At 34.6% G+C, this 72,089-nt stretch overlaps 5 protein-coding genes and 3 pseudogenes across 5 annotated transcripts; 3 read left to right on the top strand and 5 right to left on the bottom strand.

Annotated features, from left to right (window-relative positions):
• Nucleotides 1–12,774: 12,774 nt before the first annotated feature.
• On the top strand, nucleotides 12,775–16,139 carry LOC107611548 (high affinity sulfate transporter 2-like; annotated as a pseudogene).
• A 24,614-nt stretch (nucleotides 16,140–40,753) lies between these two features.
• On the top strand, nucleotides 40,754–42,828 carry LOC148549864 (uncharacterized; annotated as a pseudogene).
• A 962-nt stretch (nucleotides 42,829–43,790) lies between these two features.
• Nucleotides 43,791–45,260, top strand: LOC148549863 (uncharacterized). Its single transcript, XM_088495818.1, has 3 exons — nucleotides 43,791–43,823; nucleotides 43,938–44,858; nucleotides 44,967–45,260. The coding sequence occupies exons 1-3, from the start codon at nucleotides 43,791–43,793 to the stop codon at nucleotides 45,258–45,260; spliced, it is 1,248 nt and encodes a 415-aa protein (XP_088351944.1).
• A 2,941-nt stretch (nucleotides 45,261–48,201) lies between these two features.
• On the bottom strand, nucleotides 48,202–48,816 carry LOC107611549 (uncharacterized). The gene is made up of 2 exons (XM_088495817.1): nucleotides 48,595–48,816; nucleotides 48,202–48,492 (listed from the first exon to the last, which is right to left on the bottom strand). Exons 1-2 carry the CDS (start codon nucleotides 48,814–48,816, stop codon nucleotides 48,202–48,204), a joined length of 513 nt encoding a protein of 170 aa, XP_088351943.1.
• A 3,792-nt stretch (nucleotides 48,817–52,608) lies between these two features.
• LOC148549862 (uncharacterized) lies at nucleotides 52,609–53,223 on the bottom strand. The gene is made up of 2 exons (XM_088495816.1): nucleotides 53,002–53,223; nucleotides 52,609–52,899 (listed from the first exon to the last, which is right to left on the bottom strand). The coding sequence occupies exons 1-2, from the start codon at nucleotides 53,221–53,223 to the stop codon at nucleotides 52,609–52,611; spliced, it is 513 nt and encodes a 170-aa protein (XP_088351942.1).
• Nucleotides 53,224–56,679: 3,456 nt separating this feature from the next.
• On the bottom strand, nucleotides 56,680–57,273 carry LOC107611553 (uncharacterized). Its single transcript, XM_021108332.2, has one exon. The coding sequence runs from the start codon at nucleotides 57,271–57,273 to the stop codon at nucleotides 56,680–56,682; it is 594 nt and encodes a 197-aa protein (XP_020963991.2).
• A 955-nt stretch (nucleotides 57,274–58,228) lies between these two features.
• LOC148549861 (glutathione S-transferase T3-like) lies at nucleotides 58,229–58,770 on the bottom strand. Its single transcript, XM_088495815.1, has 2 exons — nucleotides 58,749–58,770; nucleotides 58,229–58,638 (listed from the first exon to the last, which is right to left on the bottom strand). Exons 1-2 carry the CDS (start codon nucleotides 58,768–58,770, stop codon nucleotides 58,229–58,231), a joined length of 432 nt encoding a protein of 143 aa, XP_088351941.1.
• Nucleotides 58,771–59,451: 681 nt separating this feature from the next.
• LOC148549860 (uncharacterized) lies at nucleotides 59,452–63,050 on the bottom strand (annotated as a pseudogene).
• Between the last annotated feature and the right edge of the window lie 9,039 nt (nucleotides 63,051–72,089).

Genomic DNA, 72,089 nt, shown 5'->3' with positions numbered 1-72,089 from the left:
AAATATGTCAGTTTGTCCAAAATGTTGTAAGAACAAGGCATTATTCACATGTTTTCATGTTCAAAATGGTACAGCTGAGAGGAAGCATAGAGGTGGAAATGGGCTTCACAATGCTTGCAGAAGCTTCTATACCGCTCAAGTTTTGGGATGAGGCTTTCAGTACAGGGGCACAATTGATCAATATTCTTCCAACTCCAGTGCTGAATGGGGTGTCCCCAGCTGAGAAATTGTTCAATAAGCAGCCCCCTTATGAGAACCTCAAAGTCTTTGGCTGCCTATGTTTTCCACATTTAAGGCCCTACAACAAAAACAAGCTTGATTTTAGGTCTTCACCTAGTGTGTTTCTTGGTTATAGCACCTCTCATAAAGACTACAAATGCCTCACAAATTCCGGAAGAGTGATCATCACAAGGCATGTGGTGTTTGATGAAACTACCTTCCCTTTCAAAGACCCAGCCTCAGAATTTCATGAATTTTCTGAATTTAATTCAGAACCTACAACTAATGCCTATCAGCCACCACCATGCATTCCTATCATTCCACGTCCACAGCCAGCCCCTTCCATTTCTGTATTCCCAACACCACCCTCAGTTACCATTCCATCTCACACCCCTCCATCGACCTCTCTTAATTTTGGTGCACCTGTTTCTCACTGTCCCACTTTACCTCTGCCAACAAGTTCTCCCATTATATCCAATTACCTGCAGCCTTCTTCCTTCACATTACCCTCCCCAAATTCCTCCCATAGAACACCATCAGACATACTGGTCCCAATCCCAATTTCTGATTTAGAAATAGTCCCTCCACCAGTTAGCTCTGTTAATACTCACCCCATGGTGACTAGAGACAAAGCTGGCATTGTTAAGCCTAAACTCTTTTGTGCGAGTGTAGAACCAAGATCTGTCAAGCAGGCATTAGAGGATCCAATGTGGAAAAGGGCCATGGATGCTGAATTTGCAACTCTTCAAAAGAATAATACATGGAGGATTGTTCCTCTCCCAATCGGCAGAGAAGCCATAGGGAGTAAGTGGGTATTTCGGCTCAAATACAATGCTGATGGCAACTTGCAAATACACAAAGCTAGGCTTGTTGCTCAAGGGTTCTCCCAAAGGCCTGGGTTTGATTTTACAGAGACATACAGTCCGGTTGTAAAACCGACATCCATCCGAGTTATACTCACAATTGCATTGGCAGAGTCATGGTCTATACGACAACTGAATGTAAACAATGTATTTCTCCATGGTGAGTTAAGTGAGGATGTCTATATGAGGCAACCAGAGGGATACATTGTTGGTGATGGCACATTGGTGTGCAAACTTACAAAGGCCCTCTATGGATTAAAGCAAGCACCAAGGGCTTGGTACTTCAAGCTCTCCGCTGCCCTTCGCAGTTTGGGCTTCTCAGCCACCAAATCTGATGTTTTAGTGTTTGTCAAGCACTCTCCAGCCTCACTTATCTATGTTCTCATCTATGTTGATGATATTATCATCACTGGCAACTCGGACAAGGAGATTTCTGAAGTGACTCAATGACTAAACTCTACCTTTGCTCTAAAAGACATGGGGCCTCTACATTACTTCTTAGGAATTCAAGTAACTTGAACTAGTGATGGTGGAATGCTTATGTCACAAGGTAAATATGTACAGGATTTGCTGGTTAAAACAGGAATGAAGCCTCTACTTTGAAGATTCAAGCCACAGGAGGAGCTAAATGTGACAACCATCAATTGTATCGCTCAATGGTGGGGAGCCTGCAATACCTCACTATCACAAGACCTGAGCTGTCGTTTAGTGTGAATAAAGTAGCTCAGTTCATGCAAAATCCACTAGAGACACATTGGAAATTAGTTAAACGATTCCTGAGATATGTTAGTGGGACTGCAACTTATGGCTTGAAGCTCAACAAAGCCCCATCCACTTCATTTCTAACACTGGCAGACTACTGTGATTCGGACTGGGCAGGTGATCCCAATGATCGAAAATCCATTGGGGGATTCTATGTCTACTTAGGCATGAACTTAGTATCATGGCATTCAAAGAAGTAAGGAGCAGTAGCAAGATCCAGCACTGAAGCTGAGTACAAGGCATTAGCGGATTTGGTAGCTGAGTTAATATGGATAAAAGGCTTAGTAGGTGAGCTAAAGTGGAGGATATCTAAAGCTCCCATTGCTTACTGCGAAAATCAAAGTGCAGTGCTATTGGCTGCCAATCCAATCCTCCATTCAAAGATAAAGCACTTTGAAATTGACCTGCATTTTGTGAGGGATTATGTGACTAAGAATGAAATTCGGGTTAGCCATGTGCCGAGCTCAGTCTAAATTGCTGATACCTTCACCAAGGCTCTCCCATCAACAGCTTTCCTCAATCTCAGAGACAAACTCAAAGTGCAGAATTCTAAAGATTCTGCCTCTGTGAGTTTGAGGGGCCATGATAGAGTAAAGGAGGAGAGTGGAGTTAGTTAGTCTTCATTTAGCTGTTTAGTTTGTTAGTTTGTTACAGAGTTAGTTTAAGCTTGCTGAGCTGGCACAGATAGTTTCACATACTCCAGAAGCTTCTATGTATGTCTATAAATAGTGTAGTACAATTGTGAGCCTGCAATTTTTCACTTCGAAAATGTAATAACACGCACCCCCTATTTCTCTGAGTTCTCTGTGTCTTTCTCAACTTCTTCACTCTCATTCACTAGTTTCTGATACCTTTCAGTGCTGATTTGCATATTGCATTATCTAATAGATCGTCTGCAAAGATTGGAAAATAACCATGACTTTTTTATTTGTTGATTTCTTGGAGGTAGAACCAAAGTCAATATTAATTACATTCCAACCAAAGGGAGATTACATTATGTTACCTAGATTATTTTTTTATCAATGGTAGATGTAGGCTTATTTGTTATAATTTTTTTTAGAAAAATAAGTTATTCTCATTGTTGAAGAGAATGAAAAATTTCTTTAAAATATCAGTTGAGTTATTACACTTTATATACTATGTACTCCTTATGTACTCCCACTAAAAAAATTATAACAAGTAAAACTACATCTACCATTAATAAAAAAATAATCTAGGTAACATGTTGAAGAGAATGAAAAATTCCCTTAAAATATTTGTTGAGTTATTACACTTTATATACTGTTAAAAACAAGAGACTAAACTGGAGAAAGGATTTTTGTATTATTGAGTGTATTCAAGTTGTCTATTCAAGTTATCCGAAATAATACAATATAAAAGGATATTTATAGGTACTAAGAGAATCGTAATAATAAAGATGTAATCTCCTATAATAAATATTCAAATATACTAAATAATACTGATTGATCCTAATTATATTCTAACATCCCCCCTCAAACTCAAGTGTCAACTTGAGTTTGAAACTTATTGAAAACAACGAATAGAACGGGTACATACGGAACTGCCAGAAGGAAGCGCAGACGGAACTATCGCTTGTCAAGCGCAGATGGAACTGCTGCTTGTCTAAAGGAAGTGCAGATGAAACTGCCACAAAGAAATGCAGACAGAACTGCCTCAAGAAAATATAGACGAAATGCAGACAGAACTGCCACGATAAAACGTAGACGGAACTGCCTAAAGAGAGCAAAAATTATATGATTTCTTCATGAGAATAGGTAAGCAGCAGATGACAATGGTGTTTGATCATTCAACTCAGAAAAACACAAGACAGAGAAAATAGGCTAGTCGGTGAGGTGAAAAAACATCAAAGGAGTAACAAAAGGAAAAGAAGAATTGCATAGAAAAAATGCAAAAACTACTGTGAAAGGAGGATACCATGGCTCTGATACCATGTTAGAAACAAGAGACTAAACTGAGAAAGGATTTGTGTATTATTGAGTGTATTCAAGTTGTCTGGAATGATACAATATAAAAGGATATTTATAGGTACTAAGAGAATTGTAATAATAAAATGTAATCTTCTATAATAAATATTCAAATATACTAAATAATACTGACTGCCATAGTTGGTGTGAGTGTTCTAATACTAGAGGCAAGTCCTTAAAGAAGGTTCATGAAATGTTTTGTTCTGAATGCACGTGCTCTGATACTGGTGGCAAGTTCTTGAAGAAATGAAATGTTTTACGCTAAATGGACGTGTTCTAATACTTGAGGCAAGTCCTTGAAGAAGGTTTATGAAATGTTTTTCCGACTTCAACGACTATTGCCTCTAGTGATCATGTACACAATGTAGGTACCGACTTCAACTAGAAAAATGCGAAATGGTTGTACTCGGCTTTTCACAACCTGAACGCCATGGTTGGTGCGAGTGTTTTCATACTGGAGATAAGTCCTTGAAAAAGGTTCATGAAATGTTTTACCTTGAATGCACGTATTCTGATACTAGAAGTAAGTCCTTGAAGAAATGAAATGTTTTACCCAGAATGCACGTGTTCTGATACTAGAGGCAAGTCCTTGAAAAAGGTTCATAAAATGTTTGGCTTACTTCAACGACTATTGCCTTCAGTGATTAGTACATAATGCATGTGTTGACTTCAACCAGCAAAATGTGAAATTCTGGTACTCCACTTTCCACAACCTGATCGCCATGGTTGGTGTGAGTATTAGTTTTTATCCTTTTTGTTCTTTTACCTTCATATTTTTTATTTTAAAATTAGATTATTTTGAGAATGTTCTCTGAAAGTCTTTGCTAGGCAACAAGCCAAAAATAATGCATAGGTTCTATTCATTTTTATATAATGATGAATAAAAAGAGAAAAATAATTAAACAATGAAGATAGTAATGATCAGCTGCAACGAGGGACCAATATTTTTACGTATTTCACTTTTTTTCCACTAATATTTTCCCACCTCACCATTCCACAAAACGTTCAGCATATTATGAAATGGAATAGAATTATAAGTTTAAAGAACCTCTTTTTTACTGGCATGTATAAATGATCCATGACCATGCACATGTTCTTAGTTTGTTTTCTCATCCACCATCCTCAGGAACATTTTCAACAATAGCTATTCATCACTCTTATATTCCTTAGCTTTTTTATTATTTAAAATGAATAATAAAATACTAGTTGATTTATATATGCTAAAGTATAGCATCATTATTATTGAAAATATATGTTTGAAGACAATTTTATTTAAATATATAGAACACGAAAATATATACAATTGCTACAATAGATAAATACAAGCAAAAGCTAAGATACATTATTATTATATATTCTCAAATTTCTAATTATATAATAAAACCAAGTCTAACAACATAATTCAGAGTCATTACTGTTTCTGTTCATATAATTAATATTTAGACATCTCACTGTTTTAATTTGTTTAAAATATTTATATTATGCTACAAACCACAATGATACAAAATACATGATTAACTAGAAATAATAACATATATATAATAATTCAACAGCATGCTATTTCATTCCTGATAAAGAATGCAACAGGCCATCATGAATATTTTTAAATATTATTTAAATGATTATGTAAATAGAAGAATTTGATTAGTTAATAATAAAAAATATTATTAATATATTAAAAATAAATTCTAAATTATTTTACATTGTTGTGTGTAAAAAAAGATAAAATTATATTGTTATATTATTTTATATGTTAAAAATATAATAATTTATGTGCTCATTTTATTAGTTTAAATTTTTTAAAAAAATAATTGTGACCTAGTATCAACGCTTCTATGACTTAAAAATATAAAGTTTTTTTGGATAATTTTGTTAACTGAAATGTATTTTTCATGGATAATAGTAAAAAAATATTTTTATTTTTTATTTTGTATAGATTTGTCAGCATTCTAAATATTTAATGATAGAAATTATAGTTTATCCCAAATAAAAAGAGAAAGAAAGCTTAAGCAAAACTTCATGTAAACCCAAAAAGAAATTATTGCAGAAGAAAAAAAAAAGTAGTTTCCTAATTGAAGCTCTGGTTTCCTACATGAAATTGTTAGTGTTTTTGGAGAGTTCTGCAACTAACGATTCCAAGTCAGAAAGGTTTTTGAGAGGACAAGGATGCATGGTATGATTGCGAGGACTGAAACTGATGGTTGTTGTTATGGAAATTATTCTGATTGAAATTACCTTGAGGAGAATTGTTGTTGAAATTTGGTTGCATCTATGGTTGATTTTTCCATTCAAATTTGGGTGATTCCTCCACCCCGAATTATAAGTCTTGAAAAAAAAATCAATTATTGGGAGTCTAGATACATTGCCCATGTAATTGACCTGTTTAAAAGGAAATTGACTATAATCATAACTCTCACCTTGAGAAAATCTACCACTCATATCACAAAGAGCATCTTGGGTATTAATAGCTGAAACTTGTAGTCCACCCAAGTGTTGAGTAATGACATTTATCTATTGGGACATAGCTCTATTCTAAACAAGAATGGTATCCAAAGCATCTAACTCCGTGAATCCCTTCCTCATGGCAGTCCTCTCAGAGGAGTATAAATACTGGTTATTAGCAATCATCTCAATCAACTCGAGAGTCTCTTCAGTGGTTTTCTTCATATGAAGGGATCCTCCTGCATAATTATCCAAAGAAGTCCTGGCGACTTGAGTAATCCCATCATAAAAGATTTGCAATTGGATCCAGTCTGAAAATATGTTGGAAGGACACTTTCTGACCATAACCTTTTATCTCTCCCAGGCTTTATAAAGAGACCCACCATCTTGTTGCCTGAACGTCTGAACACCGATTCTCAGCTTGATCAGTCTTTGAAAAGATAGGAAAGATGCTCATGAAACAATGTCGTCAGTAGATTTCTGACTAAATTCTTCATAGTGCGTGTTGCGTGTGATTTGGACAAGTGTCTAACACGTTGCCTGAATGTTGAATCAGCACGTTCCATGCATATTATATTCTGCATCTTTACAGCCTCTATCTATTTATATATACACCAAAAATTTTCATTTCCAGCAAAAACTCACATAATTTCTCAATATTAAAATTTTTTAGCCCACCACAAAACTGTATGTAAGTAATATTTTAATATTTCAATAAATTGTTAATTATTTTGGTCAACGGCAATAATTAAGCTTATCTAAGTGTCACTTATTGTTTGCAAAATCTTTAGCTGGTATAAAGATCAAAGTTGATTGATTAGTTTTATGATATCATAACCAAAATTCTCTTTAGCTGGTATTTTCTTGTTACTAGTACTTTCTCCATTCATAATAATCTTCTAAACTTTTAATAAAAAAATTAATCTGTTTCAAGTATATTCTTTTGTATTAAAATGTGGTTAGTATATTTATTAATTACGGATAAATGCAAAATAAAAACTACTCTAAAAAAAAGAATAATTAATTGACAGTTTGATCTTGAATATAAATTTCTGCTCAAAAATATTTATATATGAATATACAGAGAGGAATAAAGTGTTAGAGAATCATTAGAATCAATTTAGATCAATTAGTATCGTCTATATTTATATAGTATATCTGTACATTAATTGTAGGATTCTATGTCTTTATTACTTTGATTCATTTAGCACCTATAAATACCCCTTGTATATTGTACCTTTGATCATAACTCAATAATACACTTTTCAGATTACTCTCTCAGTCTCTTGTTTCTAACATGGTATCAAGAGCTTAGGTTATTTTTTTTTTTCAGAAACAATTGGTTTCTAGCTCTTTTAGTTTGTCTCCTCTGGCAGTACTTTGTCCTCACTTTTCGAGTCTCTCCCGACGCTTTGGTTCGTCACCGCCGCCATCCTCGCCTTCTCCTCGTTGCAAGCTTTCCAACGCCACCAGATTCATCGCCGGAAACCGTCTCACGCGCCTCCACACGCCGCCAGAAGTCCCTGTCGTCATCAGCTTCTTCTCCTTTCCAAATTAATTCCACACCGTTGGATTGGGCCCTTGATCAACGGCCCAGATGCTCCCACGTGTCGCACCCACGCTTCTCCTCGCTCAACCTGCGACCGCTTCTGCACCGACCCACCAGACCCGCGCACAGACCCGACCCGGACAGTTGGTTGATCCGCGCACCTTGTCAACGCTGACGTGTCATTCGCCTCCAATCACGCCGCGCCACGTGTCACTGTTCCGCTGACGTGGCACTGACGTCCCTGCTGACGTGGCGCTTACGTGGCAGACAAGTGGGACCCTCCCTAAGGTTTTTTGGTGAGCTCTTTCCGATTCTGCACTCCGATTTCTCATTTTCTGCTCCGAAATTGCCGTTTTCTCTCCTCTCTTTGATCTTTGTGACTGCTATCATGGAAAAGCCAGATGTTTTTGCTGCCACCAACAGAAAGGGTAAATTCTGTCGAAACTGTAACCGTTCTGGGCACCTCTTCCCCGACTGTCCTTCTGTTGAATGTCGCACATGCCACCAGAAAGGTCATCTTAGCTACCATTGTTCACAGCTGTTCTACCGTTACTGTAAGCTCTCGGGACATTTAATTACTGCCTGTCCTACTCGCCCACCACGTCCTAGTCCACTCAACTCATCTTCTGTCTCTCTTTCTGATATTGCATCTCTTCTTCAGCGTCTTCTCTCTGTTTCTAGTAATACCCCTACTGCTTTTTCCACCTCTCCAGGTAATTCTAAATGGTACTTTGACTCGGGTTGCTTTAATCACATGTCTCCGTTGCGTAATATTTTCTCGTCCATGTCTACCACTACAAATGGACCTTCTGTCAATACTGCAAAATGGCTCCCTCTTGCACGCAACACACAAGGGTTCTATATCCCAGTCAACTCTTAATCTTCCTGATACTTATTATATTCCCAAATTAAACTTCAATCTTATTTCAGTTGGTCAACTTGTTGATCTGGGTTTTGAAGTCACTTTTTCTGTTTCTGGTTGTCGTGTACAGGATCCTCAGACGGGACAAATCATCGGGACTGGACGTAAGGTTGGAAGGTTGTTTGAACTCGAGAATCTTCATATTCCTCCTGTACCAAATCTCTGTGCTGCTTCTTCTCCCTCTACCCTCCACTTATGGCATCAGCGTCTTGCCCACACCTCCTTAGGAAAATTGCGTCCTCTTGTCTTTCAGGGTATTTTAGGTCAGGTTCCAAATGAATCTTTTGATTATATTTCTTGTCAAACTGCCAAACAACCTGCTTTATCTTTTCACAATAATTCATCTCTTGCTTGCTCTCCTTTTAATCTCATTCACTCTGATGTTTGGGGCCCCGCTCCCACTGCCTCTATGGGCAGAGCTCGATACTTTGTCGTTTTCATTGATGATTATTCCCGTTTTACTTGGGTTTATTTGATGACTAATCGCCATGAGTTACCTCAGATCTATATCAACTTTGCTACTATGATTAAAACTCAGTTTTTCAAGGTCATTAAGGTTTTCCGACGTGATAATGCTATGGAATACCGTGATTCTAAACTCTTAGCCTTTCTTGCAGAACAGGGTACATTGTCTGAGTTTTCTTGTCCTGGTACATCTCAACAAAATGGTAGAGCTGAACGCAAATACCGTCACATTCTTGACTCCGTCCGTGCAATGCTCCTTTCTTCTTCGTGTCCTGAGCGTACTTGGGGTGAAGCTGTTCTTACTGCTGTTCATGTTATCAATAGACTCCCTTCTTCTGTTCTTGGTAATGTTACTCCCTTTGAGCGTCTTTATCATACCTCCCCAGATTATAGTTCTCTTCGAGTTTTCGGTTGTGTATGTTTTGTTCTTCTTCAGCCTCATGAACATAGTAAACTTGAACCTCGGGCTCGTATGTGTTGTTTTCTTGGTTATGGCACTGAACACAAGGGTTATCGTTGTTGGGATCCTCTCTCTAAACGTATTCGTATATCTCATCATGTTGTCTTCTGGGAGCACCACATGTTTTCTCGATTCTCATCCTTTGAGTCGATTCCTACTACTCAGTCACCTTTGTTTACTAACCCCAATGTTGATCTTTTTCCTAGTGATGATTCTACAGATTCTATCTCGAGTGACCCTCCACAGCCTCCTGTTTTTCCGCCTTCTCCATCTCCCGATGATTCCAGACCGGACGATGATTCTGCTCCTACCGTCATGCCTCCTCCTCCCGCTCGTTCTTCTAGGGTACGGAATCCACCTCCTCATCTTCTTGATTACCATTGCTTTTCTACTATTCTTCATCAACATGAACCTAAGACATTCAGAGAAGCCTCCTCAAACCCAAATTGGCAACAAGCAATGCAAGAAGAATTACAAGCACTTGAAAAAGCACACACTTGGGATCTGGTTGATCCTCCTTCTGATCAGGAAGTTGTGGGTAGTAGATGGGTATACAAGATCAAGACTCATGGCTCTATTGACCGTTATAAGGCCCGCTTAGTTGCTCAAGGTTGTACACAAGAGTATGGTATTGATTATGAAGAGACTTTTGCCCCTGTCGCTCGTCTTACGTCTGTTAGAGCTCTTCTTGCCATTGCCGCGGTTAAAAAATAGTCTCTCAGTCAAATGGATGTGAAGAATGCATTTCTTAATGGGGATTTGAAAAAGAAAGTCTATATGAAACCACCTCCGGGATATCCTTGTCCTTCTAATAAGGTTTGTCTCCTTCGTAAGGCACTTTATGGACTTAAGCAAGCTTCTCGTGAATGGTTTGACAAGTTCAGCACTACCATATACAGTCTTGGTTTTACTTCTAGCCCTCATGAGAATGCGGTCTTCATTCGTAAAAGCGAACGTGGAGTTGTTCTTCTACTTTTGTATGTTGATGACATGATCATTACTGGGGATGATGTTGATGGTATCTCTGATCTCAAGGCCTCACTTCACCGTACCTTTGAGATGAAAGATCTTGGTTCTGTCAGCTATTTTCTTGGTCTCGAGGTCATCTCCACCGATGATGGCATCTATCTCTCTCAGGCTAAGTATGCTTCAGATCTTCTTGCTCGCGCTGGGATTACAGATAGTCGCACTGAGTCTACTCCTCTTGAGCCTAATGTTCGATTTACCCCTATGGATGGCACTGTTTTGGATAATCCGACTCTCTATCGACAGTTAGTTAGCGGTCTCGTCTACTTGACTGTCACCCGACCAGACATCGCCTATCCGGTTCATGTACTTAGCCAGTTCTTGTCATCTCCTCGTACTACTCACTATGCGGCAGTTCTACGCATTCTTCGCTACATCAAAGGCACTCTATTTCATGGCCTTTATTTTTCTGCCCATTCCTCTTTGTCTCTTCAGGCTTACTTCGATGCTGATTGGGCTGGTGATCCCACTGATCGTCGTTCTACTACTGGTTACTGTTTGTTTATTGGCGACGCTCTCATTTCTTGGCGTGCTAAGAAGCAAACGTTCACTGCTCGCTCAAGCACAGAAGCTGAGTACCGTGCTCTTGCTGACACCACTGCTGAAGTTATCTCGGTTCATTGGCTTCTCGAAGATTTGGGTGCTCCTTAGTCGTCCCCTACTGATGTTTTTTGTGATAACCGCAGTGCTATTCATATCGCCCATAATGATGTGTTTCATGAACGCACCAAACACATTGAGATTGATTGTCACTTCGTTCGGCAACATATCCTTATTGATGCTGTTCGTCTCATTGCTGTTGGAACACTAGATCAGACTGCTTATATCTTTATGAAAGCTCATCACCCGACTCGTTTTCGGACTTTGTTATCCAAACTCAAGTTGGTATCCTTAGCTCCCACTTGAGTTTGAGGGGGGATGTTAGAGAATCATTAGAAACAATTTAGATCAATTAGTATCGTCTATATTTATATAGTATATCTGTACATTAATTGTAGGATTCTATGTCTTTATTACTTTGATTCATTTAGCACCTATAAATACCCCTTGTATATTGTACCTTTGATCACAACTCAATAATACACTTTTCAGATTATTCTCTCAGTCTCTTATTTATAACATAAAGAATTTAAAACTAAAATACAGAGTTGTTTATGCGATTTAAATTTGAATAATAAAGATATTTTAAATAAATTTAATTTTGATATACTGATAGTGTAAAGTAGTTTTACACATACATCTAATTACGTAATGTCACATCAGTGAAAATAACTACTTTTCACAATTAGATGTATGTGTAAAACTACTTTACACTGTCAGTACATCAAAATTAAACTCTTCTAAAATAACAATGGTTTATATTTATCTAAAAAATATTTTTTTTAAAAATGAATATTCATTCTGTTTTAAAATAACTTTTATTTTTATAATTTTTTGCGTACACTAAAAATTGAATGTATCTAAACTTATTTTGTATCTAAATACATTAAATTTTTAATGTATTAAAATTAAAGAAAAAAGGGTCAAAATTACAAGTATTTTAAAACGGAAAAAATATTATTTTTATTTAACTGATTTAAGTATAGATAAAATCTCTTGCCTCCATCCTCTAAATTAAGACATAAACTGATGTTATAAATTTATATGAACAAGGTTATGGTTGACTTCATGAGCAATTTGCCTAACATCACATTCACATTCACATTCAAGAGTGTTGATAGTCTCCATCGTCAACACCTTCTTCTACTTTCTGAGTTCTGACTCTATATATAAGCCATAAACTTGGCTTCTCCATTCACACGTACAACACCATTTGGTACATTCCATATATACTCTTTTCCCCTTCCAAGAATTTAACTTAATTAAGCTAATAAACGTCACATTAATTAGATAACATATGAATTATCATTTGCTTAATTAAGTTTTGGAGCTGTTGACTCTAAAATAGGGCGTTGCACTACTACTATGCACGCATTTTTTTTCTCTTTTTCTGCATGCTAATAATTGCAGTTTGAATTACTTTTTGCAGGCTATTATTGTTATTAGTATTAATAAGCGTGTTGTGTGGGGATTAATATTCAATGAGTCAGTGTACGGCAGAAGTTATAGCAGAAACAAGAAGCGATTCTTCTTCACGTAGACATGGAGGAGGAGATGATGATTTTGTTACTGATCTGCCATATATGCACAGAGTTGGAACTCCTCCTAAGCAATCACTCTTCCAAGAGATCAAGCATTCTCTCATGGAGACTTTCTTCCCTGACAAGCCCTTTGGCAAGTTCAAGGACCAATCTGGATCTAGAAAGTTCGTTCTCGCTCTCCAATCTCTCTTCCCCATTCTTGAATGGGGAAGAGATTACAACCTCAAGAAATTCAGAGGCGATTTGGTTGCTGGACTCACCATTGCAAGTCTTTGCATTCCTCAGGTACGTACGCAAAGATGATCTCAACTATCATTTTCACGTGAAATTAATTTTATGCGAGTAGTCACCAGAAAACTAATGTATTTAGGTATACTTGTGTAAATACATAATTTTTTAACATGTAGTCAGTGACCACTTTGTTGGTTATAACAGGACCTTGCATATGCGAAGCTTGCATATTTGGATCCTTGGTATGGATTATGTGAGTATCATCATGATAATTGATAAGTTCTTATTTCTAAGTAATTAATTTTTTCTGCTAATTAATATTACCTTTTTTGCAGACGCAAGTTTTGTGGCACCTCTTGTGTATGCTTTCATGGGAACCTCAAGAGATATTGCGATAGGACCTGTAGCTGTGGTGTCCCTCTTGCTTGGGAGTTTGCTTTCTAGTGAGATCAGTGACACCAAAAGCCATGACTACGTTCGCCTTGCATTCACCGCTACTTTCTTTGCAGGAGTCACTCAATTGGTACTTGGAGTTTGCAGGTACATACACTACTATGCAAAAGCTTCATTATTTTCATTCATATAGGCATTGTCCTTTTTGCTGGTGCTTTGCCTAAAGCATTGTGCATTCATGAATGGTTATTGTAGGCTTGGTTTCTTGATAGATTTCCTATCTCATGCTGCCATTGTGGGCTTCATGGCTGGAGCTGCCATTACTATTGCACTGCAACAGTTTAAAGGTCTGCTTGGCATAAAGGACTTCACCACAAATACTGATATTGTTTCTGTAATGCATTCGGTTTGGAGTAATGTGCACCATGGGGTAAATCTTTTCATCTTGCTTTATATTTATATATGTTTCAATATATTTAGATGATGAACAAGCTCATAAATAATAATTGTTTACTTAACTTCTGCTTACAGTGGAATTGGCAGACTATACTCATTGGACTATGGTTCTTAATCTTCCTTCTTATAACCAAGTATATTGTAAGAATCCCAATATTTTCCCTTCCCTAGTTTAATTTACTATGTCAAATACAAAATGATTGTCACTTTGATCAAAGTTATAATAATAATTTTTAAAGAAAAGTATTACATAAATAGCATGTCTAATAGGCCATGGGGACCATAATAAAAATGCACTAGCAGCTAAAAGTTACTTTTTACAAATATTAAAAATATACAACAGTTCTTAGCACATAGTTTATTCCTTTTTACAACTTGAATAACTGTTATATTGTGATAACAGGCTAAAAGAAACAAGAAACTCTTTTGGGTATCTGCAATTTCTCCTATGATCTCTGTTGTAGTACCAGAGCAGACGAAAAAGGCGTATCGATTGTAAGTACCATGATGATAATCTTGATTGAATATACTTCCTCTAAAGTTGAAAACAAAATTTAATCAAAGTATTTATATGATACTTCATCAGGTGAAGCATATCAAGAGTGGTGTGAATCCATCATCAGCTAACGAAATCTTTTTCAGTGGAAAATATCTAGGCGCTGGTGTTAGAGTTGGTATTGTATCTGGCATGGTTGCACTTACAGTAAGAAAATTCTGAAGCTGATTCCTCAATCCACATAACATTTTTTATATTTAACATAAGATGTTTCTAGAGAACGCATTAAATCTGCTAGGCACTTATGCCGAATTCTTTAAACTACTTCAGGAAGCTGTAGCAATTGGGAGAACATTTGCTGCAATGAAAGATTATTCACTGGATGGTAACAAAGAAATGGTGGCAATGGGAACAATGAACATTGTTGGTTCTTCATGGCTGGTTGTCAAACTGCTGTATCAAACATTGTGATGTCCATTGTTGTGTTACTAACTCTGTTGGTCATCACACCACTGTTTAAGTACACTCCAAATGCAGTTCTTGCTTCTATTATAATAACTGCTGTTGAAACCTGGTGAACATTGAAGCAATGGTTCTGCTCTGGAAGATTGACAAATTCGATTTTGTTGCTTGCATGGGAGCATTCTTCGGTGTCATCTTCAAGATTGTTGAGATTGGCCTTCTAATTGCGGTACAACGCAGATACTAATCTATTCAACAGATAACCATTTATGGATTTCTTGCATCTCATCTCAGTAGTGTTTTAAGCTGATCTCATTTTGTTTATGAAGGTGGCAATTTCATTTGCCAAGATACTTTTACAAGTGACAAGGCCAAGAACTGCAGTTCTTGGTAAGCTTCCAGGGACTACTGTTTATAGGAACATCCAGCAATACCCCAAAGCAGCACAGATTCCTGGCATGCTCATTATCAGGATTGACTCTGCTATCTACTTCTCAAATTCCAACTATATCAAGGAGAGGTAAATTTATAGACATTTTTAACTTGATGGGGCTGTATTTTTAATCATTCTTTAATTAGTTATGATCTTATCCACGTTGCTCTATTATTGTTTGTACCATAATCTAAAATGGTAAAGATTAGTTGCTAATATGATAATCTAAAAAATGTGGACTGTATCAATCAATAATGTGATGATAGTTTTATTAGTTTTTGGGTGGTTTGACTTTAATCAATGTAATTGTGGACTATGAATAAGTCAATTGATTCTTTTTTTTGCAGAATATTGAGATGGTTGATTGAAGAAGAATCTCAAAGGACAGAAAGTGAATTACCGGGAATACAGAATCTCATTGTTGAAATGTCACGTAAGAGTTTCTTTCTACCAACAAGTCATTATTAATGATAGTAATTCTGATGCATGAACTTAATTATAATTGACCTTATCATATTGCAGCTGTTACTGATATTGACACAAGTGGCATCCATGCCTTTGAAGAATTATACAAGTCCCTTCAGAAAAGAGAAGTTCAGGTATAATGATAATAATATCACAACAATAATAATGTTGATGTCATGTACAAAACAATTGTGATTGTATTAATATGTTCATGTGTGTTTATATAAACAGCTTATATTGGCGAATCCGGGGCCAGTTGTAATAGAGAAGCTCCATGCATCCAAGCTTACCGATCTAATTGGAGAAGATAAAATATTTCTCACAGTGGCTGATGCTGTTGCAACTTTTGGTCCAAAGGGTGTTAAATAAACATATCTGTTTCAAGATCAAATTCAAGTGTTGATTGAAGCCGCGGTTATAATTAAGATGCTACAAATACAAACGGGTGGGGATTAGTATAATATTGTTTAATATATAGTCTTATAGGGAGTTATTATTACTTTATTAGTCACCTTGATCTGTCTTCTATGTAGTTTCATTTAATTTTGTTTGTCTTTAATTTTACATATAGTCCCAATTAATGTATAGAAGCAAAATTACATGTTCTGTTTTTCAACTGGTAGTTGTGATTTACAATACAATATACTTTAAGGTTGCATGAAAACCAGTGAAGATTAGAATATTCGGCTTCATGATTTGGTGGACTGAGAGGGTTATAATGGATATAATAATTGGTGTGTGGGAGAGTTGAAAGAGTTCACTTTGCTTATACTTGTTGAACATATACTCATAATAATGCAATTATTGTATTAACAAAATGACATACTTCAATTACCATCATTGGGATATCATCATATTGAAACACTATAAGCATAGAGCATTATTTATCTTGTTTTTCAACCCTGTTTTATATTCAGATAAGTTATATTAATATTCATAAGTGCTCTATATATGACTTTATCTTAAGCATATTAGGTACTATGTTACACACATTATCCTTTGAAGTTGGAATGTTTGATTCATCAATTGTGGAAAAGTTAATAGTTTTCTTAGATTGGAAAGGACTCTACAGTCTACACTGTTATTATTATTTTTCTTTCTCCATTAATACTAAACTCTCGTAATAACATTAGGGTGCTTAAGTAACTCTAAGATCAAATTTCTTGATGAACATAGTTTAAGAGGCGCAAACTGAATTAAACCGTAAACCAATAACAAAGAAAATATAAATTTCGAAAATTAAAATAAGTATCATATATTCAGTTAAATGATATATAAGGTACAATAGTTAATAAAATTGTTATTTTATAAAACAAATTACGTAATGATCATCAATTATTTATTTGTACAGTTCAATATATGCTAAAATAATTATATTATTAATTAGGACGGAGTTAACCCTTCGTAAACATATAATTAAGTTTTATGTATATCTGCACAACGTATTTAAAATGTTTATACACGTCCCTTCATATCCTCAATCATCATTTGATTTTTAGTTAAAATAATGCGATATGGACCATTAATTATTATCGTTTCATACTATACACGTAATTAATATATTACTAGATTTTGACCCGCGTGATACGCAAAAAATTTGAATTATAATTTTTATATAATATTTTTTATTAAGTTTTATAAATTTTATAAATAAAATAATATATATTTATATGAAAAATTTAATTGAGTAATTACAATAAATAATATAATATTAAATTTTTTATTTAATTATGTATAAATACATTTGAAATTAAAAATTATAATATATTAAATAGTAAATTTTAAAAAGTTGTTCAATATAATTTTTTACTTTTTTTATTTTTAGTGTCTTTTTTTTTTATTGAGTTTTACTTGTTAGTAATACTTGTTTTATTTTTCTCCGCTTAAATGTTTGGAGTAAAATGTGCTTGTCATTTAATTTTTTGGATTGTTGATTGTGTTTTTCTTTTTCTTTGCTGCTGCAATTTGTTGATCCATCTATTTCTATTGTTGGTTGTTGGATGTGTTTTGATTTTTGTTTATTTTTTTTAAGAGACTCGAACTCGCAACCTCTTTTTTATTTTTGTTTATTGATAATAGATTTTTATCAGATAATATTAGCGTTGGTGAGTTCAATTTCTTTTTTAAAGGATAAAATTTTGGATATTATACTCAAATAAAATATTTGAAAGGATTCTTTACTCAAATACAACATTTATCATTCGTTTACATGAGTGTCCTGTTTTATTATTATGTAAACTGTGGTAGATAATCACGGTTTTTAATTTAAATATAAACTATGAGAGGTAGGGACGGTTTACTTGTAGAAAACATTGAATATAAACCGTGGTTGCTTACCACGGAATATGCATGAAAAAGTTTGGTAGAAATCGTGGTGGTCACCACGGTTTATGAGGAAACATTGTGAGCATAAAACTCTATTGGCTCCTACAGTTTATGCTTTAAGTAATATAAAATTATGTGATAAACAAATAATATTAAATTAATTAATTTTTTTGCAATATAATTTAAAAAATTAATAAATGTCAAATCAAGTACTCTGTATAATTAAATATCAAATTCAATACTCTACATAATTAATAGTTTAGATAGTTTAGGAAATTAATATATTAATGTTTTTAAACGAACTTTCTTGCGTCTTATATATATGCCAATCAAATAAATTGGCCAATATTCAAAACAAATAATATTGTAGTAGACAAAACTAATAATTTAATTTAGTTTCAAAGTAAATATTTATATACTCAAATATCAAATATAATATTCTACATAATCAATATTTTAAAAAATAAAAAAATATTTTGGTGACCACCCACGGTTTCTACCAAACTTTTTCATGCATATTCCATGGTAAACAACCGCGGTTTATGCTCAACGTTTCCTACAAATAAATCGTCCCTATCTCCCATGGTTTATGTTTAAATTGAAAATCGTGATTATCTACGACTACCACGGTTTACATAATAATAAAACATGACACTTATATAAACAAATGGTAAATATTGTATTTGAGTAAAGAATCTTTTTAAACATTTTATTCGAGTAAAATGTCCTAAAATTTTATTAGTAAGTGTCGAAAAATATATAATGTTAAACAAGAGTGTTTATTTGTAACATAGAGATTTTTTTTTGGTGACTTAAAAGAAAATAAACAAAAACTAAGAAAGAAAAAAAACAAGAAACTGCTTAAGAAAGGCAGTCCCGCTGAATACTACTCTCAAACTCCTTCCAAGGCAATGGAAGCTCCACTTGGGGAGAAATAGTCCTCATTGCAGTCTTTGCCATGATGTCTGCTACTGTATTTGCATCTCTCAAGATCAACCGAAGATCAGCACGCCATTTCCAAGACATGATATCTCGGATTTTTAACACCAAAGGATTAATAAACCCAGAGCAATCTTGTAAATTATTGACAATAGTAAATGCCTCCCACACAGTCTGTCTCACATATAATGTCTCTTTGTCCCGAGTCCCATGCTAAAAGAAAGCCTCTCCAAATAGCAAACAACTCTCCTTGTAAAATGCTACGACTCTCAATTGTTCCCAGACAGCCTCGTTGCCACCTTCCTTTCCAATCTCTGCTAACACAAGCAAAACTAACTCGAGCACCACTGCCAGGATAGGTAGCATCACAATTAATCTTAAAGGTACCCACTGAGGGGGGAATCCAAGAGCCACTAATGGTTGAGGGGATAGATAGTCGTTGCAACTCAAAAATATTTCGGAGCTCCTTTTCTAAGGATAAAGCCATACCAATCACCTTGTCTGTGGTCCAATGCTCGTGAGGATGAAAGATCTCGTTATTTCTCGAACACCAAATCCACCAGAGACCAGAAAAGAATCTAAAAGGGCGCTGTTTGCTATTATATAAGAACCAACTCATCAAATCCACTGGTTGATCGGAGATCCCTAAAGCTTGCCAAACAAGTTGGGCTTTTGGATAATCCCGAATACAATGTAAAACCGATTCCTGACCTGAGAAACATCGTGGACAGCTATCCGTGTGCGAAATGCCCCTCCTAAAACGAAATGCAGCAGTAGGAAGAGCCTCCCGAAGACATAGCCAGGCCAAAAATTTGTGCTTTTCTGGAACATGTTGACGCCAAAGCCAAAGCCAATTACCCCTATCCTCCCAACTAAACATCTTCTTACTGAGCCACAAATAACCACTATGAGCATCATAAACCTTTGAGGCCGCACCAGTCCAACACCAACCGACCTCTGAACCAGCTTGAACATCTGGGTTGTAAGAGTTAATGTTGCTCTGCAGAGACTGATTCAGATGAGAATAGATATTCTCAAGGTTCCACTGTCCAGATGACCAAAGGTCCAAGATCCTGAGATCCGAATCAGAAATGTGAACATAATCCATCTCCTGACATAGTCGCCCCTCTCTTCTCCATTTAGAAAACCAAAAGTTCTGTTCCAAATCTCCAATGCACCAACTAAAACCTTCCTTCAGGATATCCCAAGCTCGACATATACTCTTCCAAATATAAGATCCCCTTCCTCGAGACCGACTAAAACAATCAGCCTTAGAAGAATGGTATTTCTCCGTCAACAGTTGAACCCATAGCTTGTCGGGATGGTGAAAAAGTTGCCAAACTAGTTTTCCAAGAAGAGCAATATTGGCACAAAAAGGATCTCTAATTCCCAGACCTCCAAACTTCTTAGGAGTGACCAACACTTTTCAGTTAACTAGATTCAGGCCTCTACCATCAGCTTGACCCTTCCATAGAAAGTTTCGCATCATGGATTCTATCTTATTAGTTACCCCTTTAGGGAAGAGAGATACTTGCATGCGATAAGTAGGAATCGCAGTCACTACCGAGTTGAGCAAACAGAGTCTGCCTGCCTTATTAAGCAATCTCCTTTTCCAGCTGGCTAGCCTTCCCCAAATCTTGTCCAAAACATCGTTGAAAGTTGCGCGTGTCACCCGAGAGTGATTAAGGTTCACCCCTAAATACTTGCCCAAATTCTGGACGAATCTGATGGAGGAGACTCTAGTGAAAATCTCTTTTTTTGTCGCTGAAACATTCCTGGAGCATAGCGCTTTAGATTTTTCCACATTAACCTTCATCCCAGAGGCTCTGCAGAAATTTTCCAAAGCTACCATTACAGTTTGAACTTGTTGTTTTTCAGCTTTACAGAAAAGAAGCAAATCATCGGCAAACATCAAATGAGAAATTCTTGGACCCCCTCTAGAAACCGCAATTGGCTTCCACAAGCCCTTATCAACTTGCTGATTAATAGAACAGGACAATCTCTCCATACACAACACAAACAGATACGGTGATATAGGATCTCCTTGCCTAAGACCCCTGCTCGGAGTAAAGCTATTTAATCTATCCCCATTCCAGAGGATAGACAGTGAGGAAGCAGTGACACAACGCATAATCAGATTGACTGTCGGAGGAGGAAAGCCAAAACTCACCAGGGTTTGTTTCAAAAATCCCCAATCCACTCTATCGTACGCTTTCTCCAAATCAATCTTAAAGGCCAGGGTGCCTTTCTTTGACTGTCTTCTTCATAAAATGGAGAACCTCTTGTGCTACAATGATGTTGTCAGGGGTTCCTCTCCCCGGGATAAACCCTCCTTGAAGGGGCCCAATAATCTCTTTGAGATGGGGACGAAGTCTATTGACCAGGACCTTCGTTATAACTTTGTAAACCACATTACAGAGACTAATTGGTCGGAAATCCTTCATGGAAACCGGGTTTTCTACCTTCGGAATAAGAACCACAAGAGTTTCCATCATCCTTGGATCCATATCCAAACCAGAGAACGCATGACGAACCATAGTCCAAACATCAAAACCAACAATCTTCCAGTATTCTTTAAAGAAGAAAGCCTGAAACCCATCAGGGCCCGGCGCCTTAAAAGAATGCATACTGAAAACAGCCGACTTAACTTCTTCCAGAGTAACTGGCGCTGTGAGGCTACAACAGGCTTCATCATTCAGGGAAGGCAACGGCACATCACCAAGACAACCTAAGTCTACATCCTCCGACTGGCAGAATAGGCATTTATAGAAGGATTCAGCTTCCTTTCTAAGGACATCCGGGTCCGTTTCCCACACCCCATCTTGAAGAAAGAGACCATGAATCTTATTATGCTTTTTCCGCACAAGAGTCTGGACATGAAAGAACTTGGTATTTCTATCCCCAAATTTTACCCACTGCTCTCTGGATTTTTGAAACCATAGAAGTTCCTCCTGCACAAGCGTGTTATTAAATTCCTCAATCAGCTGTTTTTCTTTTTGCCGCATAGACAAATCTTCCATTACTTCAAGTCGCTTCTGAAGGAAATTAATCTGTCTCTCCAATTTGCATTTCCTAACGAAAATGTTGCCGAACACTTTAGAATTAAACTCCAAAGAGTTCTTCTGCACTTCTGAAAGCTTGCCATGCATCTCTCTGTAGCCAGCCTGCCATGACTGGTTCACAATATTTATGTACCCCGGATGAGTTGCCCAAGCTGCAATAAACCGAAAAGGTCTATTCTTTTTCGGTTGGGGACGACATGTACAGCGTACTAGGATAGGACAATGATCAGACTGAAACCTATTTAAAATTTCTGCGTAAGCCTCTGGAAAGAGAGATAGCCAGCCACTATTGATACAAACCCGGTCAAGTTTTTTCGCCACCTCAACACCATTTTTAACCCTTCTGTACCAAGAAAACTGTCTTCCAATAGTCTTCAAGTCAAACAGATTACTATCCCCTAGAGAGGCAGCAAGCCGATCTGCATGACGACTCGAGAAGAGGCAACCCTTAGATTCATGAGAGAATAGTACTTCATTAAAATCACCAAGAACAATCCATGGCCCGTAGAAAGACGAAGACTGAGTAACAAGATAATCCCATAGCAGAACTCTGGTATTAAATTGAGGACTACCATAGATACCACTGCACCTCCAAATCACATTATTTACCTGAACCTCAATTGTAACACACTGATCGAAAGCATCAACCCATTTGCAGTGAACACCCTGTATTGCAGAAAGGAACCAAATACCCCCCTTGTATCCTGACGCCTCCACTATACCAATAGGGTGATAACCAAGTCTTTCCCAGAACAGTTTCAAGTGTTGAAAAGGACAGTGAGTTTCAACCACAATAAAAATTACAGGTTTAAATTTCCTAACCAGCTCTTTACAATTCACCCGGGCTAACTTATTAGAAGCACCCCTAATATTCCAAGCTATTATATTTAAACTATCCATTAATATAAAATATAAAAATATAAAACAAGGAAATCAAAGTGCTTCACCAACCTCAAACCGAGGCTTGCCCAGCGGAAGTGACTCCTGTGACCTTCAGGTTTGCCGAATCTCCCTGGAATATCTCCTTAATCCCGCCTACCGACGCAGTAACAGCCGGCAATGCGCCTTCCTTCTCCAATGGAACCGCCACGGTAACACCCTCCTTCACGGTTGCAGGAAGACATGACGATGCTTCCACCACCGTGCCTCCATTCTTCTCAACTGGCGAGCTCTGTAGGGACCCCGGCCTTGGTCGTTTCCGGAGAGAGGACCCGCAAGGCACTGGGGTGTGTCGGGTTGAGGAGATCGACGTCTCACCAACATGGGAAGCGCTGTGTCCGACCTTGACTCGTGACCCGACCCTAGCACGATAGGAGCTGGATCCATTCGTGTGAGAGAAGTGAATGGTGGGCCTGATTACTCTACTCGAATCGGTTTTGGATTGAATGCCTCTTTGGACCTTGTTAAATTGCTTCTGACCCAGCTTGGTTTTACCTTTCCTCACAACTTGCTCCCAGCCAGGTTCATCATGCATGCAAGCCTCCTCAATATTATTTCCTTCCAAATTATTAGCCTCCAAATCCTCTTGCAAATTCGATGCAGGATTCTTGCCAGTAACGCCACCTACCACATTAGGTTCTACTTCATTTGAATTGTGAATTTTGGTCTCAGGATGTGGCACTGCCTTTATACCGTCCCATGGCTTGGTGGCATCGGAATCAGCACTCTTTCCTTCCCTAGAGTCTCTACCCAAGCACTGTGCCATATCGTGACCATAACGTGCACAAAAGTTACAAATTAAATTTAAACTTTCATACTCCACTACATGAGTTACGCCTTCCACAATGATATGCTTGATCACTGGCAGTCCTAAATTTATTTGAACACATACTCGGGCATATCGTCCCCTCTCAGCCAACTTAGTGGCTAAGTCCACTTTGATGGGAACTCCTATTACAGATACGCATCATGGCCTGTTCCTGATAGCACCAGATTGGGAGCCCCGAAATCCGAACCCATACAAGCGTAGACCCGAAGGATTGCTCACATGGCCGAAAATCTATATCCCACGGTTTTACAGCAACATAATGCCCCTCAATCAACCACGGGCCACCAAGCATGACCTTCTCCCGATCTTCACATGCATCGAATTTTACCATGAAGTACCCAAACCCCACATCAAGCAGATCAAAGCCACCTTTGATGCGCCAAACCATCCGAAGCTTGTGTGAAAGAGTTGTGTAACTATAATTTTTATCAAGAACCTTAATCACTAAAGCTTCTCGATAAGGCTCTGCTAAACAAAGCTTGGCTTCTTCAGTGAAGTTTACACATGGAGGTTGGGAATCGCCCTGCTTGCCCACCACCGTGGCTATACTATCCCCAGATAGAGATCCTGCAAGTGCAAACGCCTTCGATTTCTCTGGCCCAATGACTTTATCTCTAAAGGAGATCTTTGTAGGATTTGAAAAACCCCCTCGTGAAAAACTCTCCTTGGCACCGGATGCACCCCCACCCACACTCTCCCCCTTATCTCTTCCGACGGCATGGCCGCCATCCTCACTGTGTTTCGCCCTCAAACACTCGTTCCCGCTCTCTCCTTCTCTCATTCTCTCTGAGTACGGAGTACGTACTCTTTCTCTGCTAGGATTTCTCACATAGAGATTAATATTATACTTTAATATTAATACATATTAATTTATTTTAAAGATATTTTTTATTAGACATCACTTTGTGAAACAAATGTCTTTGTCACAGTAAACTTTTGAGAACTTTTCTTTATGTTGTAATCATTTAATAAATTTTTTACACTATTACATTTGTATAAGATTAATTTATAGTTAAAGAATCCATCTAAAAATAAATTCATAGAAACAACTAAGTAGAAGTTGCAGCAATAATAATAATAATAATAATAATAATAATAATAATAATAATAATAATAATAATAATAAAATTTACTATAAATTGGCAAAAGTTTCGGATGATTTATAAACATATTTCTTAAAAATTGATTAGTTAAAAAAATATTAAGGACAATACAATATTAAATAATTATAAAAATATCATATCATTCACATGTAGATTAAGATAAAATACATAATAAAAAAAATAAGTGTTTCTAAATATAATATATAGGTGAAAGTTTTATGTCTATATAATATATACTTTTAATATTACTTGTATATATTAATAAAATTAAAGCATTGTTCTTTTGTTTTTTTTTTCCATAAAAAATGTTGGCAAAACAACTTAGGATAACAAACGTGGAAATAACAAATCAAATTTTATGAAATATTATGTTTTTTATTTTTTAAATGTATTTGTTATGTATTTTGTGTATTTTTAATTTATGATTTTATTATAATAGACGTGGTTCATTTTGTTGGTGATGTGCTGGATTTTTATATTTTTTATGAGTATTTTGGTTTCTAAATCCTTTATTATTATTTTATTATGAAGGCATTATATATACATGATATTTTGATATATTTGTGTGTGTATTTTTTTAAGTATGAAACTATTTATATTATTAAAATATAATTAGACTAAATAGTTAGATTTTAAAAAAATTATTAAATAATTTTAAATTAATTTTTTATTCAATCTACTTGTAAATGTTAAGAACACTTCATGAATAAAGTTTTATATTTTAAAATAGTATATTTGTGTGGATGAAGCCACTTCAGGTTATATAAAAATATAGATTAATTAAAAATTTAATAAACACTTGAGTAAGAAAAATTATAAATAATTTAGTATAGGCAAAATAAATAGATGTCTGCTATTTTTTTATTTGAAAAAAATATATATTATAAAAAGGTGACAATCATAAAAAAAAAAAAAAATATTATAAAAAATGACAATCAACCTGGACTTGGATAGAAAGTTGATTTTCTCTTAAAATTCAATAATTGCTTGCGTCTACATTTTACTTCTCAAATTCTAGTTGAGCAAGTTGTGGTTCTGAAAATTGATATTGGACAAATGCAACAATATTTTAAATATAAATTGTAGAAACAAAATTGAATTGGCTAAATAAAGAATATAAGTATTTCTACTTATCAATATTCATGACCAATTATTGGAGCCACGTAGTTTTAACATTGTCTTTTTTTATTAGGATTTTTTTTCACCGTTTCAATATGACTATTTTGCATAATAAATTTTGACAATGATCATGGATTTTAAAAAATATTGGATCAACATATGAATTACACATGATCAAGTTATAAGCATTCGTATTTCTTTTAAGAAAGAAGAATAAAACACAATAAGATTACAAAATAAAAAATATGTATTTAAATATATATATTTATATTGTTCTTTATTATTTATGATTATTAAAATGACTATTATAATTGTCGTTGTAATATTTTATTACATAATATATAATTATGTTATTTTTAATTATATTTAAAATAAATTATCCAACTTTAGTGAAATTTTAAAAAAATTTGTACATTTAATTTTTATTTCTTGTAATATTTGATTATTTTAGTGGCGTTTTAAAAATTAATTCTTTTTCCTTTGTAATGTGACTGAAAGGTATCAGATTGAAAAGGAGAGGAATTGAAAGAAGGAAGAATCAAGAAAAAAGAATGAAAGAACCAAGAAGAGAGGATTGAGAACAGAGAGAAGAAGAAGTTTTTAGAAAAGAAGTGTGAAGTTTTTAGAAAAGAAGTGTGTAACTGAATTAGTTGCTCAACACCGTTCAATAGTTTATTACATTAATACACGGAAATAGATCTTTTTCATTATTAAAAGTTTATTACATTATTAATATACGGAAATAGATCTTTTTTATTATTTTAATATTTTAGAGAATAAAGTATGATATTTTATTTTTAATTTTGAAAAAGTTTAGAGGGCTAATAACTTTTGTGTTTTCTGGCCAATATTTAACCATTAAAATAAAAGTGAATAATTTTTTATTATTGGATATAATTTCATATCATTAAAAACATTATTGATGGTCAATTAATGATTACAAAATATCAAAATTACTGGCCCTAACATTTTTCTTTAATTTTACAAGTGATACTAAAATTAAATAGAAAAGAGAAAATAATAAAAGGTGAGATTTTACATTACACACCATTCAATTTTTTTTAAGGATTCACTCCCCTAATACACTATATCAAGGTGTAAAGACAGCTGGCAATATAATAGAGTTAACTAACTCAATTAGTTCTTATCTTCTCATAACCTGATGAAAATCAATGTAGAATATGATAATTATACATGAGAAAAGTATATGAAATTAAGAGGTAATCAGTTAAAAAGTAAATAATTTAATTAATTTATAATTATATTTAATTAATTTTATTTATTTTTAATTTATAATATTTGATATTAATTGTTTCTCACTTCAAATTAAAATTCTGAATAATACGTTGGAAAAATAAGAACGGAAATCACGGAACTTCCAACAATCTCGATTTTTAGTATATAAAAAAATTTATAGAATATATAAAAGAACATCTATTTAGTATGAAAAAGAAACATTCTGATACTTAGTAGAAGAAACATCCCAATGCCTAGTATAAGTACCATCCACGTAAAGATTTTAGATTCACCCAGAGACATTTGCCTGATTTTTATCTGGTACCCTCTTGGTTCCCTAGCATTGTTGTTATACATTAAATTTTAAAAGTGTAATATTTTATAATTTTAATGGAATTTTAAAGTAGAATTATTATATTAATTTATATTAAATTTTATTTTTTGTAATATTTGATAATTTTATTATATTGATTTATATTAATTAAATTTAAGGAGAGGTTTGATGATAATTTTAATTTTTTTTATTTAAAAAAAATAAAAAACTAAAAATAAATTTAGAATCACTTAAACTGACGTAATATCATAATAAAAACTTAGAAGATTAAGAATAAATATAAAAATTACCTTTAACTTTTTGTTAATATATAAATAATAGATAAGTTAAGAGTAATAAATTAAAATTTTTTCTTGTTTTAATATCGTAATTACAACTCTGCCGTTTGTATAATTGATTAACTTATAGAAAATTTATGAAGAACCGCCAATTATATATGATTTCCATCCAGTGGTGGAGTTTAGTTTAGACAAGGGGGCTATGGTCCCCCCCAAATTTTTTATAAAAAATTTAGTAATATTTTTTCAAAAGATAAAAAATAGTTCAATTGACTTAAATACTTTACTATGACTTAAAGTATCTAATAAGTTCAATAAATAACACTCTCTCTATCTTTAAGTTCAAATATAAAAAATTAGATATTTTTTATTTATTTAATTTAATATTATTTTATATTTCACTATTTATTTAATTTAATTTTTTATATGATAAAAAATAATAAAACATTCAATAAGTATTAATATTATTATATTTGTATAAATTGATAAAAAAATTCAATAAATATTATAAATTTTAATATTTGTCCTTCTAACTTCTTCTTTACATATTTTACAGAATATATATTCAAATTTTTATATAAAATAATAATGAAAATTAAATAATTGATACATTTTTTAAGAGGAAGGCTAATATTTAAGAATGAGAACATATAACTTTTACAATATCAACATCTGTAGATAGTTCTTCTACTTTAATGAATCACGAAGAAAGTGAGATATAACCTTCAAAAGTTCAAAAAGTTACATCTGATGACTTTAACCTTAACTTTTTGGAACGAGATCTTGAAAAACGGTATTAAATTTGACAATATCACCCAAACCAGAGAGATGAAATTAGACGAGCTTATTTTAAATGAGGTCCATATCAAAAATATTTTGACAATTATTTTTTATCTGACCCCCCAAAATTTTGTTTCAAGTTCCGCCACTGTTTCCATCTAACCACGTGCTACATTGTTACGTACATTCACATCCCACATAAATGATTTAGATAAGAAAAAGTATATGGAACCAAAATATGACTAGCCAAAAAGTAAACAAAATCGTTTAATTAAAATCACTTTTTGAATAATATGTTTGAAAACCGCTTCTAAGATCACAGAACATAAACCAAAACCCAATTTTTCATGGAACTTAAATACATTTTGGCTGATATACTTTTGGTTCCCTAGTATTCTCTTTAGATAAATTTATACATGTTTAAAAAAAGCATATATTTCAACTGGCATACACATTGCACTTTTCCATAATATATATACTAGTACCAAGTTTTTCAAAGTTGAAAAGGCATTTTAAATTTACATGTAATTCTTTTTCTTTTCTTTTTTCCGGGGCCCCATCACATGTATGTAGGTAAGCTTCCAGACAATGCTAAACAGTCGGTAAATTCTATATTTTATAATTTATTATGATTATGTTATTTAGTTATTCAAAAGATGTATAGACTAGTGTGTAGTCATATATTGACATGTATGTTTTAATTTCGTTATTTATTAATTTTATTTTTATTTCATCATCTTTCACTATCTTAACTAGTTAGATTTTTTTATCGTATTCATAATACGATATAATATATGTCTCTATATAAGTTAGTAGGTATGTGTTTAGAAAATGAAACACACGGAACGACCTAACATTTTTAATTAGTTAACTTTACATATTTTTTATTAAATTGTGATTGTCACAAAATGTAAAAGTTATAAAAAAAAAATACACATTTAATAACAATAATTGTCTCATTTATTTTATACCGTACTTAATATTCTATTAATTATTGAAATTACAACAAATAATAAGAGAGAAATGCTAAATATATTACTCTGTCGCACCTTTAACATAATAAAACTCTCTGAGTAATATGACTTAGTTATTAGTATTACGAAAATTAAATCACCCAGATCTGATGCAAATTAAAGAAACTTCAATCATTGAGGGGGAAAAATTTTATTATTAGTATAAAAATTCCAGTGCTGTCAGCCAATAGTAATGTCTCTAAATTTATTTAGAAATTGACTTGTTCGTATTATTAAGGTGCTCAAATTCTACAAGTAGAAAAATAACGAAAGAAGAGGAAAATTATTCAAATAATTAATGGATATAGTTTAAGCCTACACTATCTTCAATTAATGATTTTATCTAACAAATTGGGATTAAAGTTTCATTTAACGGTACATATTAAAGTGCGTGTCATTATTTAGATATTACGTTTATTTAATTAGACTTCAACATCTACATGCATAACTGAATTTCTTCCCTACCCTCAATATAAATATACAAGAGCATTGGATATATAGTCATGCAAAAAGAAAGAGAATATATTATAGTAGTGTCCATAAATATAATCAGTATGAAGGCCATTTTTATTGCATTCTTACTTTTGGCTTCCTTGGCCAGAGAGAGCTTCTTCCATGGACTCCCAGGTTCAACCTCCTGATGTTGCTATTGTAGTTCCCATGGATGGTTTCCATCTTTATCTTCCATGGACTCCCAGGTTCATAGGCAGTGCTAAATAACTAACACCTTTAATCTCTTTTGCTACCATACTCTATATTATAGTTTCTGAAAAATTACTACCTTTTCCATTTTCTTTTTTTTTTGGCTTCTCTAATGGAAGAAATTAAGGGCCAAAAAGAGAAGAAAATGGAGAAGGTGGTGGTTTTTTAGAAACCATAACATGGAGTGTTCCTATAAAATTTTCTACTCAGTGTGAAAAGACTCGTGCTCCAATCTCAATGGAACTATTCCATGGGTTTGGAGAGTTCTTGTGCTACGCCGTTTCATCTCATGGAATAATTTGGTTAGTTTCTTCCTCTAGAATCTGATCTTACTATATATACACATGCGTGTGCACGCACGCTTATCAACCTTGATTTGTTTCTATTGTGTTTGATGATCAATGCAACTTTAAATGGTGGTCATTTGAGCTGCTCATTTTGCTTTCCGGGCTTCTACTAAATCCAGAGCTTAAAGCTTCAGTTCTGTCCATATGGTAAGTAGGACTTGGTCATTGAGAATGAAAGAGATTTTTATGTTCTACAATCTCAATTGAAATTATTACTCATAGTCCAATATTCATATTCATATCTATTCCATACTAGTTGTGCTAATCTTGTTTAAATGTTGAAATTTTTGTGGCAATTTTTTTTTCTCTTAGCATTATTATGGTATGTTATACATGTAATAACTCTAATAAAACTTTATGGTGATATTATACATGTTTAATAAGGACTGTTTAAGCCTGGTAGTCATCACTTCTGTTGTTTATTACATAACTGTGAAATTTGTAAATGATGCCACTGAGGTGTTCTATTTTGATATCTTCCTAAACTCTTTGCTTATCTTTAATGAACTCTATTTTTTCAAATCATGGTAACCTATTTTTAAGTTGTTGCTATTTGTTAAACTGTCTACTTATTTTAGTTAAGCTCAAATAAAAGTTACTGCATGAAATGATTCTTTCGTTTTCTTCATTTATCTATCACAAAATTGTTATTGTAGAAGCTAAGGTAATTATTTGCTCTTAGAAGATGGGGTTTGGAAGGAGATATCATGTTTTTGTTAAAATTTTTAGTCCCTCCAAAAATTTATCTAGGCACAAAGTTGTTATTGTAGAAGTTAAGGTAACTATTTGCTCTTCTAGTATGACTTTTTTGGTGGCCAACCTACCACTTGTAATTGTAATTAGTGGTCAGCATGTTCTCCAATAAAAGATGATTTACTATAATAGATTAAGACAAGAAAAAAGTGTAACTAAATTTCTTTGCTTCATTCTTACAAACTCAAACAAATTTAGAGCATTGAATTATTGATACTTAATATCTCACTATTTTAATTTGTTTAAAATATTTATATTATATTACAAACCACAATGATACACAAATACATGATTAATTAGAAATAGTAACATATACATAATAATTCAACACCCTACTATTTCATTCCTGATAAAGAATGGAACATGTCATCATGAACTGGTGGTTGGTAACTACTATATATAGTCTAACATATATATAATAATCACTTTCTATACTAATGAAAGAAAAATGTCATTAATATGTGGGGATCTATAGTAGACACATGTCATCATCAATGGTTCACGAAAGTTGACGGATATCATCTTTGGCCAAATTTTTTTCCAATTTTTTTTATTAATCAATATAGTAATAAATTTAAGTTTCCATACTATTCCAATTTTAAAGATGATTGCATTGTGTTTCTTTTTATGGTAGCAAGTTACTAGGGCACTCCAAAAGATATTTATCTGATAAATATGATTTTTATATAACTCTCTAACCCTATTCCATGTGCGTCCTCTAGGGCACCCCACATTACTCTCTTAATCTTTTTATTTTTTTCATTTGTATTATATATGTATCAAATTTAATTATTAAAATTATTACAATTTAAAAGGGGAGAGTAAAAGAAATGAATGAATCAACCATGAAGAAGAACAAGTGATCTTCGCACTGAGCAACTGTAATGTGTATCATAAAGATTAAGTATAGAAAAGTTAACTTTTAATTAATTAATTAATTTTAATTAGATATTTTTATTTTAAAATTATTTTTTAAGTTTTATTTTTTGGAGGATTAAGATTTAACATTTAAATTTAAGATTTAAAATTTAGAGTTTTAAATGTTGTTGATAGTAATAAAAAAATAGTTAGTTGTCTAGTTGAATTTATTATTAAATTATATTATACGAAATTAAAACATTAATCTCTGATGCAATTGCACATTTACGATGAATACAAATGCGTAAAAACAATAGACTTAGATATATGTCAAAAAAGAGAGCAATTCTCTAGTCTGCATCGTCATAAAATTTATTGGGAGAAATTAAAGTCAAATAATGTTGTCATTAACTTATTGCCTTTATCTATGACTTAGATATAAAAGATAATTTGCACATAAAAAAAATAATCACTAACTTAATTACTATGTATTTTCATTGCATATAAATATATGTATTATTTAATTTATTTTTAATATATATTTAATATTTTAATATATATTTTATATTAATGATTGATTTTAAATACGCGTAACATGGTTGGTTATACATGGATATATTTATTTTTCATCGCAAGCATGGAAAAGTTAAGATAATTGACTTATTTAATGTGAACATCTAGCTTATAATTGATCATTAAATTTTATTTTCAGACAACTTGATCTTAAGCAGGATGATTAAACATCTGATAAATTGCGTAGTAGTAATAGGGGTATCTGAAGCAGAAAGGCATCAAAGCTTAGCTTTTTCATGATGTGATCAAACTCAGCACCCCTTTGACAAAAGCATTTTTCCGCCACAATTACCATTTACGAAAATAAATGTAAGAACCATCAAAGAAAATATAATGCCAATTAAGTGTTACTAATAAACACTTTTCTTCCTTTCTTGTCAACTTAATTAAGATGATAAATCATACTATCTTTTTATATATTATTATAATTATGTTAGGTATATATAAAATTTAATTATTAAATTAATTATTCATATAAAATATATTTTAAATATAAAATATAAATTAAAAATTAACTAAATAATTTATGTATTATATATAAATAAATAATAACTAATTTGATGATTGATTTTTTATAAAGACATAGTATTTTTATTACACATTCTATTATTATTCTTTGGTTAATTTGTACAATTATAGTTGCTCCGATGTTAAAGCTAAGACATCTGAAAAAAATGCATTGATAGAACATAATAGTGAGAAATTACATATTTGCATGCTATTCGTGCTGGTTGTAGACGTGTTGAACAGGATGATCGGGGAGGTGGTAAGGAATAGGAGAATAGCACCCCTCTTAGTCGGTAGGGATAATATAAAGCTCTCACACATTCAATTTGCTGATGACACTATATTGTTCTGTTCGCCGGAGGAGGAGACTGTCAAAAATTACAAAAGACTGTTGAGATGCTTTGAAGTGATGTCGGGATTGAGTATTAATTTTGACAAGTCGAGTTTGATACTGGTGAATTCTAATCAGGAGTGGGTTGGTCGAATGTGCCATTTATTAGGTTGCCAGGAAGCGAGCCTACCAGTGAAGTACCTGGGCATTGAGTTAGGAGCGAACCCGAGACTAGTTAAAACATGGAAGCCAGTAATAGATAAAGTAGCAGAGAAACTTAGTTTGTGGAAAGCGAAGATGCTAAGCAAAGCTGAAAAGTTGGTCCTCATCAAGTCAGTGATTAATAGTCTGCCTATCTACTATTTGAGTTTGTATAAAATGCCGGATACGGTGGTAAAAAAAATTAATTTCACTGCAAAGGTGATTCTTTTGGGGGAAGGATGATGGACGCCCTAGGCTGGCTCTTGTAAAGTGGGAGTTGATACAAGTACCGAAAAAACTGGGAGGGCTGGGTGTGGGAGATGCGACGATTCGGAATACTGCTTTATTGTTTAAATGGTGGTGGAGGTTTTCTAAGAAAAATTGTCCTCTGTGAAAGAAGATTGTCTGCTCGTGTAACAATATGAATCATGGGCAGTTATTATCAACTCAAACTATACCAGCAAAAGGAGGTCCGTGGAGAGATATCTGTCACTTGCAAATTAAAGAACAACATGTCAGACAAAAGATGATTGACGGTCTGGCTATGTAAGTAGGTGATGGCAGATCAACCAGATTTTGAAAAGATACATGGCTACAGTCGGGAAAGCTTAAAGACTCCTTTTCGAGACTCTACTTGATTTCAAATAACAAAGGATCCGTGATAGGGGACTGTGGGTTTTGGGATGGGATAGAGTGGGTTTGGAACTTTCAGTGGAGGAGGGAACTTCGCCAATGGGAGATTGACAGTTTGAACCAAGTTTTAGATATCTTACAAGCTGTGAGATTGATAGAAGGTGCACAAGATAGAGTGGTGTGGGTATTTGATAAGGAAGTCGTTTATACTACTAACTCATTTGTGCAGGTGTTGTAGGTACAGACCATGACAGAAGAAATTCTCAGATACAAGTTCACAAGTGGAATCTGAAAAGTTTTTGTGCCCCCTCGAGTAGAGTTGTTTACTTGGTTTGTGCTGGTAGGCCGAGTTAATACAAAGGATCGGTTGAGTAGAGTAGGTATCATTGAACGAACTGATAACATTTGTGTTATGTGTAAAAAGGAAATCGAAACAGTAGAACATTTGTTTATTATGTGTGAGTATGCATGGCAGGTGTGGTGCGCGTAGATTAGTTATGTGGGTCGTGCATGGAGCATCCCAGGATCCATAAAAGAGCATTTTGAGAGTTGGAGATCATTGCCCTTGAGAAAAGACGTGCGGAAAACGTGGTTAGTGGGGTTCTTCTCAGTTATATGGAATATCTGGCTATGTAGGAACGAGATCATTTTTAAGAACAAGTCTATAGATGTAGTAGATTGTGTTGCTAGGTCGTTTTGTTTTTCTACGAATTGGTGCAAATAACCTATGTTGTTGATGGCTATGACGGAGATGACATAGAAGTTACTTACGTTTATGTTTTCTATGCTCCATTTAGTGTGTTGAACTTGTTTACTCTTCAAAAAAAAAAAAAAGAATTGGGCATGGAAGTGCCTACAAAGAAATTAAATTTTGGGCCTCTGATCTCGTTCCTTATCTTCTTTTAACATCTAAAAGGCTCTAGTTCCATCACGCACGTGTGTCACTTGACTCACTAGGCCCATAATGTTTCTTTCCTTCATTATTTGGTTAGAACTCAGGAGTAATGGTTATTAGGAGGCGTAATTTATATTCTAATATTTAGAATTTAAATATACAGATTAGTTTTTAATAAAAAGATAAAAAATACAATTTTTTATTTAAAATTAAAAAAAAGTTAAAAAATGAATTGAGATTTTTAATCATTTTTTTTTGTTAATGTCTATATCTATGTTTAGGTTTATAAAAACTATGAATATTATGACATATATTTATTATTTATTTTTTTTATTAATTATCTTAAATTTGAGTTCACCAAGTTAAAAAATAATCAGTTTATGAATAGATATCTCCTTACAAATTAATTCGATACTCCAATTTGATTATTTTCCCCTTCTCTTTGTTTTTTTTTAGTTTTGCTATAAATTCGGTTAGATTAAATTGTTATGCTAATTTAAATATTGATATTAAATATGCTGACTTTGGATGTATCTTTAATAATTTGGATGGCTCTTAATTGAAAGGATACACAGAAAAGATTCAGAATCTTAGTACTTTTTGCACCAAAAATATATGTAATTCTAAAAAAATAAAAACAAACAAACACATTATGAGTGTATTTTATGAGATGACTTAATATTCTTCTTTTCGCGTTCTCAACATTCATTGTGTATAAAGTTATGATACACTAACTCGTACATATCATTCATTCACAACTATAAAGTATATCATCAAAATGGTTGATAAAATAAAAAATTAAATAAAGTTGGAGAGACACATAGTTATCTAATAATGTGCCTTTCATAGTCCTTTTCTAATAATTAATTCTATTTTCATAATTCGATTCCCACTTGTATAGTGCCTTTTAGAATTATTACTGTTTCTGTTCATATAATTGATACTTATGTATCTCACTTGTTTGAAATATTTATAGTATATTACAAATGACAATGATACACAAATACTGATTAATAACTAAAAATAGTAACATGTATATAATAAATCATCAGCCTGCTATTTCATTCCTAATAAAGAATGGAATTGGTCATCATAAACTGGTGGTTGGTAACTACTATATATAGGCTTGGTTTGGTAAAATTTTTCGAACAGGTGCTTGTACTTTTTAAAAGCTCAGCTCGGAATACTTTTGAAAGCACTTAAGATAGAGCTTTCCAAAGTTAGCTTGTGCTTTTCAATATTTAAAAGTCTAATATAACCTCATATGTTAACTAATTTTCAAATTTAATGCTTGCATTTATGTCTATTATAGTATTTTTAAATTTTAAAAGCTATTTTACCAAACACAATTGATGTTGCTTGTTTTTATTAAAAGTTATTTTTGATTTGATTTACCAAATATAAATACTACAATTTCTGCTATTTCATTTCTACAAAAGTTATTTTCAAACGTAGCTTATAAAGGCTAATTTTTAAAAGATGGCTTTTTAAAAGTTGTAGTATTTATGTTTGGTAAATCAAATTAAAAATAACTTTTAATAAACACAAGCAACAACAATTGCATTTAGTAAAATAGCTTTTAAAATTTAAAAATATTATAATAGACATAAATGCAAGTAATAAATTTAAAAATTAGTTAACATATGAGATTATATTAGACTTTTAAATATTGAAAAGTACAAGTCAACTTTGGAAAGCTCTATTTTAAGTGCTTTCAAAAATATTCCTATTTTTTAAAAGCTCCAAGCACAAGCACGTAATCTTTTTGATTTACCAAGTACAAAATGAGGAGCTTAAACTTTTAAAGAACATAAGCACCTCTTCAAAAAATTTTACCAAACCAAGCCATATCTAATTATACTTGAAAGAAATTAAATCATTACATATTAATTAATTAATTAGTATATCAATCACATGTAAATAGTAATATAAAGATTAAGATATATACTAACCAAGACCAATAGCCTCTTACGCTTGCATGATTTCACAAACATCCTGGTAGTAAGGTTAATTGAGATAAAAGAAATTAAAATTATGTTTTATGCACACCACTTTTTTCTATATATATAATGAAAACATTATTTCATGTTAATTATGAAGAAAACCTATAACACAGGTAAGTTAGTACTAATGGTTATTCTTGTTTGAAGTTAATTGAAAACTTACTCCGATGGAACATCACCGACAAGCATCCAGTCACCATCCTTGTCTTCATAGGTTGGGACATAATCAGAGCCGTTCAATAATTCCATCAGCTTACTCTCATTCATGAAGTCTTTCATTCCTTGGGATCCACAATTATCAACACCACAAAATATCACCAATTAACAATCGTATTTCACTGCATGCAAAAAAAGAAAAAAAAAAGTGTGAATTGTTACCAATGGTGAAGTAACAGAACATGTTGCCTAAGGAGTGCGAGAGGTGTTGGTAAATGTTGAACATGTTCAAGTAGACTTTTTGAAAGTAAGGTGCTCTATCCATATTCACTTTCATGAAACTTCTATCCTTTTCACTTTTTTTTTGCATTGCTCTTTTGCGGAACTGCTATCATGTTCTTCCGCTACGACTTTATTGGTGGCCAACGTATCACTTATGTTCTATAGGCGGGGTAATATTTGAAGTTTCTTAATTACAAGAACTAATTAAGATGTAATTGAATATTTTTTATTATTTTTATAAAAATTCGAACAAACAAATTTAGAGTATTGAATTATGGAAAAATCTAAGAATCAGCAATTTTATTGAATCTTGGTCAGCATGTAACCAGCAGAAAAATGTGAGTCATTAGATGAAATCTCACACCAATCTCACACTATTAAATTATCATTGATAGCTATTTGATGGCTACCAATCACAAAAGTTACTGGTCCTCTAGCATTACTCTTGAATTATTACTAGTTAGTTAGACATGTAGTAGAAGTGTAAAACACATTTTACACACGTAATTATACTTGCTTATTCTATAAGGTAAAAATGTAAGTATAATTAATTTAACGGAAATGTTTGGTAACCAAAGAAAATCAGCCAAAAACAGCCATAACTTGTCTTATTTAGCATTTATTAATTGTTGCGATAATTAATTAATGCTAAATAAAGCAAGTTCTGGCTGTTTTTTTGGTCTACCCAACATTACTCTTAATTTAATGTGAAGTTAATAGTTGAAAGCTGATAGTTAAAAATTGTCCGATAATAATTTAATAAAATTTATCAGATTATTTAACTAAAAGAGAACTTCTCAATTTTAGTTTCCATATGTGATCACTAAAATTAAATAAAATAACTTTTCTTAAATGAAACAGTACAATTTATGAGTTTAAGAAAATCTTAAGAAATTCTACAAAGAATTTTTTTAATTTTTCTTTTTTTTTTGCTAGCTTATAATATTTATGTAACACACGTAAAAGTTTATACAGTTTGTTTATAACAATACTAGTATAATTTATTCACATATTTTAGAAATAAAAATACACTAAAGGTATAATATTGTATTAAAATGGTCAATTTTAGTAATTATACATTCAAAGGGAATTTTGAATTTATTATTATTAACTTAACCAAACAGTATTCATTCTAATTAATAACCTTTTTTTAAATTAAAAATTTCTAATATACTAATCCAAACATGAGTTATAATACACTTTGCTATATTCTTTATTTGTTCACCATTATTTTGTTTGTACCTTATTAATATGTTTATATCATATCCCTCAAAAGTACAAAAATAGATGAAGTAGTTGACAAACGAGCGTTTACTTTTGTTGTTATTGCAACGTTTTTTACAACTATAATATTCTATAAAGAACGCAACAGTAATTATATATAGCTAATTTCAAGCTAACCAACCTTAGGTCCTTAGCAAAGATTGTCCGTAAATATCTATGGAAATAATAGTTTCAACTCTGAAATTTGGTTAACAATTTTTCAAGACAAGGGCATGTGAGACTGTGAGTGTGTGGTTTAGCTCAGATCCTATGTACTTAATTGTTTTATTGGAAAACAGCAAAACTTAGATGCCACAGAATCTCTCATAAAACGAGAAGATATCAAGATAAACAATATTAATATTGTATTAGATAAAATAAAATAAATAAGCCAAGTTGATTGAAAATCACAAGTTCACAACTCATCAAATGATACTAAAGTATATCCTTTTAAATCGTGATAGAATAAGCTTTTGTTTTTTGTTTTTTGTTTAATCAATTATGAGAGGGCAAATGCTAATATGTTCTTCAAAAAGGAGGAAATATAAGGCTTTTTAAAAAATAACCTGTTTTTAGAGGTAACATAAAATTAGAATGTTCTAGGCTTTTATTTTTTAAAATCTTGCAAAAAAAAATCATGGTAACCTATTTCAAGTTGTTGCTATTTGTTAAACTGTTTACTTATTTTAGTTAAGCTAAAATAAAATTTACTGCATGAAAGTTTATCTAGACACAAAGCACAAAGTTGTTATTGTAGAAGGTAACTATTTGCTCTTAAAAGATGGGGTTTGAAAGGAGATATAATGTTTTTGTTAAAATTTTTAGCCTTTCTAAAATTTTTTTTCAAGTTTCGCGACTGGTCGGTGTATTATTCTGGTATGACTTTATTAATGGCTAACCTACCACTTGTATTGTAATTGGTGGCAACATGTTCTCCAAAAAAAAAAAAAGATATTTTACTATAATAGATTAGAATAAAAAAAAGTGTAACTGAATTTTTTGCTACAATCATACAAACGAACAAACAAATTTAGAATATTAAATTATTAATACTTAGACATTTCACTGTTTTAATTTGTTTAAAATATTTATATTATATTACAAACCACAATGAAACATAAATACATGATTAACTAGAAATAGTAACATATATATAATAGGGTAAAGTATACTTTTTGTCCCTGAAGTTTATTAAAAGTTTCAAAATTATCCCTAAGTTTCAATTTGTTTCAATTTTATCCCAAAAGTTTTCGATTTGCATCAATTTTATCCTTTAAGTTGACGCCGTTTAAATTACTCACAGACGTTAGTGATATGGCAAAGTATAGTGTGTGATGTGGCAAGAAATGTGAAACCCCCAAAATACCCATGGCTGAGTTATACCAAGTAAATCAATTGGCATCCTTTTTCAAACATAACCCGTTTGTCTTCCCTTTGCCAGTAAGGATCATCGCCAGAGAAACAGAGTCACAGGAGGAAGGTTGGTGGGTGGTTAGACGTCGCACCGTCAACTACAGTCCGCCACAGCGACGTGCAGGACGGCGCATGTTGTGACGCCGTCGAGACTGAGGGAGGAGTCTGGGATAGCATTCAGTCATCAACCATTCAAACGTGGATAGCGCCATTCTGATTAAGGTTTCTGACGAGGTAGGCCACCATTCTAGTCAATTTTGCTACTGCATGTCTGAACGGTTAGGATTTAGGGTTTTTTTTTAATCACTGTTGATTGCTGTTAGGATTCTATTGCATTGAGGGATTGAGGGATTTCTGTTCTGTTTTAGTGAAAAATATAACTTTGAGGTGGTCTATATTTTTTAATGATTAGTTACTCTGTTCTTTGGTCTGAACATCTTTTTATAACGGCAGGATGGATGATTTCAGTGTTAGAGTTCATCACAGGGGTAGGTTTTGTAGTGATAAGGGAAAAAATGAGTATATTGATGGTGAGGTGACAACGGTTGACTGGTGTGACAGAGATAGATGGAGTGTTATAGAAGCTTATGATGTGGTTGGAAAACTTGGGTACATTGCTGAAAACATTGGGGTACTGTGGTATAAAGATACTGAATTAGGATTAGAAGGGTTGAAGTTGTTGAAAGGTGATGAAGAAGCAATGGAAATGGCAAATATAGGAGTTGAAAAAAAGGTAGTTGATTTGTATGTGGTGCATAAGGCTTCAATCCCTGATGATTTTTGTTATGACATTGGTTATTTAGATGTTGGGGGTGGCAGCAAAGTTGTTGAGGAGGAGTGTGTGGATGCTGATAGTGGGCCAAGTGATATTAGACAGGCCCAAAATATTCAAGCAGAAGCCCAAGGTGGAGGGGTGGATATGGAGGCCCAAATGCAGGGATTAGTTGATGCCCATTTATCTGCTGAAGAAGTGCTACAGAATATTGGTGATGGGGACAATAGTGAAGAAGAGGATGACACTGATGACCCAGATTATGAGGCTGATTCTGATCTGCATTTTAGTGATAGTGAAGATGATTATTGTGGTGATGATGGTTTATTTGATGTTGATATAACTCTTGGGGAGATGCACCAAGATATAAGAAAGTCTAAGAAAAGTAAGAGTGCTGTCGAGAAGTTAAAGAAAACTCAAAAGGTGGCTGCTGGGAAGAGAAAGAGCTCTCGTTTAAGCGATGATGAAGGATTGAACAGTGATGAATTAGAGGAGGTATCGAGTGAGGATGATGAAGCCAGCAAGAAGAAATTTCCCGTTCACAAGGAGTTGAAGGATATGAGTAAGTATAAGTGGGAGGCTGGAACTCTCTATGCAACAAGAGAGGAGTTCAAGGAAGCTGTGACATCATATGCTGTTCATACTGGGAGAAACATAAAATTTCCAGTGGTGGACAATGTCCGGGTGAGGGCTAAGTGTGGAGATGGTTGTGAATGGTTTGCATATGCGGTGAAGATGGCCAATGAAGATAGTTGGCAGCTAAGAACAGTTAATGATCATCATTCTTGTAACACTGTATTTGACATAAAAGTGATGAAGTCGAAGTGGCTGGCGAAGGTCTTCAGGAGAAAAGTAGAAGAGAATCCGAAGTTGAAGCTGGGCACCATACAAAGTAGGACTCTTAGGAAGTGGAATGTGCAGATTTCAAGAGCAAAGGCATTTCGGGCCAAGCAGATTGCACTGGTTGACATTAATGGAACTTTTAGGGAGCAGTATAGAAGACTTTACGACTATTGCCATGAGTTGCTGCGCACCAATCCTGGTTCATCTGTGAAGCTGCATGTTCAATTACCTCCAGCAACCCAAACTGAGCACCCCGATACAACAGTCGACTTAAGTCCACGATTTCATAGGATTTATATTTGCTTAAAGGCTTGCAAGGAGAGTTTCATGAAGTGTAGGCCTATGATAGGGCTTGATGGTTGCTTTTTGAAGACACCATATGGAGGATGGCTATTGGTTGCTTTGGGGTGGGATCCGAATGACCAGATGCTACCTATAGCATATGCGGTCGTGGAGGCTGAGACAAAAATTCATGGACGTGGTTCCTCTCAAACCTAATTGATGATATAGGAGCGGATAAATTATTACGTAGCACGTTCATGTCTGACCAACAAAAGGTAATTTACTAACCTGTATTTTAGTGTAATTAAGATTTTGCACTATATTTTTATGTCTAGTTATAATTAGTTAATGTTAATGTTCTTGTAATGTTCTTTTATAATTAGCACGTTCATGGCTTCTGCACTATATGTTATTGTTCTTGTAATGTTCTTTTATAATTAGCACGTTCATGGCTTCTGTACTATATGTTATTGTTCTTATAATTAGCTAGTCATGTGGCTTATGCACTATATGTAATGTTCTTTTATAATTAGTTAGTAATTGTTGTACCTATATGTTAATGTTCTTGTAATTGACTTTTATAATTAGTTATAAATTACTGTGAATTAGCTAGTCATGTGGCTTCTGCACTATATGTTAATGTAATTGTAATGTTCTTTTATAATTAGTTAGTAATTGCTGTACCTATATGTTAATGTTCTTGTAATTGACTTTTATAATTAGTTATAAATTGCTGTGAATTAGCTAGTCATGTGGCTTCTGCACTATATGTTAATGTAATTGTAATGTTCTTTTATAATTAGTTAGTAATTGCTGTACCTATATGTTAATGTTCTTGTAATTGACTTTTATAATTAGTTATAAATTGCTGTGAATTAGCTAGTCATGTGGCTTCTGCACTATATGTTAATGTAATTGTAATGTTCTTTTATAATTAGTTAGTAATTGCTGTACCTATATGTTAATGTTCTTGTAATTGACTATTATAATTAGTTATAAATTGCTGTGAATTAGCTAGTCATGTGGCTTCTGCACTATATGTTAATGTAATTGTAATGTTCTTTTATAATTAGTTATAAATTGCTGTACCTATATATTAATGTTCTTGTAATGTTCTTTTATAATTAGTTATAAATTGCTGTGAATTAGCTAGTCATGTGGCTTCTGCACTATATCTTGCTGTTCTTGTAATGTTCAACATATAATTAGTTATATGTTGCTGTTATAAATTGCTGTGAATTAGCTAGTCATGTGGAGAGCTGCACTATATGTTAATGTTCTTGTAATGTTCTTTTATATATAGTTATAAATTGTTGTGAATTAGTTAGTCATGTGGCTTCTGCACTAAACTAATTATTTGATCATTATATTAAAATTGTGCACTTTGCACCAACAGGGCCTGGTGCCAACGTTTGATGAATTACTTCCAGGTGTTGATCACAGATTCTGTGTGAGACACCTTTATGCCAACTTCAAAAAAAAATTTCCAGGGCTAAATCTTAAGAAAAGGATGTGGAGAGCTGCAAAATGTACATATCTAGCAGCATGGGAAAAGGAGTTGATGGAAATCCGAGCCATTAGTGAGGGTGCCTATCGACACTTGATAGGAATTCGTCCAAAGTATTGGACTAAATCAAGGTTTGAATTCTATCCTAAATGTGACGCTCTTGTCAATAATATGTGTGAAAGCTTTAACTCTGCAATTGTTGAATCAAGGGAAAAACCAATATTGACAATGCTAGAAGATATTAGAGTTTATTTGATGAAGAGATGGGCTGAAAATAGGGTACTTATTGAGAAGTATAAGGATGATATTCTTCCTAGGATTAAGCTTAAGTTACAAAAGGAAATAGATGCTTCTAGGTGGTGGTTTCCGGTTGCTGCCGGTATTTCAAAATTTGAAGTCATAAGAGGTAGGGACAAATTTGTAGTGGATCTTCTGAAGAAAGAGTGTACTTGTAGAAAGTTTCAAATGACAGGTTTACCTTGTCCGCATGCAGTTAGTGCAATTAATTGTGCTAAGGATGATATTCGAAAATATGTTTCAAGCTGTTACACTAAAGCTGCTTATGTGGCTTGTTATACCCCCATGATTAACCCTTGTAATGGACATACAATATGGGAGAGAACTACCCACCCAGATGTGATGCCTCCACCACATAGAGTGCCAATTGGGAGGCCTAAGAAGAAAAGAGCAAGGGGGGAGGGTGAAGAACCACAGGGCCCAAGCACATCTAGGCTAGGGTTACAACAAAAATGCTCTTGTTGTCTGAAATTGGGTCACAACAAGCGAGGCTGCCCTCTTAGAAGGCCAAACGTGAGTACTTGTCTAGTAAATATAGTTTTATACATAACACTGTTTCTTATGCTGTTTACCTCTTTATAACTGTAACTTGTTGCTGTTTTTTGTTCATGTCCATCATAGGAAACAACTGCTGCCCCATCCTCAGCATCGCCAGCCCAAAACAATAATGCTGGAACTGCTACAACATCACCAGTCCAGCACAGCACTGCAAGGAATGCTGGATCTACTGGCTCAGTGCATAAGAGTACCAGGTTGGCCAGTGTTGCAGCAAGGCCTAATACCCAACCAAATGCACACAAAAAATTTCAGCCACCAAGACCAACTAGAATTCTTAGGAGCAACTCTACTTCAACTGCACAGGGACAACCCATATCACAAGGGAGTCAGACTCAGAGTGCTCTCACAGGGTCTTAGTTGTGTCACATCTTGTGTTTGGTGTTTATTTTGGAAGATTGAAAAATGTTGGCATTTTGTATTATGACTTATGACTTATGACTCCAATTCTTCCTTTGTTGCTGAATTATTTTGCTTAGGACTTATGTAATTAAGTTTTTACTTTGGTTATGACTTATGTTAACTAGAGATTATGTTGATTAACAACTTATGTTATTTTGATAATGACTAATGTGATGGATTCCTTCATGCAAATTTATTTTAGTGCACTGCTGAAATTATCCCTCATTACTTGAGTTTGTCTCTGCCACAACAGGTTCTTAATGCCAATTTTAGTGCCAAACTATTTTAATCCTTTCAGGGATATTTTTGAAACATAAATTAAACTTCAAGGACAACTATATTAACAAGTTTTCGAGTTGAGTACAGTTTTGTAACTGATTACAACCAGTCAATCTATTCTTACTTCTGCTAATTTCAGCTGTCCCAAACGCATTAATACCCTAATCTCAAATGGGTTCCATTCTTCACCCACAAATAAACCATTAAAATCACCATAAACCAACCCAACACACCAAAAATAACAGCCATCAACAGTTTGCATTTAGCATAAACTAATTTAGTCTTCAAGGTGGAAATCTTCATCTTCAACCTTGCAACCTCAGCCTCTTCTGTCTCTACAACTCCATCTGCCCAGGAAAAAAATGTGCACTCCTTCCCAATCTGCAACATAAACAAAAAAAAAGAACTTGAAGAAACTCATGAAGACATCAAAATAAAAAGCACTCAAAACTAACATCAAAGTATACACAGCCCCAAAATCTCCGGCCGGGATTTTCTGGTGTCTTCGACCATCTCAGTACAGGGGGTTCACCACAGTTGCATATAAGCGTTCGTCGTCTCCGACTGCTTTTTTGTGATGATACCGAGCCTTGGGAAGCCATTCGTTAGGGTTTCTTATTCTTACACACAGTGAAGAAGATGAAGAGGAAGACGTAAATGAAGAAGTTAATTTTAGGGTTTGAGGTTGTGATTTTTAGCCATATCATTTTTGTAATATAAATTTTTAAACAAAAAATTAAAAATTATTTTAAAAAACGTTTTAGAAATGACTCACACACATAGTTGCCACATAGAACTCCTTTATTGCCACGTCACTAACGTCTGTTAGTGATTTCAACGCTGTTAACGTTCAGGGATAAAATTGATGCAAATCGAAAACTTTTGGGATAAAATTGAAACAAATTGAAACTTAGGGGTAATTTTGAAACTTTTAGTAAACTTCAGGGACAAAAAGTATACTTTACCCTATATAATAATCCAACAGCCTACCATTTCATTCCTAATAAAGAATAGAGCACGTCATCATGAACGGGTGATTGGTAACTAGCTACTATGTATAGTCTAGCTTCTCTTCTTGCATTAAGAGGGTTAACAACTCTATCTGTTGAATGGATTTGGGTATAAAGTTGATTTTAATTTATTCGCTAAATTCACAATTTTAATATATAATGTGTACGATGGTAATAGTGATTCATGTGACATGAACCAGAGTGTGTAGCAATTCTTGATTCTAAGATTGAAAAAGAATCTCAGTGCAGAATTAAAAAATTAAGAGAAAAAGATAAAAGAAAGTTCTGCATATTATTCAATCATACTATATTTACAATTGATATTTATTCTAATATATATACTCATAGTAATCCAAGTTAGCACAACAGTTTTCAACCATTTTGTAACTAACGAAAGATAACTCTACTGTCAATACCCCCTTCAAACTAAGGTACTTGGAAGTATGTACTCTCAGTTTGTCTTTATATTTGCTAAAAACTTGAATAGACAGGGGTTTAGTTAATGTATCAACTACCATATCCTGTAAAGGTATCTGTATGACATAGAGCTCTTTTGCAGCCAATCCTAAGACCATTTTCAGTAGGGAACTCATCCCAGTTTCTGTTTATGGTCCACCTGTCATAAAAAGTAACTCCACATCAGTTTTTGCGTCATAAACAGTAAATAGGAACTCAAAGCATCTCTATCTTCTCCATTAGGAGGAACTAACTTTAGTCCATGTTGTGGTCTCACTTAATTAATTATTTTTTAATAATGTAATTTAAAAATTTAAATTTAAAAATAATTCACTATTAAAAGATATTAATATTAAATAAATTTATATATAACAATAATACACAATATATAATTCAGGATTACACTAATTTGTAAAATTACTTAATACAAAGAAAAACATAATTAAACTCTATAGTTGACGACAAGCATTGTGAAATTGCCATATGTGTTCAATCAAGTCCTCTTTCAATTGTCTATGCTGCTGCCTATTTCGAAGTTCGGCATTTATTTGGAGAAATTGATGGTATGGTGCAAAATCTTCTTCTCCCAGCTGAGGTTGTGATAAGCCATTTTCAACATCATCATACTCTAAGCCTTGAGCAAAATTTCCTGCATAAGTGTCTCTTTCATCCTCAACAATCATATTATAAAATATAATACAAGCTCTCATTATGTTGGCAAGCTTCTTCTTTTTCCAAAAATGAGCTGGACCACGTATAATTGCAAAGCGTGCTTGCAACACTCCGAATGCTCGTTCCACATCTTTTCTTTGCCCTTCTTGGTATTGTGCAAATAACTTGTGTTTCTTCCCTTGTGGCTTTGAGATTGATTTGACAAATGTGGCCCATTCAGGATAAATACCATATGCTAAATAGTATCCCATTCTATAATCATTACCATTAATAGTATAATTTACCTCCGGAGCACGATCATTTAGAATATCATCAAACACTGGAGAACGATCTAACACGTTGATATCGTTATTTGAACCAAAAACTCCAAAGAACTTATGCCATATCCAAAGGTCTGAAGATGCTACAACCTCAAGTACTATCGTTGCAACCCCACGATAACCACTCATGTACATACCTTTCCACGCCTTTGGACAATTTTTTCATTGCCAATGCATGCAGTCAATGCTACCCAACATGTCAGGGAAGCCACGACCCTCCGCCATTTGTAGCAGGTGTTGTACGTCATTTGGATTGGGTTTTTGCAAGTATTCATCCTCGAACACCGAAATGACACCTTCAACAAATTTTTCCAAGCATTCAATTGTAGTGCTCTCGCCTATGCGCACATAATCATCAACAGCATCAGTTGCTACGCCATATACTAACATCCGTATCGCAGCGGTACATTTCTGGAGTGGCGACAAACCTCTTCTTCCAGTTGCATCAACCCTCTGTTGAAAATACGGATAGACGGCTGAGAGAGCGTCTACTATCCAAAGGAACACATGTCTTCTCATTCAAAATCTCCGTCGAAAAATGTCAGCATTATACACCGGATCATCTGCAAAGTAATCTTGGAAAAGGCGATCATGTCCTGCTTCTCGATCTCTGTTGATCCATCTACGAGTAATTGGGATAGAGCTTCTATCGATATCTTCTTTTTCTGAATCTTCGAGTAAATACTCATCGATCCAATTATCTATGAGTGTGTTATCTTGCCGTCTTCTTTTGTCATACAAAGCCTCATTAAACATATCATCAAAATTTCTAGCCATATCTAGAAATGTAATTTTTAGTTCTCTTTCGAGGTGAGAAAGTAGAGTTGAAGTGGAGTTGCGGAGTCATTGATAGTTGATATTTATAAGTGTGTCTGCAGTAAGTACCTTAACGGCTAGTTAACGGCTAGTTCTGCAACGGCTAGTTTTGCAACGGCTACTTAACGGCTAGTTTTGCAACAGTCACTTTCATGAACAATAACGGCACAATAATATTGACTAATTTAAAAACTTACATAAAAAATAAATAAAACAAACTACATCACATACCAGTAATACGCAATAAAAATAAGAACATACTACATAACTCTACGAATATAAGGAACCATTAAGTAAACCACTTGGCGATTATTTTCTCACATGCAATCTCATGAAGAACTCGTCGTTTTTCACTCATTGTAGACGTTTCAGCATTAAGTATTTGCATATCCATCTCCCTTTCCCTTTCCTTGGCCATCCTTTCCATTTCCCTTTCTTTTGCTTTTATCTCCATTTCTTTAATATACCTCTGAGTTTGTAATTCTTGTTCTTTTATTGCCGCTTGAATTTGTAACTCCTTCTCTTTGATTGCCATCATCTTTGCTCTATGTTCCTTCTCCTCTTCTCTTTCTTTTTCCCTTTCCATTAGTTCCTTTTCTCTAACATTCTTAATATCTTCCATAAGAGATAATTTTTTGACAACTGATGATTTTCTTTTGCTAAAATCTTCAGACATCAGTGCTTTTCCCTTACCTTTTCGCTTGCTCTTCTTTGATTCTTGTGGGCGAACGGGAGAGTCCACACCGGGTTCGTCAGCCAATGGTGTTTCTGGGTTTGATGTGGATGAGTATGCTCCAGTTGCACTAACCTTGGTTCTCTTTGAGCCGCCACTTTGTGTAGGTAGTTGGCTTCTCCATTTTTGCTCCAACCGAAGCATGTTCCAATGCCTCTCAAAAGTGAATTTTTGACCATAATATGTGGAATAAAGTTTATAAGCCGACTCCTTTATATCATCAGCGTTCAAACCACTCCTTATGTTTCGACTAGCTTGATCGTAGCAACCAGCAAATTGTGCAACAGCCTTGTTGATCTTATACCATCGCTTCTTACATGCAACTACCCCCTTGTCATGTCGGAGCAAAATTCTACACAGTAGCTATAAATTTGACTCCAAATTGTTTCCCCCTTTTGATCAGTACCAATTACAGGGTCAGTTGAAACATTTAACCATGCACTGATCAGCATTTCATCCTCTTTCCAATGCCAGTGTTGAATACTATCTTGCCTCCGATCTTCAATATCATCATCATTGAGGTCGATAGCATCTAATCCACGAGGGTTGGCAAAATCTGAATATTGCGAATTTGGACTAGATTGTATAGGAGTCCGAGAGGATGGGTTAGAAGAGCCACCAACACCAGATGAGTTATGTCTTGATGCACTGAATTGAGTTGGAAACGGCAAGAAAGTTGGAGTAACATTTCCGATAGAGGGGTTAAATATGGATAAAAATGGAAAATGAGGTGTTTGTGAATTTTGATTTTGCGGTTGGAATATAGGAAATTGATTATTATAAGGAGTTTGAAAATTGAAATTAGAAAGATTTTGTGGATTTGGATTTTGAAATGTATTTGGTAGTGTGAAGTTTTGATTTGGAACTTGAGAGTTTGAGGTTTGAGATTGTTGGGTATTTGGAATTTGAGTAAAGTTTTGTAAGTAATTGAAGAAAGAGTTGAGTTGGTTTGGATCCATTTTTTCGAACAAAAAATAATAGTAGCACAATTTTAATTTTGTAAACTTGGAAGAAGATGAAGAAGAGTAGTAGAGAGTGTGAGAATAGAAGTGTATCTAAGTGGTATATATAGAGTAACAAAATATTAATTTATTAATAATAACGGTAACATAGTAACGGTTAGTTTCTAACGGCTATTTTTACAACGGCTAGTTTTGCAACGGCTAAATTAATATAACAATATAAATATAAATAATATTTAATATTAATTATGATATAAATAATAAATATAAATTATTAATTAAATAGAAATTTAATTATTTAATTAATTAATATAAATTATTAATTAAAATAAAATATCAATATTTAATATAATTAGTCATTATAATTATTATTAAATTAATTATTATTTAATTATATAATATAATTATTTAATTATTAATATAATTATTTAATTAATTAATATTTTATATAATTATTTATTTTTTATTTTACTTGCTATTTGGCAATTGTGTATTGGTTAATGGGAGTCCCCTTTCAGAGGGACTCCCTCGTTTTGAATTGCGTGAAGGAACTCAAGTGAGTTCCTCTCCAACGCCCCATCTCTCTTTTCTCTCTGACAACACAGTAGGAGGGCTCCAAATATTTGCCCGTTGGAGATGTTCTGACCATCTCCAGTAGGGAACTCATCCCAGTTCCTGTTTATAGCCCACCTGTCATAAAAAGTAACTCCACATCAGCTTTTGCGTCATAAACAGTAAATAGGAACTCAAAGCATCTCTATCTTCTCCATTAGGAGGAACTAACTTTAGTCCCTGTTGTGGTCCCACTTAATTAATTATTTTTTAATAATGTAATTTAAAAATTTAAATTTAAAAATAATTCACTATTAAAAGATATTAATATTAAATAAATTTATATATAACAATAATACACAATATATAATTCGGGATTACACTAATTTGTAAAATTACTTAATACAAAGAAAAACATAATTAAACTCTATAGTTGACGACAAGCATTGTGAAATTGCCTATGTGTTCAATCAAGTCCTCTTTCAATTGTCTATGATGCTGCCTATTTCGAAGTTGGGCATTTCTTTGGAGAAATTGATGGTATGGTACAAAATCTTCTTCTCCCAGCTGAGGTTGTGATAAGCCATTTTCAGCATCATCATACTCTAAGCCTTGAGCAAAATTTCCTGCATAAGTGTCTCTTTCATCCTCAACAATCATATTATGTAATATAATACAAGCTCTCATTATGTTGGCAAGCTTCTTCTTTTTCCAAAAACGAGCTGGACCACGTATAATTGCAAAGCGTGCTTGCAACATTCCGAATGCTCGTTCAACATCTTTTCTTTGCCCTTCTTGGTATTGTGCAAATAACTTGCGTTTCTCCCCTTGTGGCTTTGAGATTGATTTGACAAATGTGGCCCATTCAGGATAAATACCATCTGCTAAATAGTTTCACATTGTATAATTATGGGTAAAGTATACTTTTGTCCCTGAAGTTTGGTAAAAGTTTTAAAAATACCCCTAAGTTTTATTTTGTTTCAATTTTGTCCCAAAAGTTTTCGATTTGCATCAAATATACCCTCGACGGGTAAATTTTTAAAAAATTTAAGACCAATCTAACAATAATGCATGAAAATTATGCTTGATTTGCTTATGTTGAGGGTTGTTCTTATGAAATTGTTATTGAATTGGTCTTAAATTTTTTGAAAAATTAGCCGACAAGGGTATATTTGATGCAAATCGAAAACTTTTAGAACAAAATTGAAACAAAATAAAATAGAGAGGTATTTTTAAAATTTATGTCAAATATCAGGGACAAAGAATATACTTTACCCTATAATTATTACCATTAATAGTATAATTTACCTCCAGAGCACGATCATTTAGAATATCATCAAACACTGGAGAACGATCTAACACGTTGATATCGTTATTTGAACCAGAAACTCCAAAGAACTTATGCCATATCCAAAGGTCTGAAGATGCTACAACCTCAAGTACTATGATTTCAACCCCACGATAACCACTCATGTACATACCTTTCCACGTATTTGGACAATTTTTTCATTGCCAATGCATGCAGTCAATGCTACCCAACATGCCAGGGAAGCTACGACCCTCCGCCATTTGTAGCAGGCGTTGTACGTCATTTGGATTGGGTTTTCGCAAGTATTCATCCTCGAACACCGAAATGACACCTTCAACAAATTTTTCCAAGCATTCAATTGTAGTGCTCTCGCCTATGCGCACATAATCATCAACAGCATCAGCTGCTACGCCATATGCTAACATCTGTATCGCAGCGGTACATTTCTGGAGTGGCGACAAGCCTCTTCTTCCAGTTGCATCAACCCTCTATTGGAAATACGGATAGACGTCTGAGAGAGCGTCTACTATCCAAAGGAACACATGTCTTCTCATTCGAAATCTCCGTCGAAAAATGTCAGCATTATACACCGGATCATCTGCAAAGAAATCTTGGAAAAGGCGATCATGTCCTGCTTCTCGATCTCTGTTGATCCATCTACGAGTAATTGGGATAGAGCTTCTATCAATATTTTCTTCTTCTGAATCTTCGAGTAAATACTCATCGATCCAATTATCTATGAGTGTGTTATCTTGCCGTCTTCTTTTGTCATACAAAGCCTCATTAAACATATCATCAAAATTTCTAGCCATATCTAGAAATGTAATTTTTAGTTCTCTTTCGAGGTGAGAAAGAAGAGTTGAAGTGGAGTTGCGGAGTCATTGATAGTTGATATTTATAAGTGTGTCTGCAGTAAGTACCTTAACGGCTAGTTAACGGCTAGTTCTGCAACGGCTAGGTCTGCAACGGCTAGTTTTGCAACGGCTACTTAACGGCTAGTTTTGCAACAGTCACTTTCATGAACAATAACGGCACAATAATATTGACTAATTTAAAAACTTACATCAGAAATAAATAAAACAAACTACATCACATACCAGTAATACGCAATAAAAATAAGAACATACTACATAACTCTACGAATATAAAGAACCATTAAGTAAACCACTTGGCAATTATTTTCTCACATGCAATCTCATGAAGAGCTCGTCATTTTTCACTCATTGTAGACGTGTCAGCATTAAGTATTTGCATATCCATCTCCCTTTCCCTTTCCTTGGCCATCCTTTCCATTTCCCTTTCTTTTGCTTTTATCTCCATTTCTTTAATATACCTCTGAGTTTGTAATTCTTGTTCTTTCATTGCCGCTTGAATTTGTAACTCCTTCTCTTTGATTGCCATCATCTTTGCTCTATGTTCCTTCTCCTCTTCTCTTTATTTTTCCCTTTCCATTAGTTCCTTTTCTCTAACATTCTTAATATCTTCCATGAGAGATAATTTTTTGACAACCGATGATTTTCTTTTGCTAAAATCTTCAGACATCTGTGCTTTTCTCTTACCTTTTCGCTTGCTCTTCTTTGATCCTTGTGGGCGAACGGGAGAGTCCACACCGGGTTCGTCAGCCAACGGTGTTTCTGGGTTTGATGAGGATGAGTATGCTCCAGTTGCACTAACCTTGGTTCTCTTTGAGCCGCCACTCTGTGTAGTTAGTTGGCTTCTCCATTTTTGCTCCAGCCGAAGCATGTTCCAATGCCTCTCAAATGAATTTTTTACCATAATGTGTGGAATAAAGTTTATAAGCAAAATCCTTTATATCATCAGCATTCGAACCACTCCTTATATTTTGACTAGCTTGATCATAGCAACCAGCAAATTGTGCAACAGCCTTGTTGATCTTATACTATCGCTTCTTACATGCAACTACCCCCTTGTCATGTCGGAGCAAAATTTTACACAGTAGCTATGAATTTGACTCCAAATTGTTTCCCCCTTTTGATCAGTACCAACTACAGGGTCAGTTGAAATATTTAACCATGTACTGATCAGCATCTCATCCTCTTTCCAATGCCAGTGTTGAATACTATCTTGCCTCCAATCTTCAATATCATCATCATTGAGGTCGATAGCATCTAATCCACGAGGGTTGGCAAAATCTGAATATTGCGAATTTGGACTAGATTGTATAGGAGTCCGACAGGATGGGTTAGAAGAGCCACCAACACCAGATGAGTTATGTCTTGATGCACTGAATTGAGTTGAAAACGGCAAGAAAGTTGGAGTAACATTTCCGATAGAGGGGTTAAATATGGATAAAAATGGAAAATGGGGTATTTGTGAATTTTGATTTTGCGGTTGGAATATAGGAAATTGATTATTATAAGGAGCTTGAAAATTGAAATTTGAAAGATTTTGTGGATTTGGATTTTGAAATGTATTTGGTAGTGTGAAGTTTTGATTTGAAACTTGAGAGTTTGAGGTTTGAGATTGTTGGGTATTTGGAATTTGAGTAAAGTTTTGTAAGTAATTGAAGAAAGAGTTGAGTTGGTTTGGATCCATTTTTTCGAACAAAAAATAATAGTAGCACAATTTTAATTTTGTAAACTTGGAAGAAGATGAAGAAGAGTAGTAGAGAGTGTGAGAATAGAAGTGTATCTAAGTGGTATATATAGAGTAACAAAATATTAATTTATTAATAATAACGGTAACATAGTAACGGTTAGTTTCTAACGGCTATTTTTACAACGGCTAATTTTGCAACGGCTAAATTAATATAACAATATAAATATTAATTAAATAGAAATTTAATTATTTAATTATTATAATTATTAATAAATTAATTATAATTTAATTACTTAATTAATTATTAGTTAATTAATTAATATAAATTATTACATAAATAAAAATATCAATATTTAATATAATTAGTCATTATAATTATTATTAAATTAATTATTATTTAATTATATAATATAATTATTTAATTAATTAATATAATTATTTAATTAATTAATATTTTATATAATTATTTATTTTTTATTTTACTTGCCATTTGGCAATTGTGTATTGGTTAATGGGAGTCCCCTTTCAGAGGGACTCCCTCGTTTTGAATTGCGTGAAGGAACTCAAGTGAGTTCCTCTCCAACGCCCCATCTCTCTTTTCTCTCTGACAACACACTAGGAGGGCTCCAAATATTTGTCCGCTGGAGATGTTCTGACCATCTTCAGTAGGGAACTCATCCCAATTCCTGTTTATGGCCCACCTGTCATAAAAAGTAACTCCACATCAGCTTTTGCGTCATAAACAGTAAATAGGAACTCAAAGCATCTCTATCTTCTCCATTAGGAGGAATTAACTTTAGTCCCTGTTGTGGTCCCACTTAATTAATTAATTAAAATACTTGAAATTAATGTAATTAATTTTTTAATAATGTAATTTAAAATTTAAATTAAAACTAATTCACTATTAAAAGATATTAATATTAAATAAATTTATATATAACAATAATACACAATATATAATTCGGGATTACACTAATTTGTAAAATTACTTAATACAAAGAAAAACATAATTAAACTCTATAGTTGACGACAAGCATTGTGAAATTGCCATATGTGTTCAATCAAGTCCTCTTTCAATTGTCTATGCTGCTGCCTATTTCGAAGTTGGGCATTTCTTTGGAGAAATTGATGGTATGGTGCAAAATCTTCTTCTCCCAGTTGAGGTTGTGATAAGCCATTTTCAACATCATCATACTCTAAGCCTTGAGCAAAATTTCCTGCATAAGTGTCTCTTTCATCCTCAACAATCATATTATGCAATATAATACAAGCTCTCATTATGTTGGCAAGCTTCTTCTTCTTCCAAAAACGAGCTGGACCACGTATAATTGCAAAGCGTACTTGCAACACTCCGAACGCTTTCTTTGCTCTTCTTGGTATTGTGCAAATAACTTGTGTTTCTCCCCTTGTGGCTTTGAGATTGATTTGACAAATGTGGCACATTCAGGATAAATACCATCTGCTAAATAGTATCCCATTGTATAATCATTACCATTAATAGTATAATTTACCTCTGGAGTACGATCATTTAGAATATCTTTAAACACTGGAGAACGATCAAACACGTTGATATCGTTATTTGAACCAGAAACTCTAAAGAACGCATGCCATATCCAAATGTCTGAAGATGCTACAACCTCAAGTAGTATGGTTGCAACCCCATGATAACCACTCATGTACATACCTTTCCACGTCTTTGGACAATTTTTTCATTGCCAATGCATGCAGTCAATGCTACCCAACATGCCAGGGAAGCCACGACCCTCCGCCATTTGTAGCAGGCGTTGTACGTCATTTGGATTGGGTTTTCGCAAGTATTCATCCTCGAACACCGAAATGACACCTTCAACAAATTTTTCCAAGCATTCAATTGTAGTGCTCTCGCCTATGCACACATAATCATCAACAGCATCAGCTGCTACGCCATATGCTAACATCCGTATCGCAGCGGTACATTTCTGGAGTGCCGACAAGCCTCTTCTTCCATTTGCATCAACCCACTGTTGGAAATACGGATAGACGTCTGAGAGAGCGTCTACTATCCGAAGGAACACATGTCTTCTCATTCGAAATCTCCGTCGAAAAATGTCAGCATTATACACCGGATCATCTGCAAAGTAATCTTGGAAAAGGTGATCATGTCCTGCTTCTCGATCTCTGTTGATCCATCTACGAGTAATTGGGATAGAGCTTCTATCGATATCTTCTTCTTCTGAATCTTCGAGTAAATACTCATCGATCCAATTATCTATGAGTGTGTTATCTTGCCGTCTTCTTTTGCCATACAAAGCCTCATTAAACATATCATCAAAATTTCTAGCCATATCTAGAAATGTAATTTTTAGTTCTCTTTCGAGGTGAGAAAGTAGAGTTGAAGTGGAGTTGCGGAGTCATTGATAGTTGATATTTATAAGTGTGTCTGCAGTAAGTACCTTAACGGCTAGTTAACGGCTAGTTCTGCAATGGCTAGTTCTGCAACGGCTAGTTTTGCAACGGCTACTTAACGACTAGTTTTGCAACAGTCACTTTCATGAACAATAACGGCACAATAATATTGACTAATTTAAAAGCTTACATTAGAAATAAATAAAACAAACTACATCACATACCAGTAATACGCAATAAAAATAAGAACATACTACATAACTCTACGAATATAAGGAACCATTAAGTAAACCACTTGGCGATTATTTTCTCACATGTAATCTCATGAAGAGCTCGTCGTTTTTCACTCATTGTAGATGTGTCAGCATTAAGTATTTGCATATCCATCTCCCTTTCCCTTTCCTTGGCCATCCTTTCCATTTCCCTTTCTTTTGCTTTTATCTCCATTTCTTTAATATACCTCTGACTTTGTAATTCTTGTTCTTTCATTGCCGCTTGAATTTGTAACTCCTTCTCTTTGATTGCCATCATCTTTGCTCTATGTTCCTTCTCCTCTTCTCTTTCTTTTTCTCTTTCCATTAGTTCCTTTTCTCTAACATTCTTAATATCTTCCATGAGAGATAATTTTTTGACAACCGATGATTTTCTTTCGCTAAAATCTTCAGACATCTGTGCTTTTCCCTTACCTTTTTGCTTGCTCTTCTTTGATCCTTGTGGGTGAACGGGAGAGTCCACACCGGGTTCGTCAGTCAACGGTGTTTCTGGGTTTGATGAGGATGAGTATGCTCCAGTTGCACTAACCTTGGTTCTCTTTGAGCCGCCACTCTGTGTAGGTAGTTAGCTTCTCCATTTTTGCTCCAACCGAAGCATGTTCTAATGCCTCTCAAAAGTGAATTTTTGACCATAATGTGTGGAATAAAGTTTATAAGCCAACTCCTTTATATCATCAGCGTTCGAACCATTCCTTATGTTTCGACTAGCTTGATCGTAGCAACCAGCAAATTGTGCAACAATTTTCTTGATCTTATACCATCGTTTCTTACATGAAACTACCCTCCTTGTCATGTCAGGGCAAAATTCTACACAGTAGCTATGAATTCGACTCCAAAATATTTTCCCCTTTTGATCGGTACGAACTATAGGGTCAGTTGAAACATTTAACCATGCACTGATCAGCATCTCATCCTCTTTCCAATGCCAATGTTGAATACTATCTTGCCTCCGATCTTCAATATCATCATCATTGAGGTCGATAGCATCTAATCCACGAGTGTTGGCAAAATCTGAATATTACGAATTTGGACTAGATTGTATATGAGTCTGAGAGGATGGGTTAGAAGAGCCACCAACACCAGATGAGTTATGTCTTGATGCACTGAATTGAGTTGGAAACGGCAAGGAAGTTGGAGTAACATTTCCGATAGAGGGGTTAAATGTGGATGAAAATGGAAAATTGGGTGTTAGTGAATTTTGATTTTGCGGTTGGAATATAGGAAATTGATTATTATAAGGAGTTTGAAAATTGAAATTAGAAAGATTTTGTGGATTTGGATTTTGAAATGTATTTGGTAGTGTGAAGTTTTGCTTTGGAACTTGAGAGTTTGAGGTTTGAGATTGTTGGGTATTTGGAATTTGAGGAAAGTTTTGTAAATAATTGAAGAAAGAGTTGAGTTGGTTTGGATCCATTTTTTCGAACAAAAATAATAGTAGCAGAATTTTGATTTTGTAAACTTGGAAGAAGATGAAGAAGAGTAGTAGAGAGTGTGAGAATAGAAGTGTATGTAACACCCTAACTACCACAGCTCACGCTTCCAGCTGCGCGACTCTGATAGCTCGGACATTACGACGACACTTATACTATTTAATATTAAAATATGAGCCTGTTTAAAACTTTAAACCGCAAAGCCGCTCCAAAAATACTTTTGTTCGATAACGTACATCAATAGATACCATACAACTCACATAGACTCATAAAGAGTACATCCATATATATAAACATACATATATATAAGTAATATTACAACCATAATCCAATACAATTCCTATCCCTCTTACAGATTATATCAAGATAGAGGTGAGGGTACAATAAACCATAACTAAACAATACAGAGCATCACAACAACAACTAGATAAGCTCTTCGTAACTTCTGCGCCCATATCCTGAAAAGGGAAAAATGTAGGGGGGTGAGAACATCATCCTCGAAAGGGTTCTCAGTAGAGGATTTTTGGGAATTACTGTAATAGGATACGTGAGTATAAACCGTACCAGTGATTAATAACCGTCTTATGCCTCCTTTTCAAAAACAACGGTTTACAATAAAAGTAAAGTCGGAAATCTTTTCTGAAAGAGGAACCATTCAATTCTCAACAACTCAAAAGCCTTTCAAAACGATTTATCTATGCTGAAACAAAATAACCTTTCATATTTTATTCCAAACCAGAAACACAAAACCGAAATCAACCATCGGTTCATCTCATTCCAATCACGGCCCTAGGCCCAAACAATCCAACCATCAACCAATCACCACAGTCCAACAGAGTCCCAGTAGCAAACACAAATAGGAAGATGCAAGCACAAACAAACAGTTATTGCAAGTAGAACAATTAGCAATTAATTACATAGGCACACCAAGTATAATATGCACACCCAAACAATGTCACATAGATGCATATGATGCATGCCTGTCCCTAGTGGCTGATGATATCATATGTTGGTTATATAGCCAACCCGACACGTCCTGGTAGCTAACCATGGACAGAAACACCCATCGCGGAGCAAGTAGGTTTGAGCTACAACCCCATTGCTACTACCCGCTCAACCCAGAGCCAGTGGAATAACCACTACTGCGGCTACTACCCAGGCGGGTGTTTAACAGCTCAACCTAGAGCGAGTGGAATCACCACTACTACCGCTACTACCCAGGCGTCACAGTCTCTGACCTGGAGCAAGTGGGATGAACCACAACCCTTGCTACTACCCAGGTATCTCAAGCATATATTCATTCAGTCCCAGTCATGGATCAACATCCATCTCAGCCATCCGGCTTAAGTTCATAATTCATAGTCAGCCATACGGCCCATAACTCATTCAGCAATCAGCCATAAATCAATATCTTACACAGCCATTCCGGCTCACGGTTCAATTCAGAACCAGCCATTATTCATAATCATACACAGCCATTCCGGCCCATAACAAAACAGCACTTTCACCATTCAACATCGTCGAATTCATAAAACCGGCATTTAAGCCTCAAATCACTTTTCTCAAGCCATTTCACTTTGAAATCAAATTTCAACTCTTTTCAGCCTTGGCTTTAAAGATCTAATTTCTCAAATCATCTCAGGCTCATAAGCCAAATTTACTCAAAGTAAGTTCCCTTTTTAAAACAAAACCGCTCTCGACATCCTCTTTCCAAGACTTCCAAAACCATGGAAAGTTAAAGATTCAATTTGGGAACAATCAAAATCACCCATTCCACAATGGGATTTTATAACAAAATTTCTCGGCAGAGTCCCAAGTCTTTAGGGGAGAATAACATAACTCATTTCGCCAAATTCATTTAAAATTATTAAAACATTGGCTTTCTAATTTGAGTAAGAAAATAGGATCTAAGCCAAACCAAGTCATGTAATCATTTACTTCTTTCAAAGCCGTTTCCTTTACTTAGGCAAAACCAACTTCAACCCCCATGATAATTCTAGAACGTTTCAACTGTTCAAAATTGTTTTAGTCTTGCAAGAATTCAGAATTCAAAGAGTACTTAAAACCTTTCTCAAAACATTTCAAAATGAAACTTGTCAATAGACATTCAGGTTCTTTCAAAGTCATTGAAACTTCTTTAATTGAAACTCCTAAGTCAAATTCAAAGGCATAAACCCTTTTCACATCCAAACAGCTTTAAAACACAAGTTTCATCTAAATAACCTTCTCATGAAAGAGATACAATGCCTTTCTTAAGAAGCAAGACTAAATCACAATTTTCTCTTTATTAATTCATTTCGAAAGCATGAATCATCCTTTTCTCGATAATTCAAATAAAATAGTAGAAGTCTTTAACTCATCATTTTCCAGACAATATTTCAATAAAGACTCGAATTTTATAGAAATTTCGGCAGCACCTCCCCTAAAACTTGGACTTTTGCCACCCGGTTCGGGTCCCAACTAAACCGTTTCTCATTCCTTTTCAACAGCTCAAACCAGAAATCAATTCAAAAGCAAGCTAAATCCAACAGTCGCCTCAATGGCATACCTCAAGGAAACCATTTCAAAAATCAACTCAATATCAACCGATTTAACTCATTTATAAAACTTTAAAGAATCGGTTAAGCAATAAATCATTTATCAAAGCCAGAGCAACTAAAGCAACCCAGGCTGAATTTCAAGAGCATTCTATCTTTCACATCATCAAAATAATTGACTCAATTCAAACCAATCCTCAACGGGTTAAACTCATTTCAAATATTTAAAGAATCAACTTCAAACATTACATTTCACAAGCCACACAACAATTCAGCCAAACCAACATCCATAGTCATTCGAGTCAATCAATTGATACATAAGGCAGATACAATCACCAAGTACACAATATCTCACATCAGTACCCATATGTAATAATTCCAATAATAAACTATAGTTTTTGGAAAACGCCCCTACCTCAAAACGCAAATTCCATAACCCAAACGCGTCACATAATCCTTTCCGCATCGACCCGAGATTAACAATCAAAATCCCGGCAGCCAAAACCTCAGTTCCAAGCCATTTTCGCATCAGTCTCAACACTCTAATCGCAACATACAACAACCGAAACTCAATCGTATAGTAATTAACGCCACAAACCTCAGCGTGAGATAACAGAATAGTAGCCAAAAGACTTTCAAACCGAAAATGCTTACCGAACCGAAAAAGGAACGGCTGAACCGAAGCAGCGGCGGTCTCCGAACTGGTTTGGCGGCAGCCCGGTAGCCACCTCAAGCGGCAGCGGCGACGAATTCCGATCACGATAACTGAAACCAACATGCAGTGACCATAATATCCTCGGAATTCAAAAGGACGGAGGCTAATGACAAGGCCCTTACCGGCAGAATTTTCCGGCGACGGCAACAGGGGCATTTTCCGGCCGCAAAGGCTTACCGGCGCAACTCAACACAGAACCAAAAAGAGCGGTGACAACCTCCAACGACTCCGGTGAGTTCCCTCAACGACGGTGATGGCCGGAACCCCGGCGGCGCTAACGGCGGCAGGAACAGCGCCGTTGGCTTCGCACAGCACGGATCAGCAGCGGTCCTTGGGCAGTGACGCGCGACGGGACGCACGGCCTCCCTCTCCCCGCAGCTCTCTCTCTCTCTCATCTCGTGAACGTGTCCCTCTCGGGATTCAGTTGCTGCAACACTTCCTATCTGGCCGCGACTCATGGTGGCGATAGCAGCGCCGTTGGAAGACATGGAAGCAGTGGCGACGACTAGGACGGCGCAACGAGCAGCGGCTCCGAGATCTCCAGCGACGGAATCGGGTGATGGGTGGCAGAACCGCGACCGGGAAGGGATGAACGGGGCAGCTTCGATGGCAGCGCTCCTCGCGTGCGGCAGTCCGGCAGTCACAGCGGCAGTACCCAGCCGGCGGCGCTAAGCCCTTACCCCTCTCCTTCTCTCCTTCTGGATCAGTCTCCATTCCTAATTTCCCGTTTCTTTCTTTCATGCTTCTGTGTGTGTGGCATCGCTGAGAGGGTGAGAGGGAAACATGTAGGGGTGTGGCTGCTGGGTTTGGGGGAAGGGGATTTTTCGGCGGCTAGGTTAATAGGTTGGAGGGTGTGTGTGTGTGTAAATTAGGGTTAGGGGCAATATAGTAAGTTCACATAAAATTGAGAATAATATAGTAATTGAAACCCAAATTAAATCCAACACTAGATGTATATAGAAAATACTATTTGCTCATCAATTTCACAAATTATTTTCCGTAAAATGCCCAAATCAAAATAATTAGAAATAATATAATTAAACCCCTTTATTTTTCCAAAGTAGCAGTATTAATATTTAAAATATTACTTATCTAGTCCAAATTATATAAAATCCTTATTATTTCACAACTATTGACTTTATAATTTGAATATAGGAAATAATCCAATAATTATAAAATTGGATAATAATCATAACTTATCTCAAGTTCAATAAATCAAAACTTGCCTTAATTATCCTTAATAAAATAATCTCTGAAATTAAGGCTATAAATAACTATATGATTTGAGACTTGATCATAATAAGAATTTTCAAAAGTTCTGGGCCTTACATTCTACCCACCTTATAAAAATTTTCGCCCTCGAAAATTGATACAAAATCAAAGAAATTCCATAACCGTTCACCCTTGAACACATTTAAGGAAGAAGCAAAAATATCTCAAAATATAATCATATATACACTTTTTCAAATACTTTGATTGTTAGAAGCATAAGGAGGCAAAGGTAGGAGCATAGTCGCAAAGCAAACATTACAAGATAGGCTCAATGCAAAAGGTGACATGGTTCAAGCAGGTGATAGTAAAGCAAGGCATCGAAGGCTATAAAACATGATGGGGTTAAAACGACGTGCTTATCATCCGCACACTAATCTCATATCAACCTCAAGGCTTCAACTTTCTAACCTCATCAGGCACTTTTCAACCTCATAGCCAATCATAAGCCTAACACCCGCAAGCTCGTTTGCAAGGGACAAAACACCCACAACTCATCATAATATTACACACCTACCGCTTCACCTTTCATATACACATATCACGTCTTAAAGAACTAGTGCATCGCGTCACTACGTCTACAAGTCGCACGTGATGTCAAAACAATTCTCGAGTCTACTCAGAAGAATACGAGGTCTTAAAAAAAGAGACAAATGTCAAGGACAATACTCATAGATTTGAAGGAATATATCCAATTCCAGATGAACAAGGATGTTCAAACAATGAAGTTTGCTAGAAATAGATCAATTGACAACTTCAAAGATAACCCTTGGATAAAAAAAAAGTTCAACAAGATCAATAGGAAGAAAACCAGCGCACCAGTTTGAAACAAACTCAAGCCAAGTCGAAGAAGTATAAGGTTTACACAAGAGAATATTTCAAACCCAAGGCAAAGCTCACAGAACTCAAGAGCACAATTACAAATACTTTCGAATACATTGTTCATGAAGGAACCGAAACTTGCGGAAAAACCACTTCGCAGTCTAAAAGAAAGGTTAAGTGACAAACATTCTCCAAGAGAATAACAAAAGCAATAACGTGGCTTTGCTGTAATACAATTTTATGTTGAAACAGATCATGTAGAATTCTAAAAACAAGGTGCACACAAGTTTGGCTAAAAGCTAAAATATTTCCTCAAATATTTTAGAAAGATAATTAGGTGCACAACTTAACCAAAGGCAATCATAAAACTCAAAAAAGAAATCAAATGCTTGTTCAAAAATTCTCAAAGTTCATATTCAAACAAGCGTGTATAAAATCATGGCAAAGACGAAAGAGAAAATTAAACTCTTTTTAGAAAAGAAACTCCGAAGTAAAATTTGCTTACAATTTGGTAAAGGAAATAAGTGGTGCGTTACAAACGGACAGGTTTCCATTAAACCACGAAGCTATTCAAAACTTCATTTAAAATAGCACATGCCAACTTAAAATCAACTTTGTCAAAATTGAACAATGGTTTCAATATCCATCAAGCAACAGAAAATAAATTCCGTTTAATATTTCTTCAAAGAGGATTCAAAACCCATTTAACCAAGGCTCAAAACAAGACTCCAAAAGTGTTCTTGAAATCACCATCTCAGAAGAACATCCAAATAGTTTAAGATGTACTAAAAAGGAGTCAAGCCTTGCAAGAAAGGATCTTAAATTAAAAATAGTCCAAACAAGATCCACTAGACATGAAACATTAAACAAGTTTTAAATTGATCCAAAAGAATACAAAAGTCATAGAAAAAGACAACTCAATCATTTGTAATTTCTCAATGATAAAATTTTTGACTAAAAACTCTTGTAGAGATAATGAGAGAATAAACAATGCACTAACTTGAAACGAATCAAACTGACTCTCATAAGGATGAGATCCACAAGAGAGGACAAACCAAGATCAATGGTAATGTTTACAAGATGTAAAAGATTAGTTAAAAACAAGGTCACGTATGACATTCATAGAGGTGAAAAGCTTAAGAAGGAACGAGTCCGTTCATAAGAAGAAAGCTATGAGTCCAACATTTTCAAAAGAACAACAATGGCATAAACCATGTAGTATGCTAAATCAGGCTCAAATCAAAATAAATTAAGTAAGGTTTATCAAATGAAACTCAACCGGGATAAAAGCGAGAAATCCCCTTTCTTTCTAGAATTTTGAAAAATACCCCAAATACATAATCAAATGAAGATGTGCATTGGCACTATAGTAGATTTACGAGAAAGTCAAATTGTATTTGAAGTAAATGCAGTTCCGCAAACCAGTAAAAGTACAAGTGATGTATTAGAAATAAATAGTTGTTAAACTGTATAAAAAAATCTCCAAAGTTTCACATATAGATAAGTGTATATCTAGTCAACAGCAATTTTTTTTTTAAATCTCAAAATTAGCTGTAATCACTGTCAAATAAGAGGAAAACTGAATCAACAAGTTCTCTAAGAATGAACTCAGAACCCGGAGTTAAAAGTCACAGCACATTAAGACAAGTTCAAGGCTATATCAAAGAATACTTGAATCAAGAAGAACTCAAACAGAGGAAGACAGATGCATCAAGGATTCCAAACAAGCATATGCAACTAAGGTCAAACAAGAATGCATATGAATAGAGAAATAGAGTGGAAACATCAAATTACTTTTCAAGAGGAGTACCAAACAAGAACTTCAAGTTAGGATATGAAAGAACAGGTCGACTCGAATAGAATTCAAGACACACAACTGAATAGCCTCGAGAAAAAGTTTCTAACGTTCCCAAAACCCGCGATTCGCTTTACTCAAAACTCGTATTTCATCTATGATAACCTATCAGTACCTTCATGTACATAATTCACTAGTATTAAGCCGGCCAAACATAATATCAGGAATTATGCAATGCAAGACTAACAACGTTAAATCAATAGACCGTCATGTGCATAAAGCTCTAATCCTCGTCATTCGACAAGACCTAATACATGACAAACACTTAGAGTATGCAATTGAAGCATAGTCAGTCCATTCCTCAGGCTCTACAGGAAGAACTGCTCTGATACTATAATGTAACACCCTAACTACCACAGCTCACGCTTCCGGCTGCGCGACTCTGATAGCTCGGACATTACGACGACACTTATACTATTTAATATTAAAATATGAGCCTGTTTAAAACTTTAAACCGCAAATCCGCTCCAAAAATACTTTTGTTCGATAACGTACATCAATAGATACCATACAACTCACATAGACTCATAAAGAGTACATCCATATATATAAACATACATATATATAAGTAATATTACAACCATAATCCAATACAATTCCTATCCCTCTTACAGATTATATCAAGATAGAGGCGAGGGTACAATAAACCATAACTAAACAATACAGAGCATCACAACAACAACTAGATAAGCTCTTCGTAACTTCTGCGCCCATATCCTGAAAAGGGAAAAATGTAGGGGGGGTAAGAACATCATCCTCGAAAGGGTTCTCAGTAGAGGGTTTTTGGGAATTACTGTAATAGGATACGTGAGTATAAACCGTACCAGTGATTAATAACCGTCTTATGCCTCCTTTTCAAAAACAACGGTTTACAATAAAAGTAAAGTCGGAAATCTTTTCTGAAAGAGGAACCATTCAATTCTCAACAACTCAAAAGCCTTTCAAAACGATTTATCTATGCTGAAACAAAATAGCCTTTCATATTTTATTCCAAACCAGAAACACAAAACCGAAATCAACCATCGGTTCATCTCATTCCAACCACGGCCCTAGGCCCAAACAATCCAACCATCAACCAATCACCACAGTCCAACAGAGTCCCAGTAGCAAACACAAATAGAAAGATGCAAGCACAAACAAACAGTTATTGCAAGTAGAACAATTAGCAATTAATCACATAGGCACACCAAGTATAATATGCACACCCAAACAATGTCACATAGATGCATATGATGCATGCCTGTCCCTAGTGGCTGATGATATCATCTGTCGGTTATATAGCCAACCCGACACGTCATGGTAGCTAACCATGGACAGAAACACCCATCACGGAGCAAGTAGGTTTGAGCTACAACCCCATTGCTACTACCCGCTCAACCCAGAGCCAGTGGAATAACCACTACTGTGGCTACTACCCAGGCGGGTGTTTAACAGCTCAACTTGGAGCGAGTGGAATCACCACTACTACCGCTACTACCCAGGCGTCACAGTCTCTGACCTGGAGCAAGTGGGACGAACCACAACCCTTGCTACTACCCAGGTATCTCAAGCATATATTCATTCAGTCCCAGTCATGGATCAACATCCATCTCAGCCATCCGGCTTAAGTTCATAATTCATAGTCAGCCATACGGCGCATAACTCATTTAGCAATGAGGCATAAATCAATATCTTACACAGCCATTCCGGCTCACGGTTCAATCCAGAACCAGCCATTATTCATAATCATACACAGCCATTCCGGCCCATAACAAAATAGCACTTTCACCATTCAACATCATCGAATTCATAAAACCGGCATTTAAGCCTCAAATCACTTTTCTCAAGCCATTTCACTTTGAAATCAAATTTCAACTCTTTTCAGCCTTGGCTTTAAAGATCTCATTTCTCAAATCATCTCAGGCTCATAAGCCAAATTTACTCAAAGTAAGTTCCCTTTTTAAAACAAAGCCGCTCTCGGCATCCTCTTTCCAAGACTTCCAAAACCATGGAAAGTTAAAGATTCAATTTGGGAACAATCAAAATCACCCATTCCACAATGGGATTTTATAACAAAATTTCTCGGCAGAGTCCCAAGTCTTTAGGGGAGAATAACATAACTCATTTCGCCAAATTCATTTAAAATCATTAAAACATTGGCTTTCTAATTTGAGTAAGAAAATAGGATCTAAGCCAAACCGAGTCATGTAATCATTTACTTCTTTCAAAGCTGTTTCCTTTACTTAGGCAAAACCAACTTCAACCCCCATGATAATTCTAGAACGTTTCAACTGTTCAAAATTGTTTTAGTCTTGCAAGAATTCAGAATTCAAAGAGTACTTAAAACCTTTCTCAAAACATTTCAAAATGAAACTTGTCAATTGACATTCAGGTTCTTTCAAAGTCATTGAAACTTCTTTAATTGAAACTCCCAAGTCAAATTCAAAGGCATAAACCCTTTTCACATCCAAACAGCTTTAAAACACAAGTTTCATCTAAATAACCTTCTCATGAAAGAGATACAATGCCTTTCTTAAGAAGCAAGACTAAATCACAATTTTCTCTTTATTAATTTATTTCGAAAGCATGAATCATCCTTTTCTCGATAATTCAAATAAAATAGTAGAAGTCTTTAACTCATCATTTTCCAGACAACATTTCAATAAAGACTCGAATTTTATAGAAATTTCGGCAGCACCTCCCCTAAAACTTGGACTTTTGCCACCCAGTTCGGGTCCCAACTAAACCGTTTCTCATTCCTTTTCAACAGCTCAAACCAGAAATCAATTCAAAAGCAAGCTAAATCCAACAGTCGCCTCAATGGCATACCTCAAGGAAACCATTTCAAAAATCAACTCAATATCAACCGATTTAACTCATTTATAAAGCTTTAAAGAATCTGTTCAGCAATAAATTATTTATCAAAGCCAGAGCAACTAAAGCAACCCAGGCTGAATTTCAAGAGCATTCTATCTTTCACATCATCAAAATAATTGACTCAATTCAAACCAATCCTCAACGGGTTAAACTCATTTCAAATATTTAAAGAATCAACTTCAAACATTACATTTCACAAGCCACACAACAATTCAGCCAAACCAACATCCATAGTCATTCGAGTCAATCAATTGATACATAAGGCAGATACAATCACCAAGTACACAATATCTCACATCAGTACCCATATGTAATAATTCCAATAATAAACTATAGTTTTTGGAAAGCGCCCCTACCTCAAAACGCAAATTCCATAACCCAAAAGCGTCACATAATCCTTTCCGCATCGACCCGAGATCAACAATCAAAATCCCGGCAGCCAAAACCTCAGTTCCAAGCCACTTTCGCAACAGTCTCAACACTCTAATCGCAACATACAACAACCGAAACTCAATCGTATAGCAATTAACGCCACAAACCTCAGCGTGAGATAACAGAATAATAGCCAAAAGACTTTCAAACCGAAAATGCTTACCGAACTGAAAAAGGAACGGCTGAACCGAAGCAGCGGCGGTCTCCGAACTGGTTTGGCGGCAGCCCGACAGCCACCTCAAGCGGCAGCGGTGACGAATTCCGATCACGATAACTGAAACCAACATGCAGTGACCATAATATCCTCGGAATTCAAAAGGACGGAGGCTAATGACAAGGCCTTTACCGGCAGAATTTTCTGGCGACGGCAACAGGGGCATTTTATGGCCGCAAAGGCTTACCGGCGCAACTCAACACAGAACCACAAAGAGCGGTGACAACCTCCAACGACTCCGGTGAGTTCCCTCAACGACGGTGATGGCCGGAACCCCGGCGGCGCTAACGGCGGCAGGAACAGCGCCGTTGGCTTCGCACAGCACGGATCAGCAGCGGTCCTTGGGCAGTGACGCGCGACGGGACGCACGGCCTCCCTCTCCCCGCAGCTCTCTCTCCCGTCTCGTGAACGTGTCCCTCTCGGGATTCAGTTGCTGCAATGCTTCCTCTCTGGCCGCGACTCATGGTGGCGATAGCAGCGCCGTTGGAAGACATGGAAGCAGTGGCGGCGACTAGGACGGCGCAACGAGCAGCGGCTCCGAGATCTCCAGCGACGGAATGGGGTGATGGGTGGCAGAACCGCGACCGGGCAGGGATGAACGGGGCAGCTTCGATGGCAACGCTCCTCGCGTGCGGCAATCCGGCAGTCATGGCGGCAGTACCCAGCCGGCGGCGCTAAGCCCTTACCCCTCTCCTTCTCTCCTTCTGGATCAGTCTCCATTCCTAATTTCCCGTTTCTTTCTTTCATGCTTCTGTATGTGTGGCATCGCTGAGAGGGTGAGAGGGAAACATGTAGGGTGTGGCTGCTGGGTTTGGGGGAAGGGGATTTTTCGGCGGCTAGGTTAATAGGTTGGAGGGGGTGTGTGTGTGTAAATTAGGGTTAAGGGCAATATAGTAAGTTCACATAAAATTGAGAATAATATAGTAATTGAAACCCAAATTAAATCCAACACTAGATGTAAATAGAAAATACTATTTGCTCATCAATTTCAAAAATTATTTTCCATAAAATGCCCAAATCAAAATAATTAGAAATAATATAATTAAACTCCTTTATTTTTTCAAAGTAGCAGTATTAATATTTAAAATATTACTTATCTAGTCCAAATCATATAAAATCCTTATTATTTCACAACTATTGACTTTATAATTTGAATATAGGAAATAATCCAATAATTATAAAATTGGATAATAATCATAACTTATCTCAAGTTCAATAAATCAAAACTTGCCTTAATTATCCTTAATAAAATAATCTCTGAAATTAAGGCTATAAATAACTATATGATTTGAGACTTGATCATAATAAGAATTTTCAAAAGTTCTGGACCTTACAGTGTATCTAAGTGGTATATATAGAGTAACAAAATATTAATTTATTAATAATAACGGTAACATAGTAACAGCTAGTTTCTAACGGCTATTTTTACAACGGCTAAATTAATATAACAATATAAATATAAATAATATTTAATATTAATTATGATATAAATAATTAATATAAATTATTAATTAAATAAAAATTTAATTATTTAATTATTAATAAATTAATTTTAATTTAATTACTTAATTAATTATTAGTTAATTAATTAATATAAATTATTAATTAAATAAAAATATCAATATTTAATATAATTAGTCATTATAATTATTATTAAATTAATTATTATTTAATTATATAATATAATTATTTAATTAATTAATATAATTATTTAATTAATTAATATTTTATATAATTATTTATTTTTATTTTACTTGCTATTTGGCAATTGTGTATTGGTTAATGGGAGTCCCCATTCAGAGGGACTCCCTCGTTTTGAATTGCGTAAAGGAACTCAAGTGAGTTTCTCTCCAACGCCCCATCTCTCTTTTCTCTCTGACAACACAGTAGGAGGGTTCCAAATATTTGTCCGTTGGAGATATTCTAAAAAAACAAGATTGTTTCATGACAAGACTCTTGCAGATAAAGACACTTATAAACCTTTCTTAAGTTGAGTATTTACTTGAATATTTCCTTGTTCGCATCTTAATCATTAACCTCCATGTTAAGATTATGGAAGCCAGTTCTCTTGCTCTACACTCATTTAGGTATTTAACTGTTATATTTTTTGACTTCTTGTGAGTTATAATCATTAATAACTATTATATATATATATATATGTGTGTGTGTTGTACATAAAATACAGTAACTGAATTAGTATTGAACTCAAATGCAGGTCAGCGAGGTGAATGGCGACGATGTCACTTGTATTATAAAATCGGCTACACTTTCTGGGTCACTATATACATTATATTACATGTTTCTTAGATTCGTATTAATCTTCCCACTCTTA

The sequence above is a fragment of the Arachis ipaensis genome, chromosome B8, assembly GCF_059453495.1.
Source record: "Arachis ipaensis isolate K30076 ecotype BB chromosome B8, ASM5945349v1, whole genome shotgun sequence".
NCBI lineage: Eukaryota > Viridiplantae > Streptophyta > Magnoliopsida > Fabales > Fabaceae > Arachis > Arachis ipaensis.
This window is presented reverse-complemented; position numbering and strand designations above follow the sequence as displayed.

Coding starts and splice junctions, on each gene's coding strand:
- LOC148549863 (XM_088495818.1), top strand. CDS start 43,791: ATGTGGAGAGCTGCACTATATGTTAATGTTCTT. Junction 43,824..43,937: donor CACTATATGTTAATGTTCTT/GTAATGTTCTTT, acceptor TTGCACCAACAG/GGCCTGGTGCCAACGTTTGA. Junction 44,859..44,966: donor GCCCTCTTAGAAGGCCAAAC/GTGAGTACTTGT, acceptor TGTCCATCATAG/GAAACAACTGCTGCCCCATC.
- LOC107611549 (XM_088495817.1), bottom strand. CDS start 48,816: ATGGCTAGAAATTTTGATGATATGTTTAATGAGGCTTTGTATGACAAA. Junction 48,493..48,594: donor ATTACTTTGCAGATGATCCG/GTGTATAATGCT, acceptor TATTTTCAACAG/AGGGTTGATGCAACTGGAAG.
- LOC148549862 (XM_088495816.1), bottom strand. CDS start 53,223: ATGGCTAGAAATTTTGATGATATGTTTAATGAGGCTTTGTATGACAAA. Junction 52,900..53,001: donor ATTTCTTTGCAGATGATCCG/GTGTATAATGCT, acceptor TATTTCCAATAG/AGGGTTGATGCAACTGGAAG.
- LOC107611553 (XM_021108332.2), bottom strand. CDS start 57,273: ATGTTTAATGAGGCTTTGTATGGCAAAAGAAGACGGCAAGATAACACA.
- LOC148549861 (XM_088495815.1), bottom strand. CDS start 58,770: ATGTTACTCCAACTTCCTTGCC. Junction 58,639..58,748: donor GTTACTCCAACTTCCTTGCC/GTTTCCAACTCA, acceptor CGTAATATTCAG/ATTTTGCCAACACTCGTGGA.